The 72,089-nt window shown below is 35.8% G+C and overlaps 1 protein-coding gene across 2 annotated transcripts; it reads left to right on the top strand.

Annotated features, from left to right (window-relative positions):
• Positions 1 to 13,961: 13,961 nt before the first annotated feature.
• On the top strand, positions 13,962 to 18,120 carry LOC136230155 (protein REPRESSOR OF SILENCING 3). Of its 2 annotated transcripts, none has more exons than XM_066019111.1 (6): positions 13,962 to 14,157; positions 14,557 to 14,669; positions 14,925 to 15,160; positions 15,542 to 15,769; positions 15,890 to 16,342; positions 16,452 to 18,120. In XM_066019111.1, exons 1-6 carry the CDS (start codon positions 13,982 to 13,984, stop codon positions 17,856 to 17,858), a joined length of 2,613 nt encoding a protein of 870 aa, XP_065875183.1. In that variant the 5' UTR covers positions 13,962 to 13,981; the 3' UTR covers positions 17,859 to 18,120. The 2 variants fall into 2 exon arrangements, with proteins under 2 accessions (XP_065875183.1, XP_065875184.1); XM_066019112.1 differs by having other exon boundaries at positions 14,560 to 14,669; positions 16,452 to 18,119.
• Positions 18,121 to 72,089: the final 53,969 nt, after the last annotated feature.

Here is a 72,089-nt window from a genome sequence, read left to right as displayed (position 1 = left end):
GGCGGACAGATTGGGTCTTGATCTTCAGGATAAGCGTTCTCGCTATAATTCTGTGGATAATTTTTTGGTAAATTCAGAGTGGCTTGACTTAGGCACTCTACCTTCGGCTGTTCAAGACAGTATTCGATCTATTCACCGGGGTAGAGATGATATTGACTTCTGCGCTTGGCAGCCCTCTACGAAGGGTATTTTCTCTGCCAAAGAGTACTATTCGGTTCTCATTCCTAGTTCCTCCTCGGTGGACTGGTATAAATTTGTTTGGAATGCTCAGACTCCCCCTTCTCGTTCCTTCACTTTCTGGAGAGTTTTGCATGGACGGGTTCCAACTCATGACCTCCTGCAGCGTCTTGGTTTCTCCATTGCCTCTCGTTGTGCTCTATGTGGTAGGGATGCTGAGTCCATTAACCACTTATTCATTAGTTGTTCTTTTGCAGATTCTCTTTGGAGGACCCTTGAGATTCATTTTGACTGCTCTTTGCCTCGTCATTCCCAATTCATCCACTTCTTCAGCACACTTCGTAGCACTCATTTTAGCTCACAGGTGTTGATGATCTGGCGTGTTGCCGTTGTCACTTGCATCTGGTTAATCTGGCATTGCAGGAATGAAGCAATCTTTAAAGAAGTTTCTCCTTCTATTCAGCACTCGAAGATCGCTCTCTTTCGAATGATTCGAGAGGCCTTGGCCACTTCTAAAGGTTTTTGCTCTTCTCGAAGAGATGCTGCTATCTTATCTCGCCTTCTGGCTTCTCCTAGGCCGCCTCCTGCTCCCAACATTATTCTAGTCCATTGGCTTAAACCTCCTCCGGGCTGGGTTAAAGTCAATGTGGACGGCTCTGCTTTTGGCACTCCTGGTGAGGTAGGAGCGGGAGGCATTTTTCGCAACTATCGTGGCTTTTTCAAAGGTTGTTTTGCTTTTTCTACCCCTCCTTCTTTTGCTTATTTGGCTGAATTGAGAGCCGCTATTTTCGCAATTGAACTTGCTTGGGAGAAAGATTGGCATCAGCTTTGGGTTGAGTCAGACTCTATGTACGTAGTTAATCTGCTTCGACATCGTTCCATGGATGTTCCTTGGAGTATTCGTCAAGAGTGGTTGCATTGTCTCAGCATTTGCTCTAGGATGAACATTCTTTTTACACACATCTTCAGGGAAGGAAATAGAGTTGCTGATGCATTAGCAAAGTTTGGAGTCTCTTCCTCAGTGATCAATTGGTGGCCTTCAGCTCCTGCTTTTTGCCACAGGTTTATCAATGATGACATTTGTAATATTTCTCACTTGCGTTTTTCTTGACCTTCCCTAAACTTTTCTCCTTCCCCTTTCTTCGTGTTTGTTCTTCTTCCTCTCCTCTTGTTCAAACACTCACATTTTCTTTTTTATTATATTATGGGTTTGTCAGTTCTTGGGCCTCGGGTAATCACCTCGCTCAAGTTCTGTCTCGTCCCAATTTCTATCAAAAAAAAAAATAATAATAATAACAATAATAATAATAATAATATGTCAATAATTCAATAATTATATAAAGTTACGAATTATTTTAATAGGATCTTATAAACTTATAATCCAATAAAGGTGTAAAAATACCCCTAATATTTTGGTCAAGAGCAATTTTACCACTAACGTCTAAAATTGTGCAATTTTATCCCTAACGTTAGAAGCTAATAGCAATTTTACCTTTAATATTGATAAATTTGAGAAACAATTAATCAAACTGTTTTCTTGGTCATGAATCTTGTCATTTACACTTCACAAGTGCGTCATTGTATCAGTAACAAATCACAAACATATGTTGGGATGTGAAATAAAAATAAAAATAAAAAAATATACTGTCTTTTGTACGATTTGGATAAATAAAAATTCAAAAAATTCACTGAATTTATAAATATTAATCTCCAATTCAATTATTAAATTGTAAAAAATATAAAATCCTATTTTTAGAACAAATTGATTTACAATTGGTGCAGAATAAAGAACAAATCCTATTTTTAGGTTAGATCTAATGATATCACTGATAAAGCGAACATCACTGATATCGTATAATAAATTTTATTTATAAAAGTACTTTTGATTAAAAAAATTATAATATCAATCCACGGGTCAACAAACAGTTTATATATTTTTTAATTATTTTATAAGATAATTTTCACATGTTACTTAAAAATTAAGAAAAAATAATGTGTATTACGGGTAGAAAGCTAGTATGCTACTATGTTAGTATTGAATTAAGGTTATTTTTTTAATTTTTTATTGTTAATTTAGTATTAAATTAAATTTGTATACATAAGGTAGAATGTCATTTCAGAATAAATAATCCGCTGCATAAAGATGAAGTGATATTAATATGCATATATAAATGCTGGCTCAAAATTAATGTCATACACCAGCATAGTAGATGTTAGATGTTCTTATTAAATGAGCATCATTATGCTTACTTATATTATTGTATATCAAGTCATATATATATATATATATATATATATATATATAGACGAAGAAAATTTGATGTTCCCATTTCGATGTTCTCTTCAATATAAAAAATGATTCCAATTTAATTAAAAAAATATATTTTGTGAGTCAAAGAGATGCACACAATTAAAATGGACCACTTTTATAAGAAAGATATGGAAGAAAACATTGAAATGGAGATAACAGATTTTCTGCTAAAAGCAATTGATTCGAAATTTTATTAAACACTTTTTTTTATCTTTTGTTTAGAATTAAAAAACAAAAAATAGTTTTAAATGGAACCAAATAGCCACTAAATATAGAGCGAGAAAGTAGAGAAACAATGTGGAGAAATTTTAGAGTACGCCAGACATACCACGTGAACAGTAACAGTATGATGTGGTATGCCTGGCGAATCAACACAAGCCATCTGTAAAAATAAATTTAGAATTAATACTTCATTATTTGCACTGGATTATTGCTTGCACTGGAATATGAGAATCTCCATCGCTTTCTTCATTATCCCATCTGTATCAAAGAAGCAGTTTGTTTCCGACGAGAAAGCCAAAAAAAATTCAGACCAATTCATCTTCAGTTCCAACAATTCCAACATCACAAACAGTATTTTTTTTCCCAAACCAGAGAAATAAGCAGTTAATTTCGCTGCTTTTGGACGATTTCTCGGTACAGAATTTCAATCACATTGAAAACATCAGATTCAAGAAATTTTCGCCGCCGCGCCGGAGAAGGAAGCAATGGAGATTCCATTCGAATCAGATGTTGATTTCTGTAATTTTTTAGACGGTTTGAATTCAGCTGTACCTGTGGATATTCAATTGCAGAATGAAGAAGATAAGAGTAATAAACATGGAAGCAGCTCGAGTTTAGGGGAAATTGAAAATCGGAGATGGATTTGGTTCTTGGATTTGGTTTGGAGGCAACCGCCATTAAAGACGGAGGAGGAAGAAGCAATGAAGTGAAAAGAAGGGGAAGAATAATCTAGTGGAAAAGTACAAATAATGAAATATTTATTTTTACAAATGGCTTGTGTTGATTGGCCAGGCATACCACATCATACTGTTCACGTGGTATGCATGGCGTACTCTAAATTTTCTCAACAATGTGTTGGGGGCATATTTTTAAAAATTATATTTTATTTAATTTTATTAATGAGATTAATAAAATTATAATTTATTGTCCTTCAAAGTTATTTAAATATAAGTGAAAACAATAAAGAGCGTTTAGGAAAATAAGAGAAGAACAAATCAATTAGAAGTCTATTTCCAGCATCATTTTTTTTTTTAGAAACCTGATACTTCAGAGTAACTTTAGTTGGAATTATGTTGAGCTGTATTAGAATTCTAGTTATTTAGTTCAATACGAGTTTATGGACTACTTATGGAGCCGAACAAACATTTTACTAACAGTTGTGCACATGGTAGCGAAAAACGTGTCTGTTTGGAAACTGATTTTTCTCAACATCCTTAACCAAATCTAAACCACTTTCTAAAGTAGAATCTTTTTTTCTCAAGAAGTGAAGAACGTGCCATAAAAATCTCAGCAAGATTGGAGTAGTGGAAAATCCTACTTCCAATGAATTTGTCTCAATAGCAAGAAAAACCATACGCTTGCCGTTTATTTTTCTTTAACAACCATAACCAACTCCAATCCATGTTTTTAGTTGGAATCTTAGTTCGCCAAAATATGGAAAACATGCCATAAAAATCTCAACTAAAATGAAGTAGTGGAAGGTCCTGCTTCCAACGAATTTATGTCAACGACAACAACAACTATAAAAACCTTCATTCTTCACTTAAAAATGCAAAAACACAACAACATAACAAACCTCAAACACTCTTTTCCAACTTTATTATCCTTCTTTTCCTAGTTTAATCTTCTTGAATTAAATGCTTCTTTTATTCTTCAAGCCTTTCCGTAATTCATTCAAGCTTCATTCCATTTCAAATTAAAGTTTCCAATTCACTAATTCAAGTTTCATCAATCCAAAATCCCACAATCTTCAAGCTTATTAAGTTTAGTATTATTTCCAAGTTCTCAATCACTCAATTTTCAAGTTCATTTTTGTTTAAATTACAATTTCTCTACAAAATTATTCAATTTCTTTTGTAATTTGTAGTTTTCAATTCTTTCCATTTTTATAATCAAAACATTTCAACATACAAAAAAAACAAAAATAAAGATTATCAATATCTCGAGTTGATTTACTTTTTAGGCCTTGATTGGATGGGGGTTTAGGAGGGTAAATAACGGAAGGGAAGGGAAGGGAGAGGAAGGGGAAAGAATGGGAAGGGAAGCACTAACCTTACCCTTGTTTGATTGGATGGTAATGATTTATAAAGGTTTGTACATTTTCCTTGTTTGGAATGAAGGGTTTGTAAGAGAATGAAATATTATAAAGTGACTAAAATGTCTCACTCAATTAATTATGTATATTAGTTACTTCCCATATAATTAAATCATATTACTTACAATTGTTTTTAATTACATATCTAAATAACAATTATCCAATTTCATATATTATTTATTTAAAAATCTAATAAATTATAGTATAATTTAAATTAAATTATAAAATATATATTCTATTATTTTATTATATTTATATGTTAATAATATTAATAAAAATAATAACTATTTAATTTTTATATCTATTAAATTATAATAAATTCTTAATGAAGTTAACTTTTAATATAAATGAATTATGAAAAAATACATTGGTATTGGTATGGGTTTGTTTGACAACCACAAATTGGCATTTCTTTTTGCGGCAATGCACCTAAAAAAAACAATGGGATAATGAAATTTTAACAAGGGTAATAATGGAAAATGAAATTTGTAACCCTCCTAAACCCTCCAAATTGGTGGGTTTGAAAATTGAAACAAATATACACAAATCAAACCCTTCAAAACCCTTCCCAAACCCTTACCCTTCAAAACCCTTACCCTTCTAAATTTATATCCTCCAAACAAGGGTTTCCACAAACCCTCCCAAACCCTTCCCTTACTAACCCTCCCAAACCCCCCATCCAATCAAACCTTAGTTGTCACTATAAGACTAGTAAAACTTTCTATAGTGGAGCTAGGAATTTTAGAGGATTTTTTCCGGTCATTGATCCTCTTTCACACTTGGTTAGAAGTCAATTTTAATTAATTATTTTCATTTTTGGGAACCTGTTTTGTGGCACGCTCATAAAACTTAACCGATTACTAATAGTTTTTTTTTTATGTTAAACGATAAATAAGGACATTGATATTTTATGACTATTATTTTCCTTTTTAATAATTCACACCTTCTAAAAAATGCCATTACACATGTTATAACTTAGATCTTTATAATACATAAAATATATTTAAACAATGAAATCATTCTTAGATTTTTATACTAATAAAAATGAGATCTTGACCTATGATAGATCAATAATTTTGTTTCATCTTATATAGTTATGCAGTGCAAATGCAACACACACTATATATTTTGATCTTGCAACGAGTATTTGTGCATTTTCTCTAATATTTCGCATCGTACCTTCAAAATGTGAAATGCCCTTTCAATACAACTTCTTAAGGAAGAATGAGCGGCGCGCAGTTGTAAATTTCTTGAGATTCTCTTGGATTTGCACCACGAAATTCTGGTTGATTATATCTTATTTTTTGGAAGAACATCAAATATCAGATACATTTTATCTATAAAGTAATATTTACCTAAACATGTAAATATAGATCCGCGTTACTAATATCAATTATTTGTTAAAGTAAAATGAATAAGAGGAAACTTGGAAAGTTTAGAAATATAACTTTTGTACATGCTATTAAAGAAAAAAAAAACTAAAATTACTCAAAAGATTATGTAGATGGGCTTTAGCAAGGTCCATGTTCAACTCTGTCTACCCTGATCCAACACAGTCCACAATTTATAAGCCCAAGATGGGAAGTTGAGCTGAATTTCCCGGAAAGGACCTCAAAGAGAAAATAAATCAAAATCTAAAGACTATTTACAATTAAAAATAATAATTTTTTTAGAAGAAAAATAAAAGTTTAAAAAATAATATATCTTGAAACAAGTAGTTAAAAAAATATAATATAAAAGTATATTAGAGGAGTTTCAAATTATATCTTCAATTTCATAGATCGTGATAGAGTATAATAGACAGTGCTTATAAGTTTTTCAAAGTTTTTTTCTCGATGAATGATTTTATAATTTTTCAATGAGTTATATTCTATTTGAGCGCTAAGAAAAATATGATAACACATCTTTTATGGAGATAAAATACACATACAGAAAAATAACAACTATATAGTAAAATAAAAGAGATAACTTCAAATAAAAAAAGTAAAGATATAACGATCAAAATTTTCATTACATATATAAACAAAAATGTGAATTTTTTATTTTTTATAACAGAGAGATTATTATTAATCATAGCCTTTCGGCATCATTACAGATCGAATCCCAAACACAGGACGTGCAGTCCTCAATGAAAACAAGAGGGGAGGTAATGTCCCTAGCCTACCGAGCCATTTGATGAGCTGGTATATTTCCTGCCCTTGGTGTAAAACCAAACTCGCAAACTTCAAACCCCGAGCCAAGAACACGAACATCTTCATATAGCAACTTTAGTCGTGCACTTGGTGCTTGATTTTGCCGTATCGTATCAATGACCAGTTGGGCATTGGATTCAATATTTATCCGTTGGAAGTGGCAGTCCCGTACGAGCAGCAAACCTTCTCTAATTGCATACAATTATGCCGTTTCAGGCGAGTCACAAGGAGGCAGCGTTATGCCTGCAGTTGCTAACACAGCTAGCCCGTCCCCGTCTCGTGCGACTAAACCGGCCCTTGCGACTAAAAATGGGAATACAAATTTCTCACGCTCATGCAAACAAAATAAAATAATGGTTATTATTAACTAAGTAGAAGAAATTGAAGTGCCCTTACCCCGTACCTAGGGTTTCTTCGAGTTTTTCCCAGTTTTGGGTCTATGTTCTTGCCTTCCTTTGAATCCCTAACCAATCAACAAACACGCCACCCACCATCATCACCTAAATTCCCTTCACCTCCTTGTGCCCCCATCCTCTCAATTCCAATTTAATCGATTCCTTAAAATATCCCGATTCCACCACGTCGAAGCCCTAACCAGCAAACCCACCGCCCCATCACCTAAAATCCTTTTCTCCTCCCTGTTTCCTCCCCCCAACTTTCAATCTAATTGAAGGCTACAGCTTCGCCCAAAACCCACCACCGCTCCCCCTACCCTGCTGTCCCGCTCTAATGGATTCGTTAGCCCATGATTGCCTAAACATGTCCCTAGCAGAGGAGGATTCAGCCCCCATCGTAATCGCAGAACTTGACTCAATTCCAGCTTATGACCTCAGATGGTGTTGCGTTGGGCGTTTTGTGACAGATAAGCCGATCAATAGTGAAGGTATGAAAACCACCTTATCAAAGCTTTGGAAGCCTGCTGGAGGCATTTCCATTGTTGACTTGCCCAATTGCAAATTTCTGTTTCAGTTTTCTCATATTTTTGACATCAATGCTGTCCTAAATAGGGGACCCTAGTCCTTTGACAACAAATTACTGGTACTACAACGAGTTACAACCCCTGAGGAACTCCACACAGCTCAACTCCAGGAATGTGCTTTCTAGATTCAATTACACGACCTCCCGACAGGTGCCCGTTCTGAGAAGATTGCAGTTACGTGTGGTAATTATATCGGCACGGCCCTGAAAACTGATCTGAGGGATTATGGAGAGCAGTTTATGGGGTATCTTCGGGTGCAGGTCCGTTTGGACGTGGGGAAACCACTAAAAAGACGAATGAAATTGGGAACCTCAGCTACCCAATGGGTTTGGATAAATTTTAAATATGAACGACTCCCCCATTTTTGCTTCTTTTGTGGCCTGATTGGACATTCTGAGCGAGATTGTGCAGCATACAGAGCAATTAACGACCCTGAACTTCCTGCATTGTATGGGCCCTTCCTTCGAGCGGCACCAAGACGGTTTGTGCAGAATAACTCCCCATGGCTAAAGACATCACCAACATTGGCTGTTGCTTCGACTACAGTAGAACCGGTGTGCAATGAGATTGCTAGGCGGGAGGCCGAGCTAGATAAAGAGAAAGTTCTTCAAGCAGAAGAGGAACTTCAGTTATTGACAGACCTGAAAAAAAGACAAAAGACAGAGTCAGATGGATCAAAAACACCCTTCAAGGACGTAACTAATGAAATAGAGATATCGGCAGGTTCCGCTGAGCGGACCGACTGGAAGCTATGAGTTGTATCAGTTGGAACTGCCGAGGTGTGGGCAACCTCGAGACAGTTAGAGAGCTCCGGGAGCTCGTACAGACCCACAGACCTGTCATCATATTCTTAATGGAAACGATGGTAGGTAATCAAGCAATTTCAAACTTACAAAGTAGACTCGGATTCGATTGCCATTTTACAGTGCCTAGTACCCGTGGTGGGGGGAGGAGTAGCATTACTATGGAAACAGGAGATTAGTATTAGCCTTCTGAAATTCAGCAATAATTTTATTGATGTGAAGATTTCAACTCCTCAGGCCGAAGAGTGGCGTCTCATGGGGTTTTATGGATTTCCAAAAAGAAGCAGAAGAACCCTTTCGTGGCGGTGCCTAAAGGACCTGTATCGGTTAGCCAATCTTCCATGGATAGTAGTTGGGGACTTCAACGATATGTGCTTCTCTTTTGAAAAAAGAGGAGGGCGTAGGCATCCAACTCAGTTATTGGAGGGCTTTAACGATACACTTGATTTCTGTGAGCTATCCGAAGTACCGATGAGAGGTTATCAGTTCACCTGGTACAGACAACGCAGGGGGCAGTTACTTATTGAAGAAAAGCTGGATCGTGGGGTGGCAAACCAAGCTTGGCTCGACAGATTCCACACGGCATCCATTCTGAATGTCGGCACCAATTGTTCAGATCATTCTGCTCTCATATTGCGGTTCAGGGAGATCGTCTCCGTCACTACCTCGGTGTTTCGGTATGAAAATGCATGGAATTTAGAGGAGGGATGTCGACAAACAGTCGTTGAGGCATGGGAGTCATCGAATGCTCAGAATTTCGTAGAAAATTTGACAATATGTAGACAGAAAGTCCATGTGTGGGGTAGAAATTTCCACAATCAGTTTCGGGGCTAAGTTCGACATCTTCAAAATCAGCTTGAAGGACTGAGAGGGTCCACAGACGAAAATGAGATCAGACGGGTTAGTGAGAGCCTGAACAAAACTCGGTATGAACAAGAGCTTTACTAGAAGCAACGATCCAAGGTTCAATGGCTAAAGGAGGGTGATTCTAACTCAAGATTCTTCCATGCTTCCGTGAAAATTCGCAGACAAAAGAATGATTTTGACCAGTTGAAGAATGAGGTTGGTGTTTATCTTTCCTGGAATTCGGGTTTAACTGACTTGATACAATCACATTTTTCATCACTTTTCACATCTGAAGAGATGTCGGGACTGGAGATGGTAGAAGTAGTGAGATCGGGCATTTCAGAATCTCAAGGCAGGTCACTGATCAGACCGTATATAGCTGATGAAATCAAGACGGCCTTATTTTCCATGCATCCAGACAAATCCCCAGGGCCTGATGGGCTTAACCCTGGATTTTTTCAACAGTACTGGCAGATTCTGGGATCTGATATCTCTAATTTTTGCACTTCCTGCCTTAACTCTGGTACGTTCCCAAATTCAATGAACAAAACCAACATAGTGCTGATTCCCAAGAAAAATCCTCCTATCGGTGTCTCTGACCTGCGACCTATAGCTCTATGTAATGTTCTTATCAAAATCATGACAAAGGCCATTGCTAACAGATTGAAAAGAGTACTCAACTCCATAATTTCACCTGCCCAGAGTGCGTTTGTGCCAAAGCGCTCTATCACAGATAATGTTATGATAGCTTATGAAGTGGGACATGCTCTCAAAATGGGTCAAGGAGGTAGAAAAGGCTATGCAGCATTGAAAGTAGATATGTCAAAAGCATATGATAGAGTGGAGTGGGATTTCCTTCAGGCAGTCATGGTACGTATGAATTTTTCTCCTCAGTTTATTTCACTAATCATGAGTTGCGTTTCAACTGTAGAGTATCATATTATAAACAAGAATGCTCTATTTCCTTCGTTCAAACCGACCAGAGGCCTCCGAAAAGGGGACCCCTTGTCGCCCTATCTGTTTATTCTCTGTACTGAAGGCCTAACGGCTCAGCTTCAACAAGCCGAAGAGCGAGGAGTTATTCACGGTGTCCGTATTTGCCGGGGGGCCCCTTACAATTTCACATCTATTTTTCACGGATGACAGCTAATTCTTTTTAAAAGCAACCCTGGAGGAATGTCAAACAGTAAAACAGATTTTTCACCTATACGAGCAGGCATCAGGTCAAAAAATCAATTTCAGCAAATCTAAAGTCTCCTTCAGCTCTAAGGTCCTTGTAGAGCGGCAAGCTGAACTCGCTGATTCTCTGAATGTGCAACAGGCAGACTATCAGGAAAATTACCTCGGCCTCCCTTCAACGGTGGGACGAAACAGAACTGCCACATTCGGGTATGTGATTGACAGGCTACAAAAACGAATTCGAGGGTGGAAGAGAAAGCGGCTATCTCAAGGGGGTAAAGAGATATTAATCAAGGCTGTGGCACAAGCTATCCCCTCCTATATTCTCCAGGTATTTCTACTCCCTAAATCAATTTGCACTAAGCTTGAAGTGATATTGAATGGATATTGGTGGGGCCGGGGAATTAAGTGGAAAGCATGGAAATATTTGTGCCTTAGACGGGAGTGGGGCGGAATGAATTTCAGACAATTCCATGAATTTAATCTGGCATTGTTGGGGAAACAAGCGTGGAACTTTATGACCCATCCTCAGGCTCTGGTCAGCCGATTATTTAAAGCAAGATATTTTCCCAGTACCGGCTTCAGAAGTGCAACATTAGGCTTTAACCCCAGCGCCGTGTGGTCTAGTATTTTTCAGACACAGGGTATTATCAGGCAGGGTACGATGATGAGGATTGGTAACGGCAAAGACACCCGAGTTTGGCTTGACAGATGGCTCCCATCAATAACAGGGACCCCATCAGTACCACAGGACCCAATTGTTATGCATTGGACGGTGGATAGATTTATTAAAGATGGCCAGTGGAATTTGGAGATGCTAAATGATACTTTTTCTCAAGAGGATAGACAGTTCATTCTAAATATTCCGATTTCTTCTTGTGATAAAGCGGATCATTTGTGTTGGCGGAGGGAGAAGAATGGTATCTACAGTGTTAAATCAGCCTACTATACATTAATGGAAAATTTACCAGGGCCGTCGGATGTGATCCGTAGTGCTCCCTGGAGTAGGCTATGGCGTATGAATTGCCCTCCGAAAGTTAAAAACTTCCTTTGGCGAGCAACATGGAACATAATCCCAACAAAGTCATCTCTCCATAGTCGTCATGTGAATTTAGACCAGTGATGTCCATTTTGCTTTAGTTCAGATGAGTCTCTTTCCCATCTATTTTTTGACTGCCGGATTACCACCCGAGTCTTGCGCAGTTCGACCATATCTCAGATCCGTGGAGAGACAAGTTTAGATTTTGTGGATTGGTGGAAAGAACTATTGAGTGGAAATTCATCAGAAATGGCGGGTCAGGGGGCGACTTTAATGTGGTACATCTGGTTCTGTAGAAACCAGAAAATTTGGAATAATAAAACAATTCCTCCGGAGATAATTGCGGAACGCGCTGCTGCCGTTTTGTCAACCTGGACCTTAGCCTAGCAAAAATTTAATCGCCAATCAACAACAGCAGAAGTAGCCGCCCCAAGTCGCTGGAGTCCGCCATTATCAGGAGTAAAGATTAACTTTGATGCAGCAGTCCCAACAGATGGCAGACGGGTTGGATTTGGAGCAGTTCTGCGGGGTTCAGACGGCTCTTTTATCGCAGCTCGTTACAGCAGCCTTCAGGGCCAATTTTCACCTCTTCTGGCAGAGGCAATGTCCTGTCGTGAAGCGCTTAGTTGGATCAAAGATAGGGGAGATGTCACAGTTTGTGTGGAGGGAGATGCTCAAACCGTCATTAACACGTTATGTCAGGATAATAAGGATGATTTTTCAAGTCTGGGTCTAATTTTTTCAGATTGCCGCGAGATAGCCGAGTTTATACCGCATTGCGAATTCCGCTTTGTTCGTAGGAGTGCTAACCGAGTGGCAGATGAAGTTGCTAGTCTAGGCTTACGTTCAACTATTCTTTCTATAACTGATAGTATCCCTCCTTCTATTGTAAGCCTATTGGCTTCTGATTGATTATTCTTTAATCTAATATATTCTTTCATTAAAAAAAAAATAAAATAAAATAATGGTTTATCAAGTAAATATATAAAAAAAGGAAAAACAACAAAATTACACTATAACAACCTTAGGAAACTCTTTACTTTACTCCTTGTTTAGAAACTCTCAATTTGATCAACATTGAAAAAATTTAATTTAATTCAGTTTCATTAAATTAATTGTTTTAAAAATTTAAATTATTTTGATTAGAAAAAACTAATTTTGAAGAACTTATAAATAATATGAAAATTCAATTTTATTCCAAACAATTAAAAAAATTTAACGCATACTAAATTTGTAAAATATATTTGAGATTTGATTTTCATTAAACATCTCCGCAAAAATACAAGAAGCTTTGATTACAATAAAAATCCGAATAGAATTATTTCAAACAACTAGACTGTAATCGAGTAAGCGGAGCTGAACTTTCGTCAGTTCATACTCAGCCCATTAAAAAATGGATTGGTCCGATCTTAACATCTTGTTCATGAGCTGCTCGCGAGCAACTCATTTATTGTTCACGTGCTTTGTTCGCGAGCAATTCGTTAATTTTGTTCATAAATTTTACTCACAGACAATTCATTAATTATATTCATGAGAAATTTCTTTAACATAAAACTATATAATTTTGAAACCTATAAAACTAAAACTATGTAATTTTGCATTTCCTCTTTTATATAAATACTATTTTTAAAAAAATAATTGAAGCAAACTTACTAACGATTATATTAAAGAACATTATAATCAAGTTTATTCATGAACTTATAACTGAGCCTTTGTGAGCTTTCGAATCGAGTTTCGTTATGTTCAAACTAAACTTTTTTCCGAATCGAGCAAAATACGATCGAGTTTTCTATCGAGTCGAACGACTCGATTGATTTACAGCCTTATCTATAATACGTGTTAAAAAAAAAAAGAAACTCAATACCATCCATGCCTTAAAGTTAAGAGAGTTTTTTTTTTTTTTTTTTTGAAGTAAAAAGGGTTAAAAATGAATATATAAAAAAAGGGTTAAAAATTTCATTTATCTAAAATAATTTTGGTCTTAAAGAAACAATGAGATTTGTGAACAAACAATATCTGGTCTAAAATTTCAAATTACTAAAAGAGTGGGGCATAATTGAAAACTGATTTAATATTTTTATCATTGTATTGTAGGCTTGTACTAATATGAGAGAAAAACTCCCTAACAACATAGAAAAATGTTGATGTACGGTCAAGAGGGCAGTGAAGGATATCAAGGAAGAATAGGCCGCGGAGGTAGTAAGAGAGGCGGCGGCGGAGGTAGTATGCGAGGCGGCAGAGGAGGTAGTAAGAGAGGAGGTGGCGGAGGTGGAAGCCGAAGAGACGGCGATGGGATGCTCTGCCCTAAGCCTAGGTAATTCCTGTCCTCCTACTGCTGTTATAAGTAATTTGTTGATAGGGATTATTCCTCTGGTTTTTAATCTGCACAACTTTAGGCGTTGTGATATACTTAAGATTGAGCGTAGTGAGATTTGTTCCGTGGACCTTGGAATGGTGGAAGTTGAACTTTCTTTGATTTTGTATTTAGATTGAGTGCTTAATTTTCTGAAGGAGGATTAGAATAGTGCATTTGCATCTTCTTTCTTTTTTGGTATTTGTTTGATAATTGCTACTTATGTGCTCTATCTTTGTTTTCCTGAGCTGACATAAACAATAAAAAATTGATTTAATTTGAAAATAGTTTAAGGACATTAATGATTTGCCATGGATGTCTCATTTTATGAAATAAATCATTTATTATTTGATTGGGAAGCAGAAGCGCTGTAAATGGCTATGGTGGAGCTGATCAGCACACGGATAATGATGAAGATGGAGGTTCTTACCCAGACAAGCAATGCCATGGTGGAAGTCATCCGGTGCAAATAGGTAATTTGGCCATTTCAGAGTCTGATCTTTTGTTAATAAATGAATCAGTTTTATTCAAAACATTATTTTCAAATTAGGAATCTTCATCTTATGTGATTATTATTGATTGCTTTTGTAAAGAAATCCATTGGGGATTTTTTTATTTCAGAGTTTCCCTAGAATTGGCTTGCTTCATATGATGTGTTGTGTTGTCGTGTGTTTCCACTTTCCATTCATTTTCAACTGTGGGTGCTAGTGACATTCATTTAATTGTAGAAAGAAGAGAAGAGATGGACATGGAGAGAAAAGATGAGGATTTGACAACCAAAAACGTAAGAATATATGTGGGAGGTTTAGGGGAGAGCGTGACAAGCGATGATTTGTGTGGAACATTTTCAAAAATGGGTGTTGAGATTGAAGCAGTGGACATCATCAGGACCAAAGGCCGTAGTTTTGCCTATATCGACTTCTCACACCATTCTCGTGATTCCCTCCCCAAGCTTTTCAATACAGTAAGCTTTTATTTTTACCTCTTGCACTTGAATTGAGTTGTTTTTTTATTTCAAAGACATTTCTCATTGTTTTTGGGTGTTTTACCATGTAAAATGCGCTGCTGGATTGTCCATATGCATAATCTCTTTTAGTTATAACTCATGACTTGAGTCCTTGACTTATGAGATAGAATGTGTGCTTCATTCTTCATAAATATTTGCTTGATTGCCTTGTCAAATTCACATTATGATTTTGTAGTAAACCAAATATCAACTCCCAGAATATATGGTTCGATATTAAAGTTTAAATCGTAGCACTGTTTTTTGCGATTTAGGGCCTAATCTTCTCATACTTTAGGAAATTCTCTTCTTTAGCTTCTAAGTAAAATTGTTACTGTGCAGTACAATGGGTGTGTCTGGAAAGGTGGGAGACTGAGACTTGAGAAGGCTAAAGAAGATTATCTCGATCGCATGAAACGAGAATGGGATGAAGATGCCCAGTTAGCAAGTAATACATCAACTGCTAATGATGATGTTAATATATATAATACAGAGCCTCCAGAGAAGCTCAAGAAAGGCATCATTTCAGAAAAGAAGCAATTGCGACTTTTCTTCCCGAGATTACGGAAGGTAACCTTTGCTAAAGATGCCTTTTTTTTATGTGGGGGCTGGTGGATGCTGTGTTGGTGAAGCCTGTTTCATTAAATTATCAAAATATTTTTTCATAATTACATGTAAGTTTCTATACAGGTGAAATCACTACCATTTACCGGAACTGGTAAGCATAAATACAGTTTCAGACGTGTTGAAGTTCCTCCTCTTCCTACGTACTTTTGTGATTGTGAAGAGCACTGTGGTTCTCTATATCGTGTTGGAGAAAAACAAATTCCTGTTGTGGAAGATCAAGGTGGTGGGATGAATAAAGAAGAAATACAGTTGATGAATTCTGTGATGTATAAGCTCTTTGAGACTGAAACTGTTTCTAGCGCTGCTTGTAATGATGTTGAATTGACCAAGGAAGAAGATGATTCTGTCAAGGAGATTAATGATTTGCAACTTGATGAGACTGAAGGTACAGATAATGATAATGATTCTGTCATGGAGATTAATGATTTGCAACTTGATGAGGCTGAAGGTACAGATGACGATAACCTCATAATTAATGTGGTAAGCCGCGGAAGGCAAACAACCTGGCCCAATCAGGTACGACCTTTTGCTTAATTTATGGAGTTCAGTTTTCTATTTGGCTTCCATTTGTGTTTTATTTTTTAACCAAAGGTTTGAATTTGAAATTTATTTGCTTTATGTCAAGGATTCAAAAATAAATAAGAGGAAAGCTTCTAATGACGGACCAACTCATCTTCCGCTAAAAAAGAAGACAAGAAAAGATGAAGGAAATAACGCAAATGAATCTGTGCCTATTGTTTCTGGAGGTGAGGGGAGTTCGCAAGCTCAATTGAAAGGGTCAGCAATCACTTCTGGAGCCAAAAATATTGAATCACAATCAAGCACTAAACAGTTCAGTAGCACAGTTTCATGGTCACAGAAGTCTTCATGGCGAGAACTTGTTGGGGATAGGAGTAAAAGTTCAATCACCATCTCTGACATATTGCCTAGCACTTCATCGAAGAAGAAGAAGGACAAGCAACACAAATTTAATACCTCGCTCAACTTCAGTGACAGTGAAAACGAGAAATCACCGACGCATGATAAAAAGGTGGAAGATACGGCAGAAGCTCAGCCTACTAAAATGGATTCTGCTTCAGAAAAGGGTGGAAGATATTCATCGAAGAAGAACAAGCAACGCAAATTTAATGCCTCACCGAACTTCAGTGACAGTGAAAACGAGAAATCACTTGTGCATGAATATCAGAGAGATCATTTAGATAAAATGGTGGAAGATACTGCAGAAGCTCAGCCTACTAACATAGATTCTGCTTCAGAAAAGGGAGGAAGAGATGAAAACGAGAAATCATTGGTGCATGAATATCAGGGAGATCATTTAGATAAAAAGGTTGAAGATACTGCAGAAGCTCAACCTACTAACATGGATTCTGATTCAGAAAAGGAAGGAGGAGGTGGAAACAAGAATTCCCTAATGCATGAATGTCAGGAAGACCAACTAGATGAAAAGGTTGAAGACACTGCAGAAGCTCAGCCTAGGAATGCGGATTCTGCTTCAGAAAAGGGAGGATCGCAGATGCCAGAATATCAGAGAGATCAAGTAGATGAAAAGGATGTAGACACTGCAGAAGCTCAACCTATTAAATCAGTCTCTGCTTCAGTAGGAAGAGGTTCAACCTGGCTCCACAAATCTTCATGGACACAGTTAGTTGCTAGTAATTCTAGCAGTTCATTCAGCATCAGGCAAATCCTGCCAGATATTGCTTTTGACAAGGAAGAGCCTGCAAAACCCGCTACCGCAATAACCACCAACTCTGAAGCCAACAGGCATGATGATGCTTCGGGATCAAGTATTCCAAGTGACGGAGACGTGCAGGGAACTGCAGAAGCTAGCCAGATTACTTTGACAGACGATAACATTGCTTCAGCTCCAACAGCAAACATACAGGATTCAGCAATGAACCAATCACTTAGTAGAGATGTTGCAGATCTCGAGACGTTCTCGTTTAAAAGAACCGATGCATCATTAAAAGAATTTGCAAAAATTAAGGCAGCGTTGAGTGAAAAGCGAAAGAGAACAAGCAAGAAGAAATAGAAGCAGTTTATCACTTGTAGTTTAGTTAGCCTTTTTGGTTAAAGCCAAAATGAAAAGTCCATTGTGAATTAGGGCTTAATGGTGTCTTTTGTTCTTGATTTTTGTTCTTATGCTGCTGGATTTTTGTAACATTATTGAATTGAAGAGCTTTTATACATAAAACTTGAGATTGATAAGCAAAGGTTGTACTGGTTGCAGGGATGATCATGAAAATCAATTCTTGGTTATGGCACATCATCTGGATATTGTGACCCTATCCATATATTCTATTCAATTAAAGCAGCTTCTGTTTATATTCAGTTGTTTCTAGGCCTGTTGGTGGGTTCACGTTCAACAGGCAGTTTCACGATCGGGCATGAGTGTCTGGGAGTTGTCATTGTATACTCCGAGGGTCGGAAGGAAGGCGGCCGGGAAAGAGGACACTGCGTGTCATACACTCTAGTGACAGTGAAACAGTCTCCTCTCCTAAGCATCAGAGCCTCTGCTATGTTTCCAACTTGAACTTACCAGTCCGTCCAAACCTGTCTTGCATAGATTAGCAGGGGTCATTTTTTTTTCTAATTCTTCATTCCATTCCTGGGAAGAGGAAGAAGCAGATAGAGCAAAGGCCCCCTCTTTCCGTCCGCTCTTGCCGAAGTGAGCGAATTGCATGTAGAGATCCGTAGGGGCTTATAGTTTAATTGGTTGAAACGTACCGCTCATAACGGTGATATTGTAGGTTCGAGCCCTACTAAGCCTACCACCCCTTTTCTTCACCCGATACAAGGCAGTCGAAGTCCCCGCAGATCTCAATGACGCGACGGCACCTGGAACCACACTGCTGCCGCTGCCCTTCGGGCGCGCCTCCTACGCTTACCACTCGCCCACGCTCTTGCAGCATGCCCTTCGGGCAATACGGCTTTCGTAATACGCGAAGCTGCTGAGCGTCTTCGATCGCTATATTCTCGCGATAGCGAAGGTTTAACAACGAAGTTACGGCTTTAGGCGAAGAGCGATAGCGAAACCCTAAAGTCTTATTGTTTTGTTCTCGAACAACGATCATTCATTACGGCCGGCCCGACCAAAGACTTCAAGCCCGGCCCCGGCAAGCTAGATTATGGAACTGATCTGACCGAACTGGGTCTAATGGAACAAGATCTCGATCTCAATAAGGAATTGGAATCTGGAAGGGCCGGCAAGAATCAATACGATAGCGAGGTTGAGCAGTAGCGAGGGGCGATAACGAGGGCGTGGTTCATCCTCTAAGATAAAATAGATAGATGCGAAGGTTCGGATCGAAGTTCTAGGCCCATGAATCTCGAGAATCAAGCGTGGGGCTTGAAGACCCTACCGCATTCTGGCCCCCGGGCCTTCAATTGGTCCTTTCTCTCTCCTCTTTCACCAATGAGTGGTGAGTTTCCTTTCTCTCCTCTAGATAGGTACCTCTTGGATGTAGGACTTTGTTCCAACAGCTGCCACACGTGAGATCCTGATCGTCTTCTTCCCAGTGTTGTTGCGGGGGAAAGATTAAAACCAGGACCGGATAAGGTCAAACTCTGGGCGGGCTGCCAGGTTTCGCCTACGCTACGCTTTCACAAGATTGAACCTTTTTTGTGAAACCGAGTTCCAGAGGAATGGACTTTCATTCCTGGGACCGCCTCGTCTATGTACTCGGCGCCCCCCCCCCCCCCCCCCCCCCCCCGATTGCTTTAAGATGCACGCCCAATATGATAAAGGGCCCTGGGGAGGAACCAATGAAAAGCCAGGGTAGAGCCTCGGAGCCGGCCCAAGCGAAGATCGGCATGGGGCCTGTTTGCTTCAGGCTCATCAACATGTCGGACCACAACCGGGCAGGAACCCTCCATTCTGCCTGAAGCTCGTCTTCAAAATGAATCTAATTGCACTTCACGCTCCGCCTTATTTACGTCTTTTGGTCCGCCACCCAGAACTTGGCTGAACCATCAAGATAGATGGCAGCCGTATTCACCGACGTCTCCTCGGACGTAGCCCGACAAGCCGCTCCATATCTAAAAAGTCTTCGATCCTTAGCATCTCGGGTGCCAACGAATGCCTTTGATTTCGCTTGATTCGAACCATCTCTGTCGAGCCTCTTCGACGGCACTAGCCTACGGGTTCTTCCCACTAGCCATGGCTTGGCCTAACCTTTGGCTCTGATACCACTTCGGCGCTAAGTCCTTCAAGCCCACAAACCGCGGCACCCTTAACAGGGTCCGCTGTAGCAGAGTAAGCTGAAAAAGCCCTTTCTATCTTATTTCTTTTTTATTTTATTAGTAAAGCCTAAACGAAACGCCCTGTAAATCAAACTAAAGCGCTAACAAGCAACGCGGCTTTCGCGCAGCTCAATCCCTTGCTTGTTCTATAGTATAGTAAGGGGCCTTTTCTTGCAGGATGCCGGGTGCGCAGGAACGCCCAATCGGGTTTCCGCCTTTATTTATTTGGTCGTGCTGCTATGATGTAACGTGCAGTCGTCCCGAGGCAGCAGGATGTATGGTGTAGGCCCCCTATTTTCTCTCCCTTTAAGTCCTTTATAGATTGGTCGGGAATAGAGCAGTGGCTTATTCGGCGCTATATCACAATTCATTCATTCTCGGGCATAGCTGTTCACGAAAGGTGGCATGGAACATCTGTCGGCGGCGGGAGTCTTACATCTGAGCGAGAGGTCAGACCAATCCCATTCATCCTGGTCCGATCCGAACGGATCTTGTTGAATAAATTGATCCATTGTTGTATGCCCTAGTTCTTTGTGAATTTTTTCTTACTCGGACCCGCCTTTGACTACTCCTGAGAGATATAGTGGAAATATTTTGTTATGGTGGAGTGAAAAGACCAATGCAGTAGAGAACGACCGCATGAATCGGAATCCACTTATATATATTAAGACAGATGACCGAGAAAGAAAGGCTCCACGTTCTCCAAGTGGTTGATCTTAGCGTGCTAGCTGCTGCTTCATTTCGTATAGTGATAACGCTTTCTCTTTCTTAGCGCTCCGCCCCCCCTTGTGTAGGTTGGGGAACTCTGGTTGCGCGGCTTTCTCTTATAGGGGTCTATTTTCTTTTCTCTGACTTGACTCAGCTTGACCTACTTGACTCAGCGGTTAGAGTATCGCTTTCATACGGCGAGAGTCATTGGTTCAAATCCAATAGTAGGTAAAACCGGCCGAAACCCCTGCTTTTGCCAGCATGACAGCAAACACGGACTGGCAGTGGCAGCAAGGAGTCAACTGAATGACCAAAGCATCGGTTGCTTCTACTTGTGGCCTTCTTCGACCGCCTTGACACCTTAATACCTGAGGAAAGAGATCGAAATGGATTACTTGCTTCTCCAAAGGCCCCACGCGGTTAAGAAGCTGACAGAGAAGCTATTGAGCATGGACATCCTCACTGACTGAGTTATTCGGGATCAGAATTCCCACTAGAGAAGACGGGAATTGAGTCAGGGATCATGTCCGGCTTATCCCCGTCTTGTATTAGTGAGAGGCGGAACGGATCCCGTCTTTCTTAATCAGACGATTTCTTTCTTTTAGAATAGTTCTCTTCCCGCATGTCCTTCCCTTGAGCACTACTCTATTACTGTACTTCTGAGTAAGTAAGGCTTGTCCTTATTCTATTATTGGCGCAATAGGGCAATTCTCGTGAAACGATTGAAGTCATTTCAGTAAAAAAGTCCTCGTCTGTCTCCATCGCTTCTGTCAATATGTCTGCCTGCCCGGTGGAATCAGTATCGTGAATTGGGAATTTCTCTGTTGCCATTAGCGCTTCCCTTTTGTTTGCCTTTTTGCTCCTCTCACATTCGTTCGAGTGGCTTTCGCTCATCCCTTGTTTTGTCTTCAATTCCTACGATTGATTCCTCTCTGTCAATAGGTGCTCTTCCTGTAGTTGCTTTTCTGATCTGTCTATGAATCCCTTCCCGTTGTACTCTTGAATCTGGTAATATATTTGATATTTGGTTGGGTTTAGCTTGGATCTATTTAAGTCCGCATATAAAGTAATATATTCAAGTTTGCACATAAAATAGATTGATCTTGAGATTTGTCTTACAGGTTTGAGCTCAACCTGCCTGTATATCATATATATTCTATTCTGTTAAAGGTATTTTTTTTTGTTTATTTAATACTATGTTCATAGGATTTTTTTTTTTTTTGAAGAATGTTCATAGGAATTAATCAACTGTCTTTTATTGTTCATAATTATAGTTTAATTTTAATTTATTTTTTAATATAAATATATTAGTTAGGTGGATTGGGCTTGAAAATTAGTAAATGAGAAATTTACAAGAAAATTCATTTTTAAAAAATTATACAACTAGGTCAAATAGTAATTTTAATTATGTTAAGTAAATCATGATTTTTAATAAATTTTAAAAATTAAAGTTTATAAATTTTGAGTCTAGGATATATATTTTTAAGGTATAGGGACTTATGAATTGAGGTCTAGAATTTTTACATTAGGATATAAAATTGTATTTTATTCACGATATATATAAAAAGTGACCTATTTAGAATTAATTTTGGGAGTTTGATTTAGTTGTAATTTTTTTTTATCTAATTATGATTTTTTTTTTTTTATGTAAAAAGCCCTGTCAAATCCGCCTTAGTGAATTTAGCTTGAACAAAGTTAAATTTGACTCGGTCCGAGCCCGATTAGGTCCAGTCCATGAATATGTATTCTTTCTGAGTAAGTGGTGGTGTTGGCATCTTGAAAAGTCAAAAGACTACTCAATCTTAATAAAGGAGATAGTATAATATAATGGCTTTCACCATTGTCACAAAAAGGTCAATATGTAGATAATTTAGTTTAGGGCTCCAAACTTTTATTCTTTAATTTGTATTTGTTAAATAAATTAGTAGTTTATTAGATGTTGAGCTGAAAAATCATAATAAAACTTATTTAACGTGAACTTCAAAAATTATTTAAATAAATTTAATTGGTAAACGGAGAAAAGAATTCCCGAAATGATTTTTTTCCTACGACATTCCATCAACAAGAGACAAGCTTCAAAACGAGAAAAAAAAAACGATACCCGAGTTCTCTAAACTACTAGAAGAGATTGACGATCATCCCACTTTTTTTTATATATATACATGTAAAAACTCCTATAAAACTGATTGGAATTATTCTAAAATATTAACATACATCATGTGAAAACCAGGATATTATATTAAATTATTTATAATTAAAAAAGCATTTGAACCTCTTATTTTGTTGGTATTTAAAGAGAAAATTTAGGTATTTAGCAAAATAGAAATAAAAAGATGTATTATATTAGGGGTTTGGTGAAATGTTCTAAAATGAGTGGTATATTTATAGCTAAAAAAGAAACAGAAATGAAATATCACCAGTAAGTCACAACAAATTGGCTGCCTTTATATATAGTATATAGTTGCATGCAATAGAGCTGTCAAAATGAGTCCTAACTCATTTATTGACCCATTTAATCCATCATTTAAATAGGTTAGGGTTGACCTTTTTATGGGTCATAAAGAGGTTGAGCCATTTAACCCATATAATAAAAGGGTTGAATAGGTTTTTGGCAGGGTCAACCCAATAACTCATTAGTTTCTTTTTTTTTGAATCACAATTAGTTTCTTATTCATCTTACAACAACCACAAATACTTATTCTTTAATATTAGCAGATTTGAATTATTGAATGAAATTTGAATTATTCCTCCACTAAATCAGAATTATTTTCTTTATATTATTCTTTTCATACTTATTCTTTAATATTAGTAGATTTTTCAATTGATTATATATAGTTTCCTTTGAAATAATATATTTATTTATTTATAAAATGTGAGGCTGTGAGGCTGTGACGACAACCCAATAAATAATTTCGTCAAAACATTCATTTATTTAATAATTAATAAATATATTTTTTTATTTCTCATACAAAACGTCTAAAACAAAAAATAATATTTTCTAATTCCACGAAATATTAAATTATATATATTCTCAAAAGAAAACTTATAAAATTAAGGGTTAATTTAAAAAAATACATGGTTTCATAGATCAGAAATTCTAAAATTCAATAAGTTTCTAGAATTTAAAATTCCGAAATTCTAGAATTTTTTAGAATTTCATAGCTCTGGAATTTTTGAAGTTTCATATTTCAAAAATTTCAAAAATTCTGGAATTTCAAAAATTATAGAATTTCAAAAATTCTGAAATTCCAGAATCTGAAGAATTCTGGAATTCCAGAATCTGAAGAATTCCAAAATTTGGAAATTCTAGAATTTCAAAAATTCTGAAATTCCAGAATATTAAAATTATGAAATTCTAGAATTTCAAAAATTCTGGAATTTCTGGAATTTCTGAATTTTTGAAATTCTGAAATTTCAGAATCCGAAAATTCTGGAATTTCAAAAATTCAGAAATTCCAGAAATTTTGGAATTTTGAAAAATTCTAGAATTTCAGAATCTGAAGAATTGAAATTCTAGAATTTCAAAAATTCTGAAATTCCAGAATATGAAAATTCTGGAATTTCAAAAATTCTAAAATTTTAAAAATTCTAGAATTTCGAAAATTATGAAATTCCAAAATCTGAAATTTCAGAATCTGAAATATCAAAAATTCTGAAATTCCAGAATATGAAAATTCTGGAATTTCAAAAATTCTAAAATTTAAAATTCTAGAATTTCAAAAATTCCGCAATTCCAAAATCTGAAATTTCAGAATCTGGAATATCAAAAATTCTGAAATTTCGAAAATTCCGAAATTTCAAAAATTCTGGAATTTTGAAAATTCCGAAATTTCAAAAATTCTGGAATTTCAAAAATTCTTGATGATTTAGATGATTACTATGTTGTTGTTTGATTTTATAGAACATTACATTATTTGGACTAATAGTTTTTTACGTGTATGTTAATTGAAATTCAAATAAACAAATTTCTAGGTTTTTCGCTAGTTCTTTTTGTACTTAGTTGAATTTAAATTGAATTTTAATTACACTAAAAGACTATATCATATAACAGGATGAATAACCAGATATTATATTATATTTTAGTTAATTGGGTTAAATGAGTCGATCCGTGTAATTTTTACATTTTCATATTTTTATGTTTCTACGTTTTTTTTATTTTTGTTTAATTTTTAATTAGATTTAGTTAAATGGGTTAAATGGGTTGGATCATTTTGACCGCTATACAAATAGATTATTACAATCCATTTATTAAATGGGTTGGATTGGGTCAACCCATTTATTAAATAGGTTGGGTCAATCTTTTTAGCCATTTTGACACCTCTAGCATGCAATGTGAATGCATAATTTCCTACAGCATTATTTTTAACTTTTATGCAATATCAAAATTAAATAATAGTAATAGTAAATTTTAATCTCGTACGAATTATGCCCATCTGTCCAACATAACACTTATAACTCTAATAAAAATAAAAACTAAGGGTTAAGAAAATGAATATTAAATATTAGGGTTAATTGTGTGGTTTTACGATTTGCAGATAGATAGTTGTGGTATTTTTCGTTACAAACGCAACCATATAGTTTGTGCCGTTACCAAAATTAAGATAAAGTGGATAACCTGACAGGGGTATTTTGGAGATTTTTTTTACTTTTGACTTCTTCTTTCTCCTTTTTTTTAAGATATCAATTCTGAATTTCCAGCATTTTCTGGTCCAGAAAATACTGGAAAAATCCAGCGTTCTAATTTTGAAAAAATTCGCAGGGTAGTTTTGGAATTCAATTCAAGCAGAAAAAGAAAGAAGAAGAAGAAAAAAGAGGAAAGAAGAAGAAGAAAAAAGGAGGAGAAGGAAGAAAAGTAAAAAAAATGTCACAAATTTAACCTTTCCGGAATTACCGATGTCTTTTAACAGAGTTAAGACCCTTGCTTTGATTTTGGTAACGACGCAAACCATATTGTCGCGTTTGTAACGAAAAAGAGCATATGCACTCATCTGCAAATTCGAGAAACCACATGACATTTATTTGAAATTAACCCTAAATATTATAAATGTTAAAGATATTAATTAGGTAAGTTGATTGATCAATATTTCTCCGATTAGCTCATCTGGACATTTTTAGGCCATCTAGGCGATTTTTAGCCGTCTGGGCTCCACTTAAGTTGCCTAGACACCATCTGGACCGCCTATGTGCTGTTTAAGCGATGCTGAATAAAAGTGTCAGATATTAATATGAAGTTGGCTTTTAACTATCAACTTGAGCTTTTAGTTCAATTGGTTTCATGACATGATATCAGAGTTAGTGTGACCAAGTGGTTCAGGATCGATTCCTGGCAACCCCATTTGTTGAGTTATTTGGAATACATGGTAATTTGAGTTTTTAGTTCAATTGGTTCTATGATAAAAAGCAATTCTTTATTATTTTTTATTATAATTAAGTTTTGAATGTGATCACATGTTTGTTTGTGTATTGAGTTCATTATTTTCGAATATTTTATTTTAATTGTGTTTTCTATTTTTTTCACGATATGATTTAAGACTTTAAGGACACTGTTTCATAACTTTTAATAAATTATATTACACTTGATTATTATATTATATTATATTTATTTGAATTGTTTTCAATTATATTGTTGCGAAAGGAAATAGTCACTGCTGGTAAATACCTTTACGAACAAAAAAAGATATATATTATAAATATATATATTTTTCTATATTAAATCATTCTATATTATTATTTCTAATATTGAATTTATATAAAAATTTGTCTAATAAATAAAAAATATCAATCCGATTAATACTTTAGTCGTTTAATTCTTAAAACCTTGCATGTTCAACTAACGCCTACTGTTTTTTATGACATCCATTTAATTTATTAATTTTAAATGGTGAAATAGGTTATTAAACATACCTTTACTTCCATATTAGATTAAGTCACTCTCATAAACTTGGTCTTATTGTAGCATGTTTTTTTTTTTAACATAAAATGACAATTAGTATTCCATTTTAAATAATTAAAATAAGTTTAATATGAATTAATTAGAAATAATTTAATGGTTGATAGTTGGGTGTAGGTGGTCCCCAAACAGAAAGCTTTCTACCCAATTTACAAGTGTTGAAATTAAGTTAATGCATTCTTTTCTTTTGTTATAATTTTTTTTAGGCTAATAAATATATAACATAATTAGTGTTATATATTGAATGAATTTCTTCGGTTCGTTAGGGGTAAATTTATTAAATTTAAATTTTTGGATGTTTTAAATCTCTACTTTATAATTTTAATAAGTTTAAATTTAATTATAAATGATACAATTGAATTTAGTATTCATATATTGTTTACTAAAGAGGACTAAATTATATAAGGAATACAAGATCAAATTGGCCTATAAAATTGTTTAGTCAATTTAGTTTAAAATTAATTTTGAATATCAATTTAATGGGCATCTCTCTCTAGGATCGGGTCCGTACGAAGGAAGTCGGAGGAAGAACCAAGCACGAGCAACAAGCGAGTAAAGAGCCCAAAAAAGTGCCACACAACACACCAGCAGCTCGGGCACGCTCCGCGTGAAGGAAGGTTTGATTCGGAGAAAAGTTCAGCAGCCAATCTACGCTCCGCGTAGAATGAATACTGATTCGGAGAGAAGTCCAGGAGGTCACATACGCACCGCGTAGAATTAGGCACGCTCCGCGTACCTTCATTTTAAGGAACTTGCTCCTTACTCCAACTACCACCTTATTTACAATCCTGCCACTCCTTATTTACAACCCATGCCACTCCCTATTTATCATCCATGCCACCCCTTTATATTTAACCCAATTTACCCTTATCTTTATATTTTATTTAGTTATGTAATTTACCCTTTTATTTAATTTGGCATTTAGGTTTTAGATGATATAAATTCATCTCTTTCATTATAACTCTTTAACTTTTTATCAATCAAAATTATATCATCTTCTTCAAGAAGTGTTTGTTAAGCTTTTCACCTTCAATAATGGGGGATCTTTGATTCCCTACGGATTTAGTCCGTAAAATCCGGGATTCACTCCTTCTAGTTTAGCTAGAGAAGAACATCTTTGTTAGTTTACGATTAAAACTAACACGTCCCGAAACCGATCTGTATCAAATTCTTTAACATGGTAGCTTTAAATAATACATATATAATATGATTAGTAATTATTTGACCCATATTATATTTTATTATATGATTAGTAATTATTTGACCCATATTATATTTTTTATATGATTTAGTAATTATTTGAAGCATATTATATTTTTATGATGACACGTATTAGTTTAAATTAATTCAATCCAAATATCAAGTTAAAAAATTAAAATTATATCCAAACTTAATTTAAACTAAATTGATCCTGATAACTAATTTTAGATATTAATTTTTTTAATGGAAATGCTAATATTTTATTAAATAAGAAAATTACAAGTATAACATAAAAGCAGTAAAGAATAGACCTCATATACGTATAAGTTATGCCTAATATAGAATCCATTAAGGCAAAAATACAAAAAGCAGAAGAAAAAGACCATTAAAGATACAACTAATATAAACAAGGCTTAATACATACCCAGCCCCCTAAAGTTGTCCATTTTATTCATTTAACCCCTTCAACTTAAGGGACATCCTTTTAACCTCCTAAACTCCAAAAAAAACGCTACTTTTAACCCCCTATCATCCGACGTGGCATTGACCTAGTCAACGTTTGTGTCTCAAACACAGGAGGCGCGTGGGAGGATTTTGTTCTTGCCTCCAACGATAAAAAAAATGCATACAGCCCCCTAAAGTTGTCCATTTTGTTCATTTAACCCCCTCACCTCACGGGACAACCCTTTAACCCCCTAAACTCCAAAAAAAATCTTAGTTCCAACTCAAGTACGGGCATTGGAGATAAAGAAGATTTAATTGGTGTCTTTCTAATTTTTAATTGGTGCTTTTTTTGGTCTCAATCCACGTTGAAATTGTAAAAAATGCTTTAACTTTGTATGAATTATGACCACGGTGTATATAGATACAGTGGAAGGCAATACAAAGGAAGAGTTAAAATCTGATTTGATATGAAGTATAGAATACAGTGGAAGAGAAGTGATGACTAAATGATATTTATAGCAATTTTTCAATATTAAGGACTTTCAAAAGAAGAAAGTAGGAAAGAAAAGAGCAAATTATACACACGGACAATATTATATCTCGGCAGTCTAAAATATGGGGTTAAAAGTAGCGTTTTTTTGGAGTTTAGGGGGTTAAAGGGACGGCCCGTGAGGTGAGGGGGTTAAATGAACAAAATGGACAACTTTAGGGGGCTGGGTAATTCAGGATACACACGTGTCACGCGCGTGATACACACGGACAACATTATATCTCGGCATTCTAAAATAGGGGGTTAAAAGTAGCGTTTTTTTGGAGTTTAGGGGGTTAAAAGGATGTCCCTTAAGTTGAAGGGGTTAAATGAATATAATGGACAACTTTAGGGGGCTGGGTATGTATTAAGCCTATAAACAACATTTGAAACACATATTTCTCGTAATTCCAAATTTATAGAGAAACAACTCTAATTCAATTTTCATCATTTGAACCATTCCTATTCTTTGGATCTGAGTCATCTCTTTTGCAACCACAATGATCTACGGATAAAATCTACTGTTTCTGCTCTTGCTAAATCAAAATAAGTTACAAAAGCAAGGATTATAACCAAAATATGCAATTCAAAAGGATTAAGATATCCGGTAAAATATATGAGATGCAACTAAAATAAACTTAACGAAAAAAAAAAAAACAGAAACACGGGAAGGAATAAGAAGGAAGATAAACTTTTTTCTTCTTCATCCCTAGATAATATCAATTCGAAAGAGAAGAGACTCCAAAACAATAAGAAGATGGAAGACAATAAATTGAGAGGTAAATTTAAACAAACCGATCTACAAGATACCCCGACCGTGATGTTGTGATAAACATGGTGAAGGTCTGCTATAGTTGATTATTAGTTAGGGTGGAGTGAGTTATTTTAGATACCAAATTAATACTTATAGGAACCACATGTTTAAGTTATGCATTATTCTTTCATACCATGATATTCACATGTTCAATTATTTATGCCACTATTTATCCTGTATGTTATTCCTTATGGATCATATTATATTCAAATTAATAATTTATATATATATATAATTAGGGATGGTAATGGTAGGGTTTGTTGAAAATCTCAAATCTTTCTTGAAAATCTCAAATCTTTCCCATTTACTTTAATGTGTATCCTTCATGAATTCCGTCTCCATCCTATTTAAATTGTGGCTATCCTATCCATTAAGAATCAATATATAAAGCAAAAATTACAAATTTAACAAAGTTTAAATTTAATAAACCACTTATAAATTATTTATCTACAAATTTAACAATTTAACAATATGGTGTGATTTTGAATCTCACTTCCTACATCTAAAACTATAATATTTTTGTTTAATATAAAAGAGTAGGAATGGGTAGCGGGTAACAGGTACCCGTTACCTATTACTTGTCAAATATATGGTGGGTACCAGTAATGGATACCAATAATCCATATTTACCCCACAATCAGGGCCGGCCTTGGGCCTAGGCCCGGGGTGCACCAACCTAGGGTCCAGAGCTGGAGGAGTCCAAGAACAATTTTTTTAGGATTATATGTATATATGAAAATTAATTTTTTTTAATATAGATAGTGATAAAATCATACAATATGACGTAATTCTTTCTGAAAGCCAATTGATAAAAAAAATGAAAAGACATGTCCAACTTTTACATATTAAAGGGGTCATTGTTGCTTATTTTACATACAACCCCTAAATTGTCAGGACCAGCTTTGTCCACACTCGTCACATTTAATTTTTTTTTTATCCCATATCCTTTTTATACAGGATTGGAGTAGTATCGAGTATCCACGAATATAATAAACATTTTCACTACATATATAAAGATAAGCTATGACTATCGCCTAAGAACAAATTTGTCACTATCTAATACCTAAAACATGAACATATATATTATTAAGGATGTACTTAACTTTTCCCTTTTCTTTATTTATTTTCACCGGCTAACTTTAACTAATTAATTAATATAAATATATCTAAAACAAAATTTGAAGTAAAAAGTAGGCATGATATCCTTTTGGGTCTCGAAACTAAAGCTTACGTTAAACTATCAAAATCATCAATTAGGTCCCTAAACTAAGTAAAAATCACCATTTGAATCCTAATCTTAAGCAAAAAAACATCAATTGAGTCCTCATCAGACATTATTCGGTTGAAAAATTTCAAACTTTCTTCTCCAAATCCATTTTGAGCCAACACAGAGATCATTATATTCTATGTCAAATAGTCAGAGTTTCTGATTTTAGGATATCATAAGGACCCAATTGATGATTTTTACTTAGTTTAAAGACTTAATTGATGATTTTGATAGTTTAAAGTCGTAATTGACTTTGAAGTTTTAATTTAGGGGTTAAAATGAGTGTTATGCCTAAAAAGTACTTAGTATTATTAAAATTTCATGGCTTTTTTTCAAATTCAACTACAATTCATATTTTATTTTAAGATGTGTTTGGTTATTCATTTTTCTTCTTCTGTTTGTCTTCTCAAACTAAAAGGGAGACTTTTAAGTGTTTGGCTAAACACCTCATGTTTGTAATTCATAACTGAAAAGTGGTTTTTTTTTTATAAAAAATATAGAATCTCTACTTTTTAGAAAAACAGTTTTTTCCAACAAACAAACAGCAGGTAAATCAAATGGACCCTAACCATTTATTTTGTATTGAAAAATCCTAATTATTCTGTGAACTTAAAAAGAAACCTTTTACTCACTCAAATAATTTTTTACATTAAAAGATTTTTTTTTAATTATTTCTAATTAAGATCCCATTTGACATTGATTTTTCAGACCCAAAAATAGCATTTTTAGCTACAAATATTGTTTGTTAAATACAAAATTGCTTTCCTTCAAAACTGAGAAAACTTTAAAAGCTGCAATTTGTAGCTTTTTAAAAAAATAGCTTAACACCTCATTGATCAATTGGTGGCTTTCAGCTCCTGCTTTTTACCACAGGTTTATCAATAATGACATTTGTAGTATTTCACACTTGCGTTTTTCTTGACTTTTCCTATCTTTTATCCTTCCCTCTTCTTTTTATTTGTTCTCCTTCCTCTTCTCTTGTTCAAAAACTCACTTTTTTCTTTTATTAATATATTGCGAGTTTGACAGTTTTTGGACCATGAGTGCTCACCCCGTCCAAGTTCTGTCTCGTCCCAATTTCTAAAAAAAATAGCTTCACAACTTATTTTAAAAAAAATAATATTAATTTTTATTTCTTATAAAAAAGAGTCCCAATTTCCAATATAATATATATATATTAACTTTTAAATTTTTTAGGATGTATCTATCAATTTTTTTTTTAGGATGTAGCATTTTCCCATCAAGGAGATTATTTTGGCCTCACTAATACCAAACTGCCCTAAGTATTTATTTATTTATTTATTTAACCTTCATGATATACATTACTCTACCTACTATTCTCCCTTAATGGTTTTTTTCTTTTTGAAAAGCTAACTGAGAATTTGACCGGTAACTTAGTAGTATAGGTATCTGTCTCAATATAATTCTAAATAAAAAATATTAATTTTGGATACAAAGAAAAGATTAATTTGAATAAATGACATAAAATTAAAAGCCAGATAAGAATGACCATGCACCTACCAAAAATGCAACTTATACGTTATATCTGCTTTTGCCTTTGCAGGAGACAATAGGATAAGACAAAAACTATAGGTTATGAAAACTAGTAACTAAATAAATAAATAAATAAATGGAAATAAGATTATATATTTATATATAGGGTAAATTACAAAATTGGATCAATTTGGAGGCCTATTTATATATTTAAACTCATTATACAATACATTACATACTTAGACTATTACATTTAAGATTTCCCACAATACCCTTCATATATGTATACAGGGCCGTTCCTGGCCTTTTGTAGGCCCGAGGTGAAAGAATAAAATTGGACTCTTTAATACAAAATTTCTAAAAATAAATTTTCTTTAGAAGTTGAAACAGAGGTTGATGGACATCCCAACTAGGTTGGCACCCCTAACAACCCTCAAAATATGCTAAACAAAATCAAAATTGTTCTAAACCACTAAAGAGTAGTCTCTATGTCGATATTCTTCATTTTCTAACTCTTTTCCAATCCTTGAATATCATCTTTAACTGCCTGCAAAACAAAGTATGTAAATAATTAAAAAAAAAAGTTTACTTCTCCGAGTATTACGAGAGGCAAAATCATTAATGATAATATCATCATCCATAGTTCCCAAAATTTCTTTCTTAATAGGACCTTGATAATAAGACGGTCACGCCTCAAATTCTTCTAAAATTTGGTAGCTTGATAATCCGTATTCAGTGATGATCCTCTTGCTTGAGCTCTTCAAAGTTTTTATAAACAATATCAGTAACATAAAAAAATATCAAAAGATAAAATCAAATTTATCTAAAACATTAAACTTATCTAAAAAATTAAAGCAGCAAAATCATAGAAAAATCATTATGCAAAATCAAATCAACAAAATTATAGAAAAGATAAAATCAAATCAAACTTATCTAAACATAAACATAGAAAAACATAAATCAAAGCTTCAAAATTTAGAACAGTAAAATCATAAAAAAAAAAAACAAATCAAATTTATCTAAAACATCAAACTTATCTAAAAATGCAAATCAAATCAAATTAAAGCACCAAAATCATAGAACAGCAAATTAAAAGCAGCAAAATCATTATGCAACTTGAACTAATAATTATAAATTCACTTTTACTTACCAGAGAAACAAAAGGAAGAAGCAGCGGGCAAAACAGAAGGAGAAGACGCAAACGAAAGTCACGGCAAGCAACAGCAAAATAGAAAAAAAGAAGGAAGAAGAGAAGACGCAAAAACGAAAAAGAAAGCTTGGAAGGAAGAAGACGCAGTCGGCAGTCAGAAAGAAAACACAAGAAGAAGAGAAGGAAGATCACACAGGCACAACGGTAGGTTATTCTATTTTTTAATAATTATAATTTTTTTAAATATATATACTGAACTAAAAAATTTTTTGGGGCCTCTAGAATTTATGGACCCTGAGCCTGCGCCCCAAAAATCAAGACCCAGGGCCGGACATGTATGTATAACAACTTAATATTTTCTTCCTCTTTCTTCTTTCTCTCTTCGCTTCTTTCTTCTTCTGCGAATTCGAAGGCACCTTTTTCTATACGAACTCGAATAGTTGATGCGTTTCTCAGAGTGTTTATTGTCGATTTCAATGACAAAATGAATAAATAAGGTAAGTATCTACTGTATTTTTTACGATTTTGATGCTTTTAGGGTTTGTGTTTTCGTGTTATCTGTTTGTGTGATTTTGGTTTAGGATTTAGGATTTAGTTGTGTTTTTTCGTTCCTTTTTAGCTATATTTTGCAAAATGGAACTTAGAAATAGTTGAAAATGATAGTATGAAGTTCATTTTTTCCAGAATACTACTTCACATATATAGATGAGTTTGCTTTGCGGTTATCGCGGACTGCAAAGCAAAATCATCGCGGTTGGGGCAAAAATGCGAAGCAAACTCATCTCTGCAAAGTAGTATTTCCCTTCACGGTTGAGTGTTTAGGGGCCTCATAACCAATCAGAGAAAGACACATGTTTGATGAGTCACTAGGACACACATTGTTCAAGATTACAACAACTACCCTTGATTCTACTGTATATGGAAAAGGTGAAGCACTATCACAATCACTAATATTGTCATTATCTTCAAGCCTCCTAAGATATTTGCTAATTTATGCATCAAATAGGGTTCGTTGGACTCCGATCTTTCTCTAAGATTTTTCTCTTTTAAGTCATTCAGGAGGTTACTAGAACACGATACATATTAACTATTGATTGGCATTAAACCCTAAAGAATGAGTACTATGTAAATTTGTTGGTATGGAATATGGACATTATTACTCACAATAAAAATGTTGAAGGAATTGATGGGCATACTCATACATAGATATTATTCTAAGTTTCAAAATAAATATGAAAACCAAATGATGGTCACCCGTCCTTTCACGTGTCATGGATTTTTGGTTTCATATGCCTACTTGCCCTATCTTCTTTTTCTATTTATTCATTCTAATTTTCTTACAACGGCTAATTTAATTTGTTATTATATTTTTAAAATTTAATTTTAATATTTTTACATTTTTATTTTGTCTAATTTTATTTGAAATTATCTTATTTCATTAAATAAATTAAAAGTATATCATTTTTCCATGGTTTACACAGTTTTCTTTTTCTCATGTTAGATTTAGGGTAAATTACACCCATGACCACTCAACTTTATCCATTTCAACATTGTGGCAACTGAACTTCAATTCTTAACGGTACGACCACTTAACTTTACACTTTTTAACATCGGTAACCACTCAATTTTAACTAACTCCTCAAAATGATCGTTAACAACCGTTAACAACCTCAAAATAAAAATATTCAAGAATTAAAATTCTTCAGAACGACATTTACCATGAACCCACATTTTTTATTTTTCAAAATCACAGTTTTTGGAGCTTTCTCTCTCTAAAAATACACTCTCTCTCCTAACAAAACAACACCCAAATGACTTCAAAACGAAAATTTTCAAGAATTAAAGTTCCTTAGAATATCATTACGCTTTGGATTTTTATTTTTAGACCGTCAATGGTCGTTTTGAGATGTTGAGTGGCCACCACTATTAAAAAGTGTGTAAAGTTCAATGACCATACTGTTAAGAATTGAAGTTCAGTAGTCATAATGTTAAATGGGTAAAGTTCAGTGACCATGGATGTAATTTACCGTTAGATTTAGAATTATATGATATTAATTAGACTGTTTATAAGTTTCTTTTCGTTAAGCAAAGTTCCAAGTTCGAATATTCTGAATTGTAAAAAAAATTACGTGAAGAATTTTACTTCGGGGCTCATATAAATTCAACTAGATATAGTAAAGATGAAAAAAAATGTAAAATTTAGAGAGAGATTCAACTGTTTGGTTCAGCTATTAGCTAATAACTGTTACCGCAATCAACTGTTTGTTGTTGCTGTTAGCTATTTAATTATTAGTGTTTGATAAAATTATATTGAACTATAGATGTTTTTTGACAACTTATTGAACTATAGATGTTAGGATTTAAAATGTCTAATATGGACACGTTTTAAATTAATCAACAAATAAATTATAAAATAAAAAGTATATTACACGAATTAATAAAAATAATAAAAATTATTGAACGCAACAAAACATTGTTCTTTCGGTAATTATATTATAAAAATAGAAATAATGTTAAAAAAGAAACATATTTTTGTGGAAATAACAAGGATAATTTTGTCAATAGCTAATAACTAGAAACAACTGCTTATGAAAAGCTCCAAAACGCTGCAGTTTCCAGAGAAAATTCTAAACGTTGCAGTTATATAAAACCTAACAAATGCTATATTTACTGCGGTTTGGAGTGAAACGCTAAACGCTCATCCGAAAAGCCGAAACAACACTAGTTTAAAAATTAGGATACAATTCATTAAGTATTTTACATCTATTTTGATTTTATTACCTCTACAAAACAACTTTTCAATCTAAAATTAGACAAAACTGAAGGAAATGATATAAGAGTTGAACAAAATTAAAGTACATACTGTAAATTTAGTTTTTAAAAAATTATAATTTTTTTTTATGAAAGAAAATTAATAAATTTATTAATAAAGTGTTTACCTTTCTTATAAATAGATTGCAATTGAAAGTTTCAATATCACTACATTAAAAAAATAGGATATACAATATCGAAAATAAATAAATTATAATTATTTTATCTTTTTGCAAAATTGGAGATAGAAATGCTGAATCTTAAATCCAAAATTTCTGTATTTTTGAAATTTCTTCTCATTTAAGTTGAATACATTATACTTAGAAACGAAGTTATATATTTTTATCAGAAGAAAAAAAAAAGAAAAGAAGTTATAAATATGAAATACAGTTCTAAATTTTAATTAAATGTTGCTGTACTTTGACTTTGAGGCATTGATAAAACCTATGTAAATATAGTTGCATGTCAATTTTTAGATTAAAATTTAATAATACTCCTTTCCAAAAAAATAAAAAGTCAACCATAAAAATAAATAAATGGGAAAGTTGATAAATTCACGATGTATTAGAGAAAGGTATGGCTTTTACAAAACGTACAATATACAGATAATAATCTCATTTTGCCAACTTAGCAAACTTACAATAACTTTTCAGCATTTCCTTATTTAAATTTAAACTTTATTGACAGAAACAAATTTAAACTTACGGGGTGTTTGATATTCTATTGGGATTGGGATAAAAGTTGGGATAGAGACAAAGATAAATGGTTGAGATAAGGATAAAATATGATACTCGAGAATTATTATGCAATGTTTGGTACGTTGGATAGGGATAAAATAATACATTTTACTATTTTAACCTTATTTAAACTACATAACATTATTTGAGAGATAAGATAGATTTTTTTATCCTATTAAAATCGCAGGAGCTTATCCCACCTCCTTATCCCACCTCCCTCCCGGGTATAGGATTTGAGAGATAAGACTCATATCTCGCTCTTATCTCCTTAACCTATTTCTAAAACAAACATAGGATAACTCGTCTCAATTTTTTTTTTATCCATATCCTCATATCTTTATCCCCTCTAATAAACACCCCGTCAATGTATAAAATTGAGTAATATTAATAGTTTCGTATGGCCATTTAAAATATAAATTTAGTCTTATTATAATTGAGTGTTAGAGGGTGTTTGTTTATTTATTTCTTTTTTTTTTATATATATACGGATTAATGTTGAATGAATTGATTTTAATCTGAAGTCAACAAAGAAGTTATTTCTCTAGCTATAAACTAGAAGTAGTTAATTTCGGTATTCACGGACTAAATAAGTAAGAAATCATGTATCCTCCATTGTTGAAGGGATAAATCCATAACAAGCTCTTTGAAAGAGAAGATATAATTTGATTAATGAAAAGTTGGTTCATCCTTGAAACAAGAGGCTTTAAATAGCTCTTCCAAATAAATAACAAAAGACTAACATAACCTAACTAGGTTACAACTCAATAAATAAGGGTAGGGATAAGATGGGAAGGGAATACCAAAATGGCATTTAGGGAAGTAAGCATACATGGCAAAACTGTAAATTAAGGAGTGACATAAACAATAAATATCAAAATTGAGCAAAAAAAGCTGGCGATTGTCCTTTATGTTCCTAGCCAGTTTTTGGCTGGAAAAGTAAGGTCACACGGCGTGTGGACAGGGCTCACGCCTAGGGGTGGCAACTGTGCGGGGCGGGGACGGTTATGCAATTACCACTCCATCCCCAAATGTTTACGGGACGGTTTCGGAGAATCCCCATTAAGTGATTTGGACATTTTTTTTCATCCCCATCCCCTCCCCATACGGTTTCGGGGAATCCCCATACCCAATAAATTAATAGTACTATTTGTAATCGACAATTAAAATAAACCTAATTTAAATAAACTAATTATATTCCGTTGAAATTAGCTAGTTCTCAAAACAAAATAAACCCAATTAAAATTAATAATACCTCTAGCAGAATTTAAATCATAAATCTACCTGAGCTAGAAGAATTTAAAATATAAAATGATAAACCTAATAATACTCTGTGTAAAGTCTAATATGAATTAGAAGAATTTAAATCACAAATCTGAGTTAGAAGAATCTAAACAATCACAAATCATAAACATAAAATTTGATATGAGTTGGAAGAATCCAATGTATGATCAAGTAAAGTTTAATATTTTCCCTATATATATATATATATATATATATATATATATATATATATATATATATATATATATATATAAATAAAGTCCGTGTATATATTTTGTCATCATGTTACTAATTTATATGATACATTGATATAAAAATAATAGTTAGAAATTAAAATTAATAATTTTATTCGGGGATCCCTACGGGAATTTACACGGTAACGGGGCGGTGATCCCCACGGGGCGGATATAGCAATCCCCATCCCCATCCCCATTTAGATTTCGGGGAAAAAAAATTTCCCCGTCCCCATCGCCATCCCCAATTTTTACGGGTTTTCCCCATCCCCGTCAGTTCGGATACCCACGGTTTTCGGATAATCCCCTCCCCATTGCCACCCATACTCACGCCGAGTGAATTAACTCAGAAGTTGTCCAAGTTTTCGCTCGAGCTCCACACGGTGTGTGGGTGTGTGAGACACCGTGTGGGATAATATTTAGGCAGTTTTTCCCACACATTCGCCCTTGCTTCGTATCTCACTCGACTTCCTTCGCCATGACTCGAATCCTTAAAGAAGATGCCCGTATCATTTTCACCTCTTGTTTGACTTTTCACTTTAAAATTAAGTGTTTTAGGTGTTTGGTTAGAAACCTCCTGTTTGTTTTTTATACATAAATTTTTTATTACAAAAGCAAAAAATCCATGTTTTTTAGAAAACAGTTTTTCAATCAATAAAAAGCAGATAAACCAAGCGGGGATTCATGTAACAAAAACCCGCACAATATTAATATTAATATTAAATTTGATTACAAGTGGATGTAGTGTAATTTAAATAGCACTTATATGAAATCAAATTAATAAAAAATAAGATTTTATTAGATGTACCATTAATGAAGTATGTAATTTCTATTTCCATAAAATCTTAGTATTAATTTTTTTACTGGAGGGGTGGCACCACCGCAACGGGATTTTTAAACTAGATTTATATTCAGACTATTTATTCACCGGTTGGTAGGTATTAAGATTGCTTTGTTCCCAAAGTAAAGTTCCGATCCTCACTTTTGGTTAATCTTAAGATTGAGTTTAAATACGTTGTCTCGCAATAATCATAAAATTAATTTTTTACTTTATTCTTTAGTTATTAGCTATATGACCTTTGATCGGATCAAACCTTCCAAGCACATAAAATTATTAGAAGCATTCGGTTCTTCATGTCAAGTGAATGTGTTAGAATATATTGACCATCGTCTATATTAGCGTCATATAGACAGACCATTGTCTATATGAGTGTCATATCGACAGACCATTGTCTATACTGGTGTCATATAGACAGAGGTTATATCATTGTCTATATTAGTGTCATATAGATAAGGGTATTAGTGTCTTTATACATAATTGTAATTGTTTGACTATAAATACTGTAATCCTCTCTATTTCATATATACGAAAATATCTCTTTCTCTTCATCACTTTTCAATTCCAGTTAGGTTAATATGGTATCAGAGCAAGGGTGGTGGATTCCAGATTCCGGCGACTGGAAATTGAGATGATCGGAGAATGAGAAGAAAGAAACAACAGTACAGATCGTACGTTGATATAGTGAATTCAAGTTTTGAAGAAGTTGAATCAGAATCAAGCGATTCTGAATCAAGAAATTCTGATCGTGATTCTGAATTAAGCAATTCCGATCGCAATTCAGATCGTGACAATTCTAATCGCAATTTCGACCGCAACTCAGATCAAGATTTCAATCACGATTCAAATCGTACTATTCCTAATCCAGAATCGACAATGAATACATCGGGTAATTCATCAAACAACCAGAGCAGTGACAATCCTGGTTTGATGATCGTTAATATAATTCTTGATGGAAAGAATTATAATCTGTGGAAGAGAGCATTGTTGCTTGCCATTAGTGCAAAACGCAAGACAAATTTCATCATGAAGAACGATGAACCAGCAGATCGAACCTCAGATGCTCATTTGAAGTGGAAAGAAACGGATGATCTGGTTTTCTCCTGGATCTTGAATTCTCTCACCAAAGAATTGGCTGCAGTCTTCATTCATGCAAAATCTGCTCAAGGATTGTGGAAGGAGATAGAGCAAAGGTATGGAGAAAGTAATGGTCCTCTTATCTTTCAACTTCGCAAGGAGATTTGTAGTTCGACTCAAGGAGGTATGTCTTTAGTAGATTTTTTCAATAAGATGAAAATGATGTGGGATGAATATGCAATATTGAAGCCTATTGAAAATTGCACTTGTGGAGAGTCAAGGAAACTTGCTCAAACACAGATTGAGGATGAACAATTGATGCAATTTTTGTCTGGATTAAATGCTGAGTTTGATCATGTTAGAGATCAAATCTTGATCATGGAACCATTACCTCCTGTTAATAAGGCATTTTCAATTCTTTCACGAATTGAGAAACAAAGAAGTGGAAGCACAAATAACAATGTTGTGGAGTTTGTTAATATGTCTGCTGGTGGTAGAAAACAAGGATATAACACTGGTTATAATAGTGGAAAAAGTGGTTATCAGACTAAAAACAAATCGGATAAGGTTTGTACTTATTGCAGAAAAGAAGGACATGAGTGTCAAGATTGTTTCAGGATTAAAGGATATCCAGATTGGTTCAAAGGGAAGAGGATAACTGGACCAGCCAAACACCAAGCAAATATGACACAAGAACCATCTTCTGAACTCGAAACTCCTTTATCTAACTGTGATTTTGATGATAGTGAGGCATGCAAGAAAGATTCGATGCAGGAAATGTTGCAAAAATTGAAGGTAATGCAAAGGGAGGTTCATAGAGCTATCAAAGGAAAACAATCAGACCATGAATTTTCTGCATTCGCTGGTTTTGTTGGTGCTTGTGCAGGTAATAATTCAGTTCGAAATCCTGAAATATATGCTGAATGGATAATAGATTCAGGTGCTACTACACATATGACCTCAAATTTAGGAATAATGACTAATGTTACCAAGTTGACAAACACAAAAAGGATTTTTCTACCAACAGGAGAAGTACATTTAGTCAGTTTCAGGGGAGAGGTGTTATTTCAGAAGAATTTCCAATTGCATAATGTTCTATATGTTCCCAATTTTAAGCAAAATTTGATGTCAGTTGGTAGACTGTTGAAAGATCAACACATTACAGTGAAATTTTGGGTTGAATATTGTGTTTTGCAGGACCTGAAATGTGAGGAAATCATCGTAATGGGCAGAATAAAGAATGGTTTATACTACTTGAATGCTAAATCCTTCAATAAAGATGTAATAATGAATTTGCCTAGTCCAAATAGTATGCTTAGCAATAAGTTTACAGTTTTATCTGCTAAAGAAGATTGTTCTGATGTGTTCTTGTGGCATAGAAGACTTGGTCATATGGCTTCAGATAAATTGTCACATGTTTTTCAGTTTCCTAACTCTCAGCAATTTAGTCAGTGTGATGTTTGTTTAAGAGCTAAGCAAGTCAGACAACCTTTTTGTAATAGCTCTATTCAATCAATAAAAGTTTTTGATTTGCTACATTTAGATTGTTGGGGTCCTTATAAGAAGACTTCTTTGAGTGGAGATCGATACATGTTGACAATTGTTGATGACTTTAGCAGAGTCACCTGGACTATTCTATTCAAACATAAGGATCAAGTAGCCAGTTTGTTAGAAAATTTCTTAATCCTGGTCAAAACACAATTTCAAATGGAGGTGAAATATATAAGAACGGATAATGGGACCGAATTTATTGGAACTAACACTCAATCAATTCTTCAGAAATATGGAATAGAACATCAGAAAACTTGTGTTTACACTCCACAGCAAAATGGAGTTGTGGAGCGCAGACACATGAGTTTGACAAATGTTGCAAGGGCATTATTGAAGGAAGGTTCACTGCCTATCAGGTTCTGGGGAGAAGCAATGCTTCATGCCACAGTGCTGTTAAATGTGTCTCCTACTAAAGTGTTGAAATGGAAGACCCCGTATGAAGTGTTGTATAATAAGGTACCAAATTACACAGATTTGAGAATTTTTGGATGTGCAGGGTATGTTTTAAATGTCAATCCTAAGAGGGGAAAGTTTGACGACAAATCGAATCTGAGTATATATCTGGGTTATTCGGCTGGACAAAAGGGGTGGAAAATGTACAATACAATTACACAGCAATTGTGTACCTCAAGAGATGTCAAATTTCTTGAAAATGTTTTTCCTTATGCAACTAACCAACACAATTTGCAGGAAGTTGCTAATTCTCATAATGGCAATGAGGATTTTAATAACATTTTCAGGTCAATTCCATCGGATGATGAAGAAGTTGAAGTCCTTACTGCAGATAATCATTTGACAGACACATCTTTTATTGGTGATTCAACTTCAACTTTGCCTGTAGAGACAACAGTTGATGCTTCTGCACCCTTGTTACCTTCAATTGCTGCCAACAGGCCTCATCGACAGCATACCAAACCAGGATGGATGAGAGATTTCGTGATTAATCAGATTTCTCATGAAGGAAGCAGTTCCCTTTTGTACAGTCAAGAGCATACAGCTTATATGGCAGAATTAAATAAAGAATATGAGCCAAAGAATTATAATGAAGCCAAAGGGAATCCTAAATGGGAGAAAGCTATGTCTGAAGAAATTGAAGCCTTGGAAAGGAACAAAACTTGGAAGCTAGTGCATCTACCTTCAGGAAAGACAACTATCACTTCCAGATGGATTTTCAAAGTGAAATATGCTCCTAATGGAACTGTTTCTAGGTATAAAGCCAGACTTGTGGCTCGTGGTTATAACCAAACATATGGAGTGGATTATCATGACAGTTACTCTCCTGTTACTAAAGTAACCACAGTGAGAGTTTTTCTTGCAGTGGCTACGGCCAACAATTGGCCAATCCAGCAGATAGACATTAATAATGCTTACTTGCATGGATCAATTGAGGAGGAATTATACATGGAAGCACCAGCAGGATATGATAGTCAGGGCATGGTTTGCAAACTGGAAAAGTCCTTATATGGACTTAAGCAGGCTGGAAGGCAATGGAATAAAGCTTTCACAAACAAGTTGATTCAATTGGGATATGTGAAATCCATACATGATTATTGTCTATTTACTAAAAGAACAACAGATGGCCACTTCCTTGCATTAATCGTATATGTTGATGATGTACTTATAACTGGTACATCAATGGAATTGATTGCAGAAACTAAAAGAGCTTTGGATGAGTCATTCACTATCAAAGATATGGGAGAAGCCAAGTATTTTTTGGGAATAGAACTAGCAAGATCATACAAAGGTTTGCTTATTTCTCAATCAAAGTATATCAGGGATTTGATAAAGGATGCTGGATTGACAGAAGCTCATAGTGTAACTAGTCCTTTTGCATCAGGTGTTAAACTTGATGATGAAGGTTCTCCACTATACACTGAACCAGAGAAATACAGAAGAATGGTTGGCAGGTTGCTTTACCTTGGATTCACAAGGCTTGATATTTCCTTTGCTACACAACAATTGAGTCAGTATATGAGCAATCCAACAGTAATACATATGGAGACAGCAATACATGTGGTGAAATATTTGAAGAACACAATTAATGTTGGTTTGTTCTATGGTGTGGCAGCTGATTTGCGAAACATGGAGGCATACTGTGATTCAGATTGGGGAAGGTGCAAAATCACACGTAAGTCAGTAACAGGATATTGTGTTTTTATAGGGAAAAATTTGGTGTCTTGGAAGTCCAAAAAGCAAGGAACAGTCAGCAAAAGCTCTGCTGAAGCAGAGTACAGGGCTATGTCCACAACATCTTGCGAACTTAAATGGTTGTCATACTTATTATCTGAATTCAGGTATCAACCACAATTGCCAATTCCCTTATATTGTGATAACCAAGCAGCCATTCACATAGCGGCTAATCTTGTATTTCATGAGCAAATGAAACATGTTGAAATAGATTGCCATATAGTCAGACAGCATATGGAATCAGGGTTTATTAGCACTCCTTATGTGAGTTCTTCTCAACAAATTGCTGATTTACTGACAAAGCCTTTGACAGGACCTCAGATGGCCACAGCTTTGCATAAGATGCAGTTGTACACTTATGTAGATTATGGTTGTGCAAGTTGAAATTCAGAGTATCTCAACTTGAGGGGAGGCTGTTAGAATATATTGACCATCGTCTATATTAGCGTCATATAGACAGACCATTGTCTATATGAGTGTCATATCGACAGACCATTGTCTATACTGGTGTCATATAGACAGAGGTTATATCATTGTCTATATTAGTGTCATATAGATAAGGGTATTAGTGTCTTTATACATAATTGTAATTGTTTGACTATAAATACTGTAATCCTCTCTATTTCATATATACGAAAATATCTCTTTCTCTTCATCACTTTTCAATTCCAGTTAGGTTAATAGAATGGCCTTTCATACATATGTTGTTATATATAACATAGACACACACATATTATAAGAGATTCCACTATTTTAATTATTAAATAAGATTATAATACATGTGTCCAAATATGAATTGGGGATATTAGAAACTGAGCAAACACATGTAAGATTTGCATTTATTAATTTTTTTTTTATTATTTCTAAGTTGATAGATTTTCAATTGGCGTATGGATGGATCTAAATCCAAATAATATAAATGTATTATATTCAAGTTATTTCCACCATTTTTACATTTTACTTCCCCCATTAACTTACGTGTTTTTTTTTATAAAACTGAAAATTAAATGCTGAAAAAATAAGTACTGATTTTTAAGTGTTGAATATTATAAATACAGAAACTATTAAATGGTACAAGTGTTTGATAAATATTAAAAATATTAATTGATAATATTTAACTTAAAATGTTAAATTAAATATTTTGACTTGTCAAAATAAGTGATACGTAGCTTAATTGAATAATTTAAGTGGTTGACAAAAGATCATTATCAAACAATGGGCATCTTAAATTGTGGTTGACAAAAAATCATTATCAAGCAATAGTCTGGAAACCATTCGGGCATTCGTCACTTCACGTGCAGTCCCTAAAAGAAGGAGAAATATAATTTACATTGGGTTGTAGTTCAGTGGACAATGCAACTTAAGTTTGTGAAAAAAAAATCAAATTCGATTTTCATTAAATACATTTGTAGGAGGGGTAAGGAACCTTAACTATGACCAAATCTCGATCAGAATGATCTCAATGAAAATATATATGGCCTAGAAAAAGAAAAAAGGGGAAAACCAACACTTGTTCAAACTAAATCAGCTCGAGGATGGGCTAGCCAAGATGAAGGAAAAGTTGAAGGTGGGGAAAGCGGATGCCCTTAATGAAAGTTCAGAAGCTAAATCGACAAAGGTTGTGAATATCATGGCAAAGTCGCCACTCATAAAGAAGAAGTGAAGGCCTTCATGAACTGGGAGTAAGATGCTTGAACCGATGCCGAGTTAAAATGGTATGGTTGATGCAAGAATGTAGAACTAAGAGGTTTGAAGGTTTTGATCGAAAACAAACAAAGTTAGGGGTTTTGACCTAAAACCAACAAAGATTCTCAAACTAAAATTGAAGAGTTGTTTAAATCCCAAAGATAGAGAAGAAAATTCATTCCTCAATCACGGGTTTGCACCTTCAAAGATATGTTTTTTATTAATAAAAGTTAATTGTTCTTACAAGGTTCAAACCTACGTATTTATAAGATTGGTGTAAACCCTATGAAACAAATATGAAAGGTCCAAAATAGACTAGCAAGAACAAAGTATTTACAAGAAAACTTGAATACTTTATAGGAAGTAAATAGTGAAATGACCAAAATATCCAACAGGTTCCAAAGGAAGTTATTTGTTCAAACTCCGGATCTTTGTCTTGGTAAAGAATTTGGTTCCTCTATGTTTATACATATCTTCAATCTTCATATGGTTGGATTAAACCTTTAATCCTCGCTCGTTGATCATCTAGTCTAGGTTTATCCGATTTTCCTTCCATCTGGGTCTGAGATCTGGTTCATTGTAGCTCATCTTCCCTTCATTGTATCCCTTCACAATAGTTGTCCCCATCATTCATCCCCTCTTGGAAAGATCTCGACCTAGATTCTTGTGTGGACAGCTAAGAGGTTTGTTTACCTTGTGGGGACTAAGATCTTTCACATTGAAGGATGGAGAAGTTTTCCTCTCTAACTTGGGAAGTTCCGCAGCATGAGCATTTAGCCCTAATCTCTTCAAATTTTGTAGGTTTCGTACTTTTAAAGTCTGAGCTTACTTCTTACAGAACTGGCTAACCTTTCTTTGCCCAAACAGTCTGAAAAACATATATTCATGCCCAATAAATACAGATCTAAACATCAATTGTAGCATGCAAAAACTATGATTTTTTCCATATTCAATGATCAAAACTGACAAAACACGAGATCCATGGCTCTAATAACAATGAAGGAAAAATATCACATATTATATACGGGTTATCAAATTACCTTTTATAGCGCGAATAAACTCTGATTTGATTTGTAGTAAAAGTATGGATCACCACGATCTTCGTATTACCAGTCACGCTTCAACTACGTTGGGGTTAATCGGGAGAGAAAACAACTGATCCACAAACTAAGAGAAACAGAGGGGGAGGGGCATTGCACAAAGGGTAGAGAGAGAGACAATTGTTCACCGACTTTTCAATTCTATGTATTCGGGTTAGAAGCTAACTATCTATTTATAGGGGAAGACTAGGGTAAATCCTAGTCTATTTTTCTTTCTATTGTGTTAATCATTCCATCTACGAGCGGACTATTTATTTGGCCTAAACTCGAATAAATCTAACAGAGCAAAATTCCATAAATATTTAATCTAATATCTTTAAAAAAAATATTACTCCCGCTTTCAACTACGTTTTTTTTACCTTTTAAAACTTCTTTTTCCATTATGGTGCCGGATTGGTTATCAAACGTTATTACTGAAGATGCTAATCCGATTTATATATGAAAATCATTATTCAGGTTCCAAAAAAAACTTTTTTCCATTATGGTGTTATTCTTCTTTGAATTAGTTTTCCAAATACTAACAAACTTTGATGATAAATCAAAATTTCATAATAAAATAATAGCTTAATACATCACCAGTTCCCTGGACTTGTCCAAAATACTAGATTGGCTTCCTGAACTTTGCAAGTGCCTCAATATTTTAATCCATATTCTATATGTGAATATTGTAGTTTTGACACTTTTAGCATAAAATTCGGATTAATTTTATTAAATCTGGCTTAAATATCACAAGAATATCACCAAAATTTAGTTAACATTTCTATTATTGTCACCAAGTTATCAGTATTTTAGTTCTAATATATTACTAGCTTCCTAAACTTGTTTATTTCATATCATCAGCTTTCTAAACTTGTCCATAAAAGTAGATTAGCTCTCTAAACTTTGCAAATGTCTCACTAATTTTAGTCCTAATATATTACTAGCTCTATGAACTTGTCCAAAATAATAGAGTGGTTCCCTGAATTTTGCAAGTATCTCACCGGCTCTCTAAACTTGTTTATTTCATATCATCAGCTTCCTAAACTTGTCCATAAAAGTAGATTGGCTCTCTAAACTTTGCAAATGTCTCACCAACTCTCCAAACTTGCTTATTCTGTAACAACTAAATATAAAAATCATAATACTAACTCTCGATCCTCATCCATTCAATCTCTCAAACCTGCAACATTAACTCTTATAATGGGTTGAAATGTATGAGAAGCGAAAAAATTACATGTCGAATAGATAAAGACGTATTTTTAGAATTTAGGTTTAATAAGTTTTTGTATTTAGTTATTACAGAATAAGCCAGTTAAGGGAGTTGGTGAGACACTTGCAAAGTTCAGAGAGCTAATCTACTTTTATGGACAAATTTAGAGAGCTGGTGATACGAAATAAACAAGTTTAGAGAGCCGGTGAGATACTTGCAAAATTCAAGGAACCACTGTATTATTTTGGACAAGTTCATAGAGCTAGTAATATATTAGGACTAAAATACTGATAACTTGGTGACAATAATAGAAACGTTAACTAAATTTTGGTGATATTCTTGTGATATTTAAGCCAGATTTAATAAAATTAATCCGAATTTTATGCTAAAAGTGTAAAAACTACAATATTCACATATAGAATATGGATTAAAATATATACATATCCCGAAATACATTACTACTAATATTATTATTCCTAAATTTCCTTTTTATAACATAAATTTGGTTGAGCTTTATATTATACTGATCTAGTAAAAAAAATAGCAAAAGTGGTCGAGCTAAGGGACCTTATTTCGGTGCGGCATTCGCGTCGCTCACGTCGTGCGGGTGCGCCCCCAACCCGACAGTTAATCGATTGCACCCCCTGCGCGTGAGAGAGCATTTTCCCTAGTAATTAGTTAAAGGCTTATAAATATCATTTACTTATAAACTAGTTAAGTTTCTACTTTCTTTCCTATGTGGGATGTGAATGCTTAGTTTCCCTTTATCTTCTTTCAAACCATTTTAAGTCGTTTACTTTGAGCATCAACTTCTCATTCATTACTTGTCTGTTTTGAGTTTATAATAAATTTTTAAAAAGATCTCATGACATAGATTACGTTGATATATTTCAATTTGTTCTGAATTTAATTTATTCGTCATATATTTAAGACTCAAATTAGCAAAAAATAACAAACCAAATGTTGTTTATAATTTATTTTGGATATATATAATGTATAAAAATAATTTTAAATTAGCTATATATATTTAATATATAAAAATATTATTTATTTATTTATTATGTCATCTGGTTCGACCAATCCGAGTCATCTGGTCCGACCAAATGACCCGTGACCCAGTTATCAATCCGATTTGATATCCGGTCCGGTTCTGATAACATTGGTCTAAACAAAAGAAATCCATTTAAAAATTAATAAAGTGATGTTGTAGATAAATTTGACTATAATATTAACTTTTTTTTTTTTAATTTAGATCATATTAAATACATATTTTGAAGTGATCATTTTTTTAATTTTTTAATTGATTTTTTAATTTTTACTTTAATATTAGTCTAGAATAAAATTTAAAGAGTTTTATATCATGAAATAAAGTTTAGAAATTATAATATTAATAGTGTTATAATTCAGAGACTATATATATATATATATATATATCAGTCGCAAGTCAATTTTAATTTATATATGTCTAATATATATTTGATTTCAAGTTAACCGATTAATAGATGTTCGACGGTGAATAAGGTTCAAGCTAGATGAGTGTTTCTGGAGCTTGGCATTGTTGGTCGCTTGTCCCGTTCTCCACGGATCTTCTCAGTGTGTTGGGCTCTGCCTTTTATTAACTGGATGAGAGTCAACACTGATAGCTCTGGTTTGGGAGTGCCCAAGTTTGGGGGTTTTGAATGTATTTTTCAAAATTTTAGAGGTTTCCCCATGACACGTTTGCTTTTCCTTTGATTGATACGTATGCTTATTTTGCCGAGTTACGGGCTGCTATTCTTGCGGTTCAGTTTACTTAGGAGGAAAACTGGAATAATCTTTAGTTAAAGTGTGATTCGTCCTACGTTGTTGTCATTTTTTCGTAATCGCTCTTTAGATGTATTGTGAGTTTATTAGACAGATTGACTTCAGTGTTTGCAGGGGACTGCTTCTATAAATTTTACATTTTCTTATATCTTTGGAGAAGGTAACAGAGAAACGTATGTGTTGGCTCGATTTGGGCAACATTGTTCCTCTTTCCATTGATAGCATTGTTCCTCTTTTCATTAATGGCCTTTCCACCATGACCTTCATAATTCCTTTATCTCGGATGATTACTCTGAGAAGGAACAATTTCATTTAACTTAACTGATTCATATTTTTTTTCATATGTTTCTTCTCTAACATTTTTAACTCTAATAATTCTCACGAGGATGATGAATATTGAGCTAATTATTATTAAAACTAGGGTTTGTTTGGTTAAGCACATGGACTCTAGATAACCAAATAAATTTGGACACTCGTCGTTAGATTTAGGCTTATTAAAATCTTATAATGAAAATCAAAAGTATCTTAAAACTTAGATCTAATAAGCATAGATCTAACGGTGAGTGACTAAATTATCTTACAATAATTAGCAGTTAGATTTATGTATATAAAATAAAGGGTAAATTCTAAAAACAACCCCTGTGGTTTCATGTATTTCAAAAAAAAAATCTCATGTGATTTCTTTTTACAAAAAAAAGACTGTGTTATACGCCGTTACCAGAAAAACGGAAAATGACTTAATACCGTTAGTTTGGATGATGTGGCAAGTGGTAAAACAAGAAAAAATATTTTTTTTTTATTTTTTTTTCTTTCTTCTTCTTCTTCTTCTTCTTGATGTAGATTAAAGTCGACTGAGAGTTTTAATCGTAAACTCACAAAGAATGCAAATCTTCTCTAGCTAAACTAGAAGGTTGAATAAACCCAAGGATAGAAATCCAAGCTCCAATGGAGGCTATATTGTTTAATTCATCAAAAAGTTCTTCAACATTACAAAGAGAAGAGTTTATATACTCTTACCCACTCATGAGGAAAGGACCCAAAGGCCCCTAAATAGGGTTTCTAACTTAGTCTTAAAGATAGGGTCCCAATGGGAAAGAAACATAATAAGGGTAATTGTAGTAAATAGAGATAGTGGCAAAACAGTAAGATCATATGGGCAGGGATGGTCCCCAACATTGAAGAACTTGGTGAAGAAGTCTTCCCCAGCTGAGCACGCCCCACGCCTCTAGTATCACGCCCCGCGTTCTTGATCGTCTGAACCTGAGGACTCAAACTGGTGGGAACTACGCGTGGCGTCCATGATGGTACGCCCTGCGTCCTTGACCCTCTGAACCTGAAGGCTCGAACTGATGGGAACTACGTGTGGCGTCCATGGTGGTACGCCCGCGTGGTTGACCTCCTGGACATTCTTCGCTCCGGAGGTTGGTTCCACGCTCCACGCACCAGGTGGGGCGCCCCGCATGGATGGACTATTGGACTATCGTCTGGGAACGGGACTCTCCACGCTCCGCGTGTTATGTGGAATGCTCTTGCTCTCGTTATCTTTGGATTGCCTTCCATGCTTCATATCTCTTGGCTCCGTGTTGGGACTTAGGGAAGGGATGCCCTCATCATTCTCCCCTTCTTTGAAAGAGTCGGACTCCGCCTCCGAGGCCTTGGTTGGCAATGTTCCCTCCGGTTCTACAAGCTAAGGTCCTGCACATTGAAAGAAGAAGACATTTTCCCAAGCCAATTAGGAAGGGTTAGTTGGTAGGCATTGGCACTAATCTTATTGGCAACTCGGTACGGGCCATAATTCCTCGGCCTCAATTTTCTACTAGTGGCGTGCATGAGTCGCTCTTTGCCCAAATACACCATCACCTCATCCCCAACCTCAAATTGCACATCCTTTCGGTGCTCGTCAACCTTGGTTTTGATTTTGTTATTTTTCTCCTCAATGCTATGCCGAACTTCTTGGTGCATTTGGTGGTAGTCGGTCGCCAAGTTGTGGGCTGATATACTCTTCCTCTCCCCCTTCGGGACCTCTCCCAAATCAAGTGAATGGTTGGGCATCTTGGTGTACATGACCTCGAAAGGTGATTTCCCGGTGGTCGAACTCACGGCGGAGTTGTAGGCATACTCGGCTTGGGCAAGCACATAATCCCACATCTTGGGTTTTTCTTGACACTTGCCTCTTAATAGATTTCTCAAAGTCTGATTTACCGCTTCAGTTTGCCCGTCCGTTTGCGGGTGAGCCGTGGTACTAAACTTCAGGGTGGTGTCGAGGATAGCCCAAAGGGTTCGCCAAAAGTGACTAATGAACTTCGTGTCTCGATCCGACACTATGCTCTTCGGAACCCCATGTAACCTCACAACTTCGCGGAAGAAAAGCTTAGCAATGGCGGTGGCATCATTAGTCTTCCGACATGGGATAACATGGTCCATTTTTGAGAATCTGTCCACTACCACAAAGATAGAATCCATACCGCGCTGAGTCCTTGGTAGCCCCAACACAAAATCCATTGATAGGTCCTCCCAAATGGTCTCCGGAATGGGTAGGTGCATATATAATCCGGCATTCGTAGCATGCTCCTTGGATGTTTGGCAATTCTCACATCGCTCCACGATGTATGCAACATCCCTCCTCATCCTAGGCCAAAAGTACCAGGAGCTAACCGCTTCAAAGGTCTTGTCCCTACCAAAATGACCTCCTAACACTCCTCCGTGTAGTTCCCGGATTAATCTCTCCTATATGGACGTACCCGGAAGACACAACTGACTCCCCCTCATGAGGAAACTGTCAACCAACTGATACTCACTCTCTTCGGTGCCACTCCTACACTTCTCCCATTCATTTCCAAAGTCCGGGTCATCATGGTACTCCCCCTTGATGTGCTCAAAGTCGCCTAACTCAAGAGAGACTGTTTTGAGGAGGGCGACCCTACGACTTAAGGCATCCGCCACTTGGTTTTGTTGACCCACTTTGTGGAGAAGTTTGTAAGGGAACTTGTCCATAAAAGCGGACCATCTAGCATGCATGGAGCTCCGGAGTTGCTTTTGACTTCCCAAGTATTTGAGGGTTTGGTGGTTGGTGTACAATATGAACTCCTTTCCAATGAGATAGTGCTCCCACGTCTTGAGAGCCCGCACTACCGCGTAGAACTCCTTGTCATAGGTGGCCCGTTTTTGTCTCGAGTCACACAACTTCTCACTGAAATAAGCAATGAGCCTCCTCTCTTGCATCAATACTCCCCCAACTCCTACTCCACTCGCATCACACTCGACTTCAAAGAGCTTATCAAAATCTAGAAACGCTAGAACCGGAGCGGTGCTTAGCTTTTCCTTTATCAATGCAAAGCTACTCTCTTACTCGTCTTCCCACTTGAAGCCTCTACCCTTCTTCAAGCACTCGGTCATAGGAGCCACAATAGCGTTGGAATTCCGGATGAACCGTCTATAGAAGGTAGCCAACCCGTGAAAGCTTCTAATGTCCCCAACGGTCTTCGGAGTCGGCCACTCCCGAATAGCTCTAACTTTCTCTTCATCAACCCGGATACCATTCCCACTGACCACATACCCAAGAAACACTAAACTCTCCATCACAAAATCACACTTTTTAGTGTTGGCAAAGAGTTGATTCTCTCGGAGTAATGCTAAGACGGACCTCAAGTGCCCTACGTGCTCTTCCAATGTCTTGTTATGGATGAGAATATCATCGAAGTAGACCATTACATACTTCCTAATCACCGGATGCAAGACTTGGTTCATCAACCTCATAAAAGTACTCGGTGCATTGGTCATCCCAAACGGCATCACTAGCCACTCATACAACCCATCACGTGTCTTAAACGCCGTCTTCCACTCATCTCCCGCCTTAATCCGAATTTGGTGGTATCCACTTCTCAAGTCAATCTTCGAAAAGACCTTAGACCCACCCAATTGGTCAAGCATATCATCAAGTCGGGGAATCAGGAACTTGTACCGTATGGTGATCTTGATGATGGCTCGGCTATCTGCACACATCCTCCATGAACCATCTTTCTTTGGTGTCAACAATGCCGACACCGCAGATGGACTCATACTTTCTCTAACATAGCCCATTCTTATTAACTCTTCCACCTTCTCTTTCATCACTTCACTCTCCTTGGGACTCATCTGGTAGTGGGGAAGACTAGGTAAACTAGCTCCCGACACGAGATCAATATGGTGTTGGATGTCCCGTAGAGGTGGCAATCCATAAGGTAACTCTTCTGGAAAGACGTCACGGAACTCATTAAGTAATCTCCCCACATCTTCCAGAACTTCTCCATCCTCACTTCCTACCCCATTCGACGGTGTGCTAGACTTCACCATAACTACATAGACCGTCTGACTTTCCACACACTCATTAATGAACGCCTTGTGAGTTGGACAAACGATCAAGGTAGACTTCTCTTTGGTCTTAGCCTCACCTATAAGAGGAGTGAGAACATAACGAACCCCATCCTTCACAAACCGATAGGTATTCTTCTTTCCGGCATGGGTAGCATCTCTATCAAATTGCCAAGGACATCTGAATAAGAGGTGGCAAGCGTCCATTTCCATAATGTCACAATAGACCTCATCCCGATACTCTCCAAGCTCAAGAGGTACCCGACACCTTTGAGTGACCTTCAACTCTCCCACGTTCTTGATCCACCCCACACTGTATGGACTAGGGTGCACCTCAATAACCAAACCGAACCTCTTAGCGGCAGTGTCGCTAATAATGTTCTCTTGGCTTCCACTATTAATGATCACATTGCACTTCACCCCTTGCACTAGATAGCGGGTTCGGAACAATTGGTGCCTTTGGTCCGCTTCTACTCTACTCGAGACCAAAAGCCTCCTCACAATATGTATGGCTTGCCCACCATCGTATTCCCCATCATAATCATCGTCAATCGGATCACAACAAACATCCCCTTCATCATCATATTCCTCATCGTCTTCATACCGCTCAACCATGTTGGCGCTTCTTCTCTTGGGACACTCATTGGATTGATGGCCCGGCTCATTGAATCGAAAACATTTGAAAGGAGCCAGCCTTGCATAGGGGTTATTGCCCCTAGGGAGTTGTGCCGCCTTGAAAGGCCTTACATCCCCACTAGGTTCCTTTTCTGCACTAGGTGCCTTGGGATCGCTTGAACTTGCAATACCCTTGCCTATGTCAATTCCCTTGGGAGCCCCTCTCCCTCCATACGTACTCTCAATCCCAGCTCTCATATAACTGTCACGCCCTCTCAAACTCAACTGCGACTCGGCCTTCAATGCTAAATTACGGGCGTCTTGGACCCGAATCACCATTTGCGTTCCAATCCGGTCTTGAATGTTGTACCTCAGTCCTTCAAGATACATTGAAGTCTTTTGGCTTTCGGTTTTTGACAAGTTAGCCCTTGCCGAAAACCGCAAGAACTTCGAGGTATACTCGTGCACACTCCTTGCACCTTGAGAGCAATTCCAATAAGAACTGTAGATGTATTGCTCGTAGTCGGGTGGTAGAAACCTCTCCCTCAACATCGACTTCATTCTAAGCCAAGATCTAATCGGCTCCCTTCCTCCTCTTCTTCTCCCTTCTTTGACATTATCCCACTAAACCGACGCTCCTCCTTTCAACCGGTAAGCAACTAAATGGACTTTCCGATCCTCCGATATTCCCGCATAATCAAAGAACCGTTCCACCTCTAGCAACCAATCGAGAAAACCCTCTATATCGAGTTCTCCCCCAAACGACGGTAAGTCCACTTTTAACTTGAAGGCATCATCCCTCTCAAAATTCCTTCCATATGCCATTCTCACATTCGGCTCACCTCTATACCCGCCTCTTTCATTACCTCGACCCCCATACGGATCATTCAAACCGAAATGTTCCCTTTCATAACCACCTACAACATCATTATGCACAATATCCATATTCCCAGCACGCACATGCGTGGGACCAATAACATCATTCACATGCATATCATTCCTATGCCTATCATTCAAAATATCATCATCCATTCTAATCCCCATATTCCTAGAAATCCTAGGCATCTCAAAATCATCAAATAGATCTCCATCGTAATCACTATCAACATTCCTAATGTTCACGGGATTAGTTCGTCTTACCTCTTGAACCCGAGGGCCCATTGGTTGTGGTGCATGATTTCTTCGAGGGGGTGGTGTTGGTTGTCGTTCATGTTGGGGGCATACTTGCTCTTCTTGTTGCCGGTGAGGTTCTCCGATGAGAAGAGCTTGAGCGTTCCGGCCTTCGAGCCTTAACCCTTCGATGGCGAGAAGGATATCCCACTTACTTGAGTCGTGTTTCTTATCTACTACTCGTAAGGATTCCGTTAGTTGCCTCACGGCACCTTCAAGCGACTCCACTCGTTGCTTGTGATACGTGGTTGAACCATTTCCGAGAAGAAGTCTCTGGGAAGGAAAACGACTCGGCTCTGATACCAACTGATGTAGATTAAAGTCGACTGAGAGTTTTAATCGTAAACTCACAAAGAATGCAAATCTTCTCTAGCTAAACTAGAAGGTGAATAAACCCAAAGATAGAAATCCAAGCTCCAATGGAGGCTATATTGTTTAATTCATCAAAAAGTTCTTTAACATTACAAAGAGAAGAGTTTATATACTCTTACCCACTCATGAGGAAAGGACCCAAAGGCCCCTAAATAGGGTTTCTAACTTAGTCTTAAAGATAGGGTCCCAATGGGAAAGAAACATAATAAGGGTAATTGTAGTAAATAGGGATTGTGGCAAAACAGTAATATCATATGGGCAGGGATGGTCCCCAACATTGAAGAACTCGGTGAAGAAGTCTTCCCCTGCTGAGCACGCCCTGCGCCTCCGGTATCACGCCCCGCGTTCTTGATCGTCTGAACCTGAGGACTCGAACTGGTGGGAACTACGCGTGGCGTCCGTGGTGGTACGCCCCGCGTCCTTGACCCTCTGAACTTGAAGGCTCGAACTGATGGGAACTACGCGTGGCGTCCATGGTGGTACGCCCCGCGTGGTTGACCTCCTAGACATTCTTCGCTCCGGAGGTTGGTTCCACGCTCCGCACATCGGTGGGGCGCCCCGCGTGGATGGACTACTGGACTGTCGTCTGGGAATGGGACTCTCCACGCTCCGCGTGTTATGTGGAATGCTCTTGCTCTCGTTCTCTTCGGATTGCCTTCCCCGCGTCACGTCTCTTGGCTCCGTGTTGGGACTTAGGGAAGGGATGCCCTCATCACTTCTTCTTCTTCTTCTTCTTCCTCCTCCTCCTCCTCCTCTCTCTTCTTCTTCTTTTTTTCTTCTTCTAATTTTTTTTTAAATTCTGAAATTTCCAGAATTCTTTCTAGAAATTTCAAACGTTCTCCAGAATTCTGCAAATTAAAAAAAAATTAGAAGAAAAAAAGAAGAGGAGAGAGAGGAAGAAGAAGAGGAAGAAGAAAAGAAAGGAGGAGAAAGAGGAAGAAGAAGAAAAAAGGAAGAAGAAAAAGAGAAGAGAAGAAGAAGAAGAAAAACCATGGATGAAGAAAAACTATGGAAGAAGGAGAGAGAAGTAAGAGAGAAAAAGAAAAATAATCTATTCTCCTTATTAATGGAAGAAGAAGAAGAAGAAGAAGAAGAAGAAGAAGAAGAAGAAGAAGAAGAAGAAGAAGAAGAAGAAGAAGAAGAAGAAGAAGAAGAAGAAGAAGAAGAAGAAGAAGAGAGAGAGAGAAAAATAAAAAAAAAAATTGGTTTTTCCCGTTTTACCCCTTGCCACGTCATCCAAACTAACGGTGTTAAGCCATTTTCCGTTTTTCGTATTCTACCATTGGATGAGCTTACTTTGTCAAAATTCATCATCATCCAATGGTGGAAAAAACAAAGTAAGACTTACTTTGTGAAAAACAAAGTAAGTATAGCCTAACCCAGATTTGCATATTATTTTTTCAAAATCCATATAACTATACTAAAAATTTCAGTAACTTAATATTTTTTAGTTCAAGTAATTTTTTTTGGCTCTCCATAAATATAATGGGAAAGCAATTATGGAACAGAAATCCTATTCAGTGGAGAAATGTATATGAAAAATATGAAATCCACTAACTTATTTTTTACTTGATGTTTTCTATATAAAAAATAACTAAACATTATATTATCTTTCGTTTTGAAGACCTATTAAATTATAAAATTATTGAATTGTTATAAAATAAATTAAATAAAGTCTTAATACATCATTTGCCCCTGAACTTGTCCAAAATAGTTGATTGGCCTCTTGAATTTTCAAAGTGTCTCGATAGCTCCCTGAACTTGCATAAAATGTAATCAATTAGTCAATCGGTTATAAAAAAAAAAAGTTAAATGCGGAAGATATGTTGCACGCATCTTAAAAAAGTAAAACGACCAAGGTTGGAGTATGCGATTATAATATTAGATAAGAAAATGTTTTATAGTTGAATAAGTAAGAAATTCTTTTTTAACATGTTTTAATCTATTTTGTGAAGTATGTAATAACAATCTAAAGCACGTGTAACATATCTTCCGCATTTGACTTACTTCTTTACGATCGAATGATTAATTGGTTACATTTTACGCAAGTTCGAGGGGCTAACTGAACATTTTATGCAAGTTCAGGAGGCTATCGAGACACTTTGAAAGTTCAGGGGGTCAATCAACTATTTTAGACAAATTCAGGGGGCAAATGATGTATTAAGCCTTAAATAAATTAACTCAATCATATATATAAATTCAAAATCATTTTTTTCTTATCTATTATTGAAATAATATATTGATTGGCTCAACATTAAAATATAGTATAATTAAATTCTAGTGTTTAAAAACATTTGAGGCTTGAATGAATATATTTATTAATTAGATGATAAGTAAAAATACGTACTTAACATTTATATATGAAATTAATTTATGACATGTTGTTAATAACTAATAATTATAGTTATACTATTATTTAATCTACTAAAATCAAAGTTGATACACATAAACAATTTTTAAAAATTACCATTCAATTCTGAATTATATGTCATTTAAGAGAGGGAGAAAAATTCTAAATTACAAGTTATTTTTATTCAATTTCACTAATTTTCTCAATTTTGTCCTTGCTAAAAAGTTTGCCTTTGATAACGCATCTTCTTAAGAATATAGAAAATTTATGAAAGAATATTGGGTAAGAACAGTGATGCAGACATCTCCTTCAAGGGTTCGAGTCCAGACGAGGGGAATCAGAGAAGGAACAAAGCACAGACGAGCACGTGACGAAAAGGGAGAAAACAACCCCACACAGTGTGCCAACCCATCCCATACACCGTGTGGAGTGGGTTCTGGTTCAAACGGATCTGCGACGAGCTTAGAAGGACGAGATTCGCGCAACATGGGGCAGAAGCTGACCCACACCCCGTGTGGGGTGATTTCTTCACCTAAAATGAGTCTTGAGACAAAGCTACCAGATTTTATCCCATTCCGGAAATTACTGTTTTACCGTTCATGTAATTATTGTTTTGCCATTTAGGGTTAATAACCTAAATGCAATTTGTGTATTTCCTCCTCATTCTACCCTTATCACTCTCTATTATGTGTAACCCTAGTTAGATTTTAGTCTTTTACATTTTATTTTGGAGAGCTATATAAGCTCATTTCTTTGTAAGGATTTTCATCTTTTTATCAATAAAAAATTATATTCTTCTTTGTGAAGCTTTTCAACTTTCAACAATGGGGAATTGCTATTTCCTATGGATTTAGTCCGTGAAACCCGAGATTAATTCCTTCTAGTATAACTAGAGAAGAACCCTCTTTGTCGATTTAGGATTAAAATCAACTCGTCCGAAACCGATCTGTATCAGTTGGTAACAGAGTCGATCGTTTTCCTAACGGAGACTTCTTTGATAATGATTCAACCGAGTTTTTTACAAGTCGATAAGAGAGTATGCCGCCAAGAGCCTTGAAGAACTGCAAGCCATATTAAGGGAGATGGAACTTGAGCTTGTCAATATAAGGAAAAAACAATAGAAAACCTGGAGCAAGAAAAGATGGAAAAGCCACAAAAAGGAACCCGAAATAGCCGGAGACGACTCCATCAAGCCTAATGGAAAAATGATGAAAAAAGCTCCATTTTGCCTCCTAAAGAATCATCCCAAATCTGCCCTCCATTACAGAAGGAAGAGGTAAATCCAAAACTTTAAATTCTTAATGTGGAAGTTATGGAGCCTATTACTAGTGAGGATTTGGTTGTTTGTGATGTTGTTAGTGATTTAAGTTCTCATTGTGGAATTGTTGGTGAGGATTTAAATGCATGTGTGAATGAGGAGGAAGAGGGTTTAGTATGTGGAAATCTTGAGGGGGCTCAAGTAGAAAAGGGTGTATACTATGTGTTTGATGAAATGCCTCTTAGGCAAACTTTCACTTGTATACTTAAGGAAGGTGAGAGCCTTAATCTTGAAGAAGTGGAAGGTGATTTTTGGCTTGTTAATCTCTTTGAGGAGAATGATGAAATCACATTATGTGTAAAGATTGATGGCTATGGTGATGGGAGAGATGTTAGTGGTTCAACTATGTTGGGATGTAGCATGTTATTTGAGTCGAGCAACTTGGCACATGAATTAGTCGTTTCGAATTACGAGGAAGAATGGATGGAAATGAGAGGTCATGGGAAAAGATGGATCATGGACGAAGAGGGAAACAAGTTTGAATATGATTATGAAGAAGATGAGTGAGAAGAGGAGATTGATGAAGAGGAGAACCAATCCGAGAATGAGCTAGAATGAAATGATGAGCTTTTCTATTATGAAAGTAAATTCGAGAATGGGGTTGAAGAGAGAGAGTACGCTTCTGAAGATGAGATATATGAGGATGGCGGATTTTATCGTCATGTGAATGAAAATGATTATAATGAAGATGATGGAGTTTACCATGATGAGAATAAGCGTCGAAGAATTGGGTGGAACCAACATGAGGACGCCTATAAAGATGACGAATATGGGGTCTATCATGAAGAGGATGAGCTTCAGTACATTGAGTGGAATCAACACAGGGATCCTTATAAAGATGATGAAGATAGATTCCATTATGATGATGAGTTGAAGGATGTTGAGTGGAACCAAAATGAAGATACTTATGAGGATGATGAAGGTGGGTTCCATTATAAAGATGAGTCAGGAAGTGTTGAGTGTAGCCAAAATGAAGATACCTATGAAAGTGGTGATGCTGGCAATGAGCATAATGTGTATTTGGTGATGTGGGTGTTAATGTCTAGTGAAGAGGAGCATAGCCCACGACATCAATTATTTAAAACTCGGTGCTTAGGTCTTGGAAAGAAATGTGAGGTGGTAATCGATGGAGGAAGCCAAGTGAATATCATTACTCGATCCGTCTTAGATAAGTTTGGTTTGGTTCTCGAGCACATCCTAGACCTTACCATATTGGTTGGGTCAACAAGGTGGCTAAGCTTCAAGTTACTCACCGGTGTAAGGTTATTTTCACCATTGGAGCTTATTGGGATGAAGTTATGTATGATGTTGTGGAGATGGATGCTTGCCACATGCAATTAGGTAGCCATGGCAATTTGATTGTGATGCCTCACATGCGGAAAGAAGCAACTACTACACCATACGCAAGGGCGGAATCTGGTACATCCTTACATCTATTAAGAGTTCGCCTAGTGAGAAAAGAAAGACCACTTTGAGAACGTTTCCAACTCGAGAGTTGAATGTGAATGGGTGCGTCGATAGAACAGGTGAGACATCGAGTCATATTGACTTGGGTCCCATGGATGAGTTAGCTAGCCTCTCTCTTAATGACGTCAAATCCAATGAGAGGAATGAGGTTGAGAAGGGGCAGAGCAATGTTGAAAGTGAGGAAGTTGGACAAATGTCCGAAGTTGAGAAGTACGTGTCTTTCAACGGGCAACCTAAAGGGCTTCCACCTTTGGGAAAATTACTATGTGACATAGCATGGGATCCGGGAGATAGTGCACCTAGTATTACACATCGTGAATTGAGCTCTATGGAGGAGGATGAAGGTTACCTTATGACGTCTCTTGATAGAACCGATACTCCTAGCACATGCATTATGCAAAGGAATCAAGTGACCCACTTGGTAAAATCTGAACTTATTCTTTTATGCTTTGTTGAAATATATGTGTGGGGATCTATATTGTATTTGTTGAGGGAGAACCTATCCCACGAGGATTCCATGAGAGGTGTTCTTGTGGTGAAGAATGTGAGCTTCATGGAGTATTTTATAAAAGGGAATGACTTCCCCGGGGATATAGAGAAGATGGAAGAAATGCAAGACTTGCGGAATAGTGGCCAAGTTAGTGAAAGGGCGAGTTTTGAAATTTCGAAATTGTTACCCAAAGCAAGGAGGGAGCTAATACAAGTGTTCTTAGGCTCACTATGAAGTAGGTTGACAAGTTTCGCTAGGATACCTCATTTGATGTCGGCTATGAGCGAGTAGAGGTTGAGCCTAGCATCCGAGTTGATGACGCAAGGCATAGAGAAGTCTGGGAATATTCAATTCAAAGTCATGTTAGGTTTTTGAAGAGTACCAAAGGGATCGCTCCGAATTGGGGGTTAATATATTTCGTTGGGACTTTCCATTCAAGATAGGCCATGAGCGAGAGAAGGTTATGGCGGATCTTCAAGCTAGTGGTGAGGAGACTGAGGAGGTCTTGGGTGGTCCGTTTGAGATAATATGGGGATTTAGAATGGCATCCAAGCAATTGTTGGGAAGTGGTTTGACGAGCTTCGTCGAGATATACCATTCGATGTTGGTAGAGGTTGGGAGACTGGTGTCATGGAGGATGAGAACCGGGGCAAGACACAAGTTGAAATGTGGAGGAAAGTTCGTGTGAAGAAGGCGGATCCGGAGATATGTGGAATGAGCTTCTTGAATTCATTTCGAACAACATCTTGGTTCGTTTTGAGAGCTTGGAGTCCACTCAAAACTAACAAGCTTCTTATATACGTAACGATCAACTTGAGGTCAATTTCTTTTCAAGAGAGAGTGAATGATGCGGGCATCTCCTTCAAGGGTTCGAGTCCAAGCGAGCACGCGACGAAAGGGACAAAACAATCCCACATGACGTGCCACCCATCCCACACGCCGTGTGGAATGAGTTCTGGTTCAAAAGGAGATGCAATGGGCTTAGAAGGACGAGATTCACACGACATGGGGCAGAAGTTAACCCACATTCCACGTGGCTTGACTCACACGCTGTGTGGGCTCACTCCTACACCGTGTGGGGTGATTTCTGCACCTAAAATGAGTCTTGAGACAAAGCTGCCAGATTTTGTCCCATTCCGAAAATGCCATTTGTGTATTCTCTCTTCATTCTACCTTATCACTATCTATTATATGTAACTAGGCTTTTTAGTCTTTTACGTTTCATTTTGGAGAGCTATATAAGCTCATTTCTTTGTAAGGATATAGTATGTTAAAACCAAGGATTAACTTCTTCTAGTTTAGCTAGAGAAGAACCCTATTTGTTGATGTAGGATTAAAATCAACTCGTCCGAAACTGATCCGTATCAAACAGGAAAAACATTGTATCACTTTACAAATTTATATATTTTAATTGCACTGTAATTAATGAGAAGAGCATAAATATTATATGAGAATTAATTATTAAACAAAAAAATATAAAGAGTATTGTGTTTTTTTAAAGTTGTGCGTATTGCACTTACATTAAATAAAGGAAAATTACATTAAAGACAAAGAAAAACCTCTAACCTACCCCACCTCGATGTGATTCGAACTCATGACCTCATCAGACATAAATAAACTCTCAACCAACAGACTAACTTCACCACATAAAGATTATTTTCTTTTTAAACCTTATTTAATATCTTCTTAACTTATAAAATTTTATCTTAAACTACATATATTTTAAACTACATATATTTCAAAATGATGGGAATATGAAGTTTATATTCTCCAACTTATTTGTTTGTCATGCAAAAAGTATAAATACTAACGGTCACTAAACTAAAGCTCGCAAATGAGTTAAGCAAATGAGTTAAGCCAAAAAGTATCCGTCATTAAATTTCAATCTTTTATTTATTTGATATATTATATGAAATCTTTAATTATTATTTTTTTATTACATTAAATTTTTAATTGTTGGTTTTTTTGGATGAAAATTGGGACGATACAGAAGCTTGTCCCTGACATCCTGATTAGATCGGCATCCCAAATCCAAGCCCCATAAAACCCAAAGAATAAATAAATGAAAATCGAATAGTTTACAAGCAAGGGAGAAAAATGAAACAAATAAAAACAAAAATCAAACTACAAAACTCTCAGGTGGCTAACATTACACAGATCATCCCGTTAAAAATCTAAATTTAGAATACAATTGAAATAACGTTCAATTAACCAGATTTTATAATTAAAATTGATTTTTAATTTTTATTAACAAAGATTTAACATGACAAAATAAGATTGAACCGGATTTTGTAACCAAAACTGAATTTTAATTACACGTCTTTCTTCCATAACGTAAATTTTATTAACAAAGATTTAATATGACAAAATAAGATTGAACCGGATTTTATACTCAAAACGGATTTTTATTTTTTATTAACAAAGATTTAATATCACAAAAATAATAAAAATTAGAGATTTACCATATTGAAATAAATAAAATGATATCACAGTAGTTAACAGTTAGATTTTAGTTGATTAATTTGGTAAATTTACGATGAATTATTGCTTTTAAAATACCAACAGACTAATAAAGGTATACTTTAATTTAATATGTTAAGGTGCAAAAATACCCCTAACGTTTTGGGTCAGGAGCAATTTTACCCCTAACGTCTAAAATGGTGCAAATTTATCCCTAATGTTGAAAGCCAAGAGCAATTTTACCCCTAACGTTGATAAATTGAGTCAATTTGATAAATAATTCATCAAACTGTCTTCTCGGTCATGAATCTTGTCATCTATGCTTCACACATTCGTTATTTTATTAATAACAAATCACAAACCTATGTTGGGATGTGAAAAAAATAAGAAAAAAATATTAAAAATATACTGTCTTTTGTACGAATTAGACAAAAAAATCAAAAAATTCACCGAATTTCTAAATATTAATCTCCAATTTTATTATTAAATTACAAAAAACATTATATCCTTTTTTTAGAATAAATTGATATGCAATTGGTGCAAAATAAAGAAAAAAATGACTGTATTTTATAATAGTGTCTGAAATTGATCCAATTTATCAACGTTAGGGGTAAAATTGCTCTTAACTACAAACATTAAGGATAAAATTGCACCATTTTAGACGTTATGGGTAAAATTGCTCCTGACCCAAAACGTTAGGGGTATTTTTGCACTTTAACCCTTTAATATATAATAATTATATAAATAAAAAATATTATACGAATATTAATAAAAATAATATAGATATTCATGAAATTTTTAAAAATAAAAAATACTTTATAAATAGATGTTCATATTATTTATTCAAGATCCATATAACTATATTAAAAAAAATTCGTAACTTATTTTTCACTTTAATAAACTATTTTTGGCTCTCCATAAATATAATGAGAAAACAATTATGGAATAGAAATCCTATTGAGTAGAGAAATGTGTATGAAAAATACGGTAGATAATTTTTTAAAAATCAAATAAATACCAAAAATGTATTTTTCATAAAAATCTATAAAAATCCTTAAACAGTTGTAATATCCATAAAAAAAGCTAATAAATGTTGTTTTATATATATAAAAAATAACCAACCTTATATTATCTGCCGGTTTTAATGAAAAGATGAAACTGTTCTTTTTTTTTTTTTTTTTTAATGAACTGATTTATTATTAAATAGAAATAGAAATGTTGTTTGCGACTACATCCTCCAATCAAGTTGGAACAACATAAGAGATAAAAGGACTAGCGTTGGAATGGGCATTCCTAGCTAAGCTATGAGCTACACCATTCGCTAATCGAAAACAAAAGATCACTTCACACTCAGGTATGTGATTAATTAGCTCCCTACATTGTTGGATCAGACATCCCCAATTCTGAGATGTCAGGATCCCGAGAATAGACCTTATCTACAACTAATTTAGCATCCATCTCAACTTCCACCTTTGTCATGTGCAACGAGATAAGCCATTCCAGGCTGTTCTTAAGGGCAATAGCTTCGGCCAGTGCAGGATTTGGGAGCCCCTCACTTAACGAACTACTGACGGCGATTACAGCACCCACATCAGTACGAATAACAGCTCCCCATCCAAACCGACCCGATTGTGAAAAAATTGATGCATCAAGGTTGCATTTAACGAATCCTTCCCTCGGTTTCTGCCAATTGGTAACTCGGATGTTCCTGCCTGCAACACTTGACGGGATCTTTTCCTGCGCCAACTTCCATGCATGATAAAATTCAAGGCTTTGTCGAACTGATAACGCAGACGGTAGCATCTTCCCATTCCAAATTAGATTGTTTCTCTGCCCCCATATGGACCAGAACAGCAACGCCATCCTACAAGCTACATCCGTAGTTTGTCGAGTGCAGATTTCTAAAAAAGCTCCCCCAATTCAGTCGATGCTCTTGCTGGTATCGTCATTCCCGCGTTGTGCCATGATTCCGAGGCGTAGGAGCATTCAACGAAAAAATGCCACGGGTCCTCTTCTGCATTTCCACATAGCGGGCACAAACATGAAATTGGTACTCTTCGCTCCTGCAATCTCGATCTCGTTGGTAGGCACACGGTACATAGCTTTCTGATGATTGGTGGTGAATCCTTGATCGGTGATCTTCCCTGTGGGGGCACCATTGGGATCGGCGGGGGGAAGCTCCGATGCTAAAGTCAGTATAATATAGAAGAATAAACTGTAAGCACGAAGTAGGGTTAAGGAGAGCGTGAATTTGTACCTCAATAGCTTGGGAGGCAAGCTATTTATAGTCATGTAGTTGTAACTCTTGGTAACTAGAAAGTCTCCATTAATGCCTCATTAATGGCGGTTACTGATCTTATTCAAGTATGACCGTTAGCTCATTAATGGGTTATTAGTTGCCTTTATTGGGAATCGGCTCAGCCGTTCAGGGGGCGGATCGAGGTGAGATGGCGGGTCGCCCGTAGGTTTGGCTACGGATGGCGTATGGAGGAATCCATGTGATCCGCCATCCAGGTGACTTACTTGATATGCCATAGCTTTCCCGATCGTCTTAATACGCGGTCGTTTGGTCAATTGCTCTTTTAGTCCTGTAAATAATATCTCATTGTTATCAGAAGCCCCCTAAGTGTCGTTAAAGTCCTTTAGGGCTTTTGATCTTCCTGGCGTGCCGTCAATAGGCGTCGCATTGATGGCTGCTCTGTCCAAGGCCATCCACCGAGTGACAGGTGTCGGGGACACACTGCTCGAGGTAAGTGGCACCTTTCTTCTAAAACTCCCTCTTTCTCTCTCTTCCGTTTTACTTTCCTATTTGCTAAAGCTTTCGATTCTCACCTAAATTTCTCTAGAGCTCTCCCTGTGTCAAGAACTTAAAGTATCTGAAGCTTTTTATCTTCGAATTTTCATGTAAGTTGGTCTTTACATTCCATTCGTTTATCTATCGTCTTGTTTTTATGAGTTCTTCTTCCGGTTCGACTACTGAGCTCTTTAATTTAACCACTTCCACTGATTATTTACTTAGTTTAGATTCCTCTGAGAGTACGAACTCTTCTGAGAGTACTCCGAGTTGTGATTTGTTAGAATTGCGTAGTGTCGTGAGGGAGCGTAAGAATCGGGGATGGAGGCTTCTTCTTCGACCCCAACTAGGAAAAAGGGGCCCCGTGCGGAGATCACTTCATCTCGTATGAGTCCCATGGATCTTGCTAATTTGGCGGATCGTTATCCGTGGATGAAGAACTATGAGATCGCATTGGCGGATGCCCACCAACGTCCCGCCTGTCCCCCTAGGGGATTTCTTTCTGTGTATAGAATCCACGTCGAAAGGGGCTTCCGTCTTCCTCTTCCCCAAGTGATGGGAGATATCCTTGATTTCTTTGGGATTACTGTCAGCCAGCTGCATCCGAACGGCTGGTTAGACGTGGCGCTAGATACTTTCTTAGCCTCTAATCTCGGGGTAACCCTTGCTCCTCGGGTCTTCCGATCCCTCTATAAGCCTTCAAAGCGACAAAGCGAATCTTTTATAACCTTTGTTAAGTTTAGAGGCTATTTGCCTTTTAGTGATAAGATGTCAAATGTTCATCTCTGGGATGAAAAGTTCTTCTTCGTCAAGTTGAAGGAGGGCGAATCTCTGGGATTCCCAGCGAATTGGAACCACAAACCTCAACATATGGCAGGAGATTTGATTCTATTGACTGATATGGAGGAAAAGGTGGTGAATCTCATGAGGAGTGTCAGTACAGATTTCTAGACATACACCGATGCTCTAGAATTTATGATGAGTGATATTCCGTTGGTCCACCGAGTGGGGACCCAGATCACTTACGTGAAGTTTACTCAACTTGATGAAGGTACCTCTATTCTTCCTTTTGATTATTTTGTTGTCGCCTTGTCCGGGAGTTGTCTGAAGCCAGTCGCGCCCTTGTAGAGAGGCGAAAGAAGATAAAGGAATAGGAGGCGAAAAAAGATGCGCCAGTGGCGAATTTTAGTAAGAAGGACGGGCAACGCCTTTTGGATGGTGCCCCACTTCCTGTCGGAAAGAGGACAAGGGCGGTTCCCGTAGGTGGAGCAAAGCTGCTGGCAGATGCTGTTGGAGTTTAGTGTCCTAAAGACAATTGTTTTAGGATATTAATATTAATGAATAAATTGTTTATTTGATCATTTGTTTAATCAGATATATAGCATTAAAATGTAACTATATATAAAGGCACAAATCTTTTATAAAGAAAGTAACCCTAAGTTTATTTAAGTAGTTATAAAGTGTTCATACAAGCATGAAGTGAGACTGTACTTTATAATAGACCAATAGACTTAAAGTAAACCCAAGTCAAGTAATATGTTATAGGGGTTGGCATATTACTGTTGAGACTTGCATGTAACAGTGTTTTCTGTCGAGACAGAAAGCTGATCTCACAAGCTTTAGATATTCAGATATCTAGACAGTTACATGGATCCGGTGAAGGAGTTCATTAGGATTGGGACCCGACTTGAGATAACAGAATGGATTGATTTATCTAATGTGTCAATTGTTCATCTCATTGGTATTAGTAGGTATAACTAATCCTCAGACTCAAACATTCGTTAATTAGTGATTCTGGATTATGAAGTCTGATACTTTGATTCTGTGCGAGCACGATCCAACAGGTGAGAGCCTGGGGTATGTGAGAGCAGGGTTGGGTATCACACAAAGTAATTGCAGAATAGTTAATGTCAGATTGAGCATTCATCACTCCCGATAAGTGGGAGATATATCCAATTGGCCGCTTGTGGCGAATTGACTGAAATTCTTGCAAGGTGATACAGTTAAGAGTAGAAATGAACATTTCACTTAACTTATCTTTTCAGAGTGAATTCAACATGTACAAGTAAAACCGGACTCTTCGTTATATGTAACCTTGACACATTCCATGGTTATAAGGAATTGACCGACAAGATATAATTGATGAAGGATCGTATTATACTGTACTTGATATAGAAAGGTTAACGTCAGTTATCAACCTGACTTCTTAATTGCTCTGGGGGAATATCATAGGTTCTGCTAGTAACAGCTCGCGGCGGTATTCCGTTATATATATATTGGAATTAATCGTGATGAATAATTTCAAAAGGATATATACGGCTAGTGGCAATAAAGAACCTAATTGGTCGCATATGGGACTTGGAATCAGAGGACGAAAATGTAAATTAGTGAGACATAGTGCATGGGCCGAAATTTATATATTAAATAGGGATATTAATTTGATTTAATAATTATAATTAGATTATGGTTATAAATTAAAGGATTATCTGATAATATTAATTAGAAGTTTTTATGTGATTGAAACTCCAATTAATTATCCCTAACATTAATTAATTATTAATTTGATTAATAATAATTATCTAGATATAATTAGTTATTATTTAGATAATAGAAAAGTATTTATTTAATTATCTAATTAGGAATCCTATTCCGAATAAGATTCCAATTATTTAATTACCTAACACAACTGGGATTAGAGTTTAGAGAAGTCTATAAATAGACTTCCTAACCCATGAATTTCGACACACACACATAAGAAGGAGAAGAGGAAGCGTTCCGTCTTTCGTCTCGGCTAATTTACTTTATTTCTTACTTCCTCTTTGATCTCGTATCGATTTCTGTTAGAGGCAATCATTGCGATTGCTATTCATTAAAGGTTGATCACTGATTAGTTTTGTTTTGTGTTGAATCAAACGTTCGTGGTTCACGAGTTGATAATAACAAGTTGTGGGAACTTCGTTTGCAACGGTAGATAGTTCTTCAATAAAGGTATTACTTTCTATCCCTCTTTATATGAAATAACAATTAACAGATCTTGGAAAAGAGAAATAGATAAAATTTTATTATTCCGCTGCGCCTAGGCTTGTCTATTTTCCTTCATTGGTATCAGAGCCTATGTTAATATGTTATTTCATATATATAAATAAAAGAGTTTTTCAATCGGATTGAGTAAATTTATTGTTAGGTTAATTAATTAATCGGTTAGTGCAATTAATCTAACGATAAATAAGTTTTGATTACTTGTTAATTAAAACTGATTATGCATAGTTCCTGATTATTTCGGTTGATAATCGTTTAAACAAAATCTAAAGGTTTTATAGTTAGATAATTAAAACGTTTTGGTTTTATTAAATCTAAAAGATAAAACTGTTTTCTAATATTCTGAAAATTGTTTTGAAACTGTTTTAAAACAATCATATATATATATGTACGTATATTTAATTTTTAAAAAAATTAAATCAGCAGCGTTTTCGGGGTCGCTACCGCGAGGCAGCCACCCCGCGCCGCTGTGTTTTCGGAGTCGCTACCCCTACGGCAGCAGCTGTTACGTTTAGGGTCGGGCCGATTCAATCGGCCCGGCCCGATAGGTGGTACCGTTTTGAAAGAGTTTTAAAACAGACCCGTTTTAAATATATATGTGTGTGTTTCAGAATATAATAGTTTGTTTTGATTATCAAAACCAATTTATTTAAAAGTTTATTTTACATAAATTTTTGATATAAGTAATTCAAATCATTAAATGAATTGTACGAATTAATTAGGGTATGCATAATTAAAATTGGATGTGAATTAATTTAAGTTGTTAATTTGATTAACTCAAATATTACATAAATAGTTTATGTAATCAACCAATTAAATTTAGTTTAATTGAGTCTATGCATGTTTGGCGTTATGGACATATTAGACCCTCTATAATCGTTATTTAGTCTTTTGGTATTTTAAATAGGACCTACGTGTCCTGCCTTCTCTTACTCTCTATTGTATTTCTCTTCTCATCCAAATCCCTTCAAGAAAATTGAAGTTTCTTAGAAATTGAATATTGTTGTAATTCAAGGCGCCAAGGAGAAGACGGAGGACCCAAAGAGAAATATGTAATAGTTAGTATTTCCCTAGGGTGACCCTTTATTCCGTTTCTGGCTCAACGGAATAAATTTAGAGATATGTCCATAAGTGTCAATGTTGAATGTATGAATGTTTGATATGTGCTAAAGCAAATCAAGACTAGGTTAGATTATGAGACTTAAATAAAACCCCTCACTAATCAAAAATTAAGTAAATAAGCAAGTTATTAAAATCGGTTGCCCCTCCCTAATATTATAATTCAGCCGGCAGTACTGGGGGCCTTTGGGTTATTGAGTAAACTCAAGCTCGGGGTCTTATGGTAACACCTGAATTATCGAAAATTATTTTTCACGAATATGGGGTAATGCTTAAATTGGGATAGAATAATTGGATGAGTAAACTCATGTTGTTCTAACCTAATGGGCAATATGGTTGGGTTTGATAGACGACACATATCAGTTACTAATGTGGTTAGTAACCCAACAACCTAGAAATCACATGTTTTGATGTGATTGATTACATGA

Source organism: Euphorbia lathyris, chromosome 5, assembly GCF_963576675.1.
Source record: "Euphorbia lathyris chromosome 5, ddEupLath1.1, whole genome shotgun sequence".
Taxonomy (NCBI): Eukaryota; Viridiplantae; Streptophyta; class Magnoliopsida; order Malpighiales; family Euphorbiaceae; genus Euphorbia; species Euphorbia lathyris.
The sequence above is the reverse complement of the archived record's forward strand: the minus strand, read 5'-3'. Positions and strand labels throughout refer to the sequence as shown.

Bases quoted from the DNA above. Each gene is read 5' to 3' on its own strand.
- LOC136230155 (XM_066019111.1), top strand. From the start codon at position 13,982: ATGTTGATGTACGGTCAAGAGGGCAGTGAAGGATATCAAGGAAGAATA. The intron at 14,158-14,556 runs GTAATTCCTGTC...TTGATTGGGAAG, and splicing joins ATGCTCTGCCCTAAGCCTAG to CAGAAGCGCTGTAAATGGCT. The intron at 14,670-14,924 runs GTAATTTGGCCA...ATTTAATTGTAG, and splicing joins AAGTCATCCGGTGCAAATAG to AAAGAAGAGAAGAGATGGAC.